Genomic DNA, 72089 nt, shown 5'->3' on the forward strand with positions numbered 1-72089 from the left:
GTGCAACGGGGGGTCGGTTTTGATGGCATATTTTTGCTCAGCTACCCCAAAAACTTCCGAGTAATCTGTTTGCATAAATTTAGTGCTGAAAACCCTCTAAACTCTAGATGACGAGCCTTAGCAGTGAACCTGGACACCAGGTGCCCCGATGGTCTGTTCTGATGGGTATTCGTCCTCAGCGACCCGAAAACCCCCGAGTAACAAAATCTGGCCCTAATACACTTATTTTCACATGTTTATGCACTTTTGGATGCATATCATGCACTTTAAAATGCAACTATGCATTTCCAGCCATGTTTCTATTGTTGACTTTTTTACTGGTGTCATCCTGAACACAATGAAAATAGCTATTTGTATAACAAGGGAGGAAAGTGCTACTTTTCCTCCCGAGAATGAAGTTTCAGTAATCGTTCAAGGGAGGAAAAGGCACTTTACTCCCATGTTATACATATGGTTTTTCCACCTTCCTCAAGTCATTTTTTTATTTTTACTTAATTTATTTATGTATCTAACCAACAAAATTTATTAGAACTAAAACTAACAAGTAGGTACAATATAACTGTCAACTGTCAAATATAAGTCAAATTATTAATGTAAACATTGCTAAATCAGAATAACAATTTACTGTTTTTTACCATTCTGCAAAATACAAAGTGTTTTTAAATAAACGTCAAAATGTATAGATACTTACGTAATGGAAAATAGATATTGTACAGGGCGTCAATAAGTTATATTTCATGAATGAAATACCATGACGTCACTTTTACTTTTCCTCCCTAGGGAGGAAAAGTACAACTTTGCTCCCTACAATCAGGTCCGGAAAAGTATACTTTCGGTAGGGGTAGGTGGAAAAAGTTGTAACTTTCTACGTGCTGTATTTAAATATCGATTTATTTTTTCCTAAATGTCCTGGTCTATTTATTAGTAATCACACCACTGATTCATTTGTCAAGGTCGTTAAGCCAAATGTTTACGCTCGCGTAAATTGTACACGTCGTGTGAGTGCCCTGTTTGTCATTGCAATCGCAAACTCGTATACTTTCCAAGTAGGCCAATAATTCTGTACTTGCGAAGTACACGAGTCGTTTGAGGCCGGCTTTAAACAGGCGATTTTTTAGCGCCAGTGATTTTGTAATAGATGCCACAGTGGCGAGGATCGCCGACAGTGACCAGCTCCTGTATAAATCTATGATAAAACCAATTTGAACCTATAGTGTTTAAGTCTGGGATTGCTGAAAGCCATCAAATATCAAGATACTAAAAAGAGTCTGCTCAAAAATATTGAGAATTTTATTCAAGGCGTCCTGGTATGTGAGCAATAAAACCCTACACGAGGACTCAGCTACACCTTAAAAATATTTCTGAAACCAATGGTTGCTGTGCTGAGATATGAGAAGAAATAGTATGTATATTGTAGGTACAACAAGTGAGAAAAAAGACATATTTCTCACTAGCGCAGTACGCCGCAAATCAAGCGAGGGAGAAATATGTCATTTTCTCATGTGTTGTACACTGTACTTTTTTTATGGATGCGGTTTTGTCAAGAGTTCAAACTTCAAAATTAAATAATTTACGTGCTTTTAGGTATATTATATGTATAAATGGAAATAAAATACATATACAGGGTGTTTCATTAATAATTGTCCATATAGTAGCTGGAGAAACCTTAGCACAAAATACGAAGATTTAACCTAAAACACTTAAATAAAATGTGGTTCTTTACTGAGTTACAGGGTGTTTTATCTAAAAATTTAAAAAATATTTTTGCTCAGCATTTTAAAACTATTCGACGTATCCTTTTTATACTTGGCAGTAAGTATAGGTACTATACAAACTACTAAACTATGTTAAACAAACCTTTATGGCTATTACCAGAGGCGTACGACGGGGGACAGTGAATGGTTAACCCTTTCCAAATTCTACGCCAATGGCGAAATTGCTATTTTAGTTCAATTTTTGGATTCTCCAATACATTCTATGAAAATAATATACACTTCATTCGTAACGATGAAGTTACTAGTTTTCGAGATATTTGAAGTTAAAAATGAAACGACACGGTTATTTTGATCAGTGTATTGTGTCGCTTCATATTTAATTTCAAATATCTCGAAAACTAATCATTTCATCGTTACGAATGAAGAGTATATTATTTACATAAAAAGTATTGAAAAATCAAAAAATTACACTAAAATAGCAATTTCGTCAGTGGCGTAGAATTTGGGAAGGGTCAACCAGTCACTATCCCCTGTCGTACGCCTCTGGTAGTCGCTAGAAACGTTTATTTATTTTAATTTAGTAGGGTGTAAAGTACCTACACTGTCTGCCAAGTATTATAAGGATACGCCAAACAGCTTTAAAGTACTGGGTACAAATAATTTTTAAATTTTAATCATATGAATCGTATCATAAATTAATCAAAATAACTGTGACGTTTCATATTTAACTTCAAATATCTCGAAAACTAATGACTTTATCGTTACCAATGAAGAGTATATTATTTACGTAGAAAGCATTGTAGAATCTCAAAATGGCACTAAAATAGTAATTCCTCCAGTGGCGTAGAATTTGAGAAGGGCCAAGCATTCACCATCCCCTGTCGTACGCCTCTGGTAGTAACTAGAAACGTTTGTTTATCACAATTTAGTAGGGTGTCTAGTAGTCGCACTTTCTGCCAAGTATGAAAAGGATACGTCGAACAGTTTTAAAATTCTGAGCAAAAATAATTTTTAAATTTTTAGATAAAACACCCTGTAACTCAGTAACGAACAACATTTTATTTAAGTGTTTTAGGTTAAATCTTCGTATTTGTGCTAAGGTTTCTCCAGTTACTATATGGACAATTATTAATGAAACACCCTGTACATACATGTAGATATTTAATATTCTTAAAATTTATATACGTTATTTATTTAAAATTCTAATTAACAGTTATTTTTGAACAGTTTTAAAAGGAAATTCCTGGTAATTTTTGCTTCAACACATTTTGTTTGACAACATTAATTATTATTTTAAAATATTGTTTATTAAAAAGTTAATTCCACTTGTGAGAACTCACGCATAGTGAAATCGATTGAAGTGAATTTATAGTGATAATTGGAAGAGATTTATGCAAAAAACTACGTATATATAGTTCCCATTCAACTCAAAACATACATATACTAGTACCTATATGTCACAGTCAGATTGGTTCGTATTTGAATACATTACTTATTTATCATCTAGCAAAACAATTGAACATTTCACATCATGCCATTCATTTTTTATAAGTTGCAAGGTAGATCTAAAGTCAAGGTTGTTGAGAGGTATTATTAGTCTGATGTGGGAGACCGATGCAAGTTATATTTTTTAGAAATATTTGACAAATTATGTAATTAATTAATCGTCACACATATGTATCTCGAAACATTTTGGCGTTGTGATAAATCTGTAATGATTAACTACTATTACTTTATTTATATTATATTAAGATTAAAAACTAACATGTATATTTTAAATATTAGCAATAAATACACTGCTTCGAGAAATTAACGCGCCACTTTAAAACTTACCATATAACATGAAGAAGATAATATTAATAAGTAGATAAAGAACTAACAAAGGGAGGGCTAGTAATAAACCAGAGCAAAACGAAATAGGTACCTCAAGTGTTCAAGAGAGAGCATGAACATCAAGAAAGAAATTAAGCTTGGTGCATATGTCATAGTCAAAGCCCGAATTTCAGGCACTCCTAGGTTTGACTAGGCAATCCTCAGGTCTGACTGACGATCTTAGTCAAAGCCCGAAATAAATTACAGTTTCGGCCTTTGACTAGTCAAACCTAGGAGAGACTAAGTTGGTCAGGCAAAGGTCGAACTTTAATTTTATGAAATCGGTTTGACCAGTCAAACCCCGATCAGCTATTAAAATGTCGTAATTTGTTAGATTAGGTTTAATAAAACGTCATTTTTTAACTTTAATGTTATTATTTTTATATTATCGTAATTAAAATAAAAAAATAGTGTTTATTCTCACATGCTGAGGCATTATGGCATTTAGAGTTGCACAATACGTTAGACCTTTTTTACACTTACATAATTTTGAAGAGCATTCTTATTGCAGTAGCATTTTATAAAGCCTTGTCCACCAAATTTAGAATCTTTTGTACTAATTTCTCTTAGAGACAGCTTCACGTCTGGAACATCTTCGAAATTAAGAAAATTCTCTTTGCATTCTCTTATTTGATTTCTTGAAACAAGGTGGTTTATTGTTCCGTATTTCGTACCAACTCTATATAAACCGTCAATTGTTTTATCTTGTGTGATACTCAAAATATTTGAGCATCTACTTTGGCTCTATCAAAACTGGGGATAGGTATTGTTACAGTTTTTCCGATCGAATTTGGAGGATTTTTTTTTCATTTAATTGTTTCATAGCATTAGCCTGGCCATGAAGACCTTCAATCGCATTTCCTATATTTATTTTAATCTTTTCTGTCTGTGTAACAATACCTCTCCCCAGCTTTGATATAGCCAAAGGAGATGCTCGAAATATTTTGGGTATCATAAAAGCTAAAACAATTGACGGTAGAGTATAATAATAATAATATCGTATGGCATTTTTGCCGGGGAGATCCTTTCGGACAGTTCCGGCGCCATTTACATCTTTAACCCTGTTTTAAGTAACTAGTGCCGATGTACTCTAGCCCAGGGGGACCAACGGCTTAACGTCCTCTCCGACGCACGTTGAGACGGATCGTGTCATTATCGGAAATAAAAATGGTTTGTCTTTGGCAGGGCTCGAACCCACGTCCACTGGCGTATGAGGCCAGCGATTATGCCGTTACTACACGGCCGCTCACAATATAGACGGTAGAGTTGGTACGAAATACGGAACAATAAACATTCTTTTTTCAAGAAATCGAATAAAAAAGAAGAATTTTCTTAATTTCGAAGATGTTTCAGACGTTAAGCTGTCTCTAAGAGAAATTAGTAAAAAAGATTCTAAATTTGGAGGACAAGGCTTTATAAAATGCTACTGCAATAAGAAATGCTCTTCAAAATTATGTAAGTACATGTAAAAAAGGTCTAACGTATTGTGCAACTCTAAATTCCATAATGCCTCAACATGTGAGAATAAACACTATTTTTTTATTTTAATTACGACAATATAAAAATAATAAACATTAAAATTAAAAAATGTTTGACCAGTCAAACCCCGATTTCATAAAATTAATTTCGACCTTTGCCTGACCAACTTAGTCTCTCCTAGGTTTGACTAGTCAAAGGCCGAAATGTAATTTATTTCGGGCTTTGACTGTAACACATATACCTTTTAAAGAGTACGCCGTTTCAAATACCTGGGAGTGAAAGTGAATGGCAGAAATGATAGAACGGATGACATAAATGAGCGCATCCTACTGGGTAATAAAACCTACTGGAACTACCAACTTAAAAGAAAAACACATCAGTAAGACAACCAAATTAAAAATTTACAAGACCGCAATCAGCCAGTTACCACCTATCGCTATGATGCAGAGACGATGTGCGTAACACAAAAAGATGAAATGAAGTTTGAAACCGTAGAAAGATAATTCGACGAAGGTAAGGATAGGTGTTGGCGAATTTAGAATGTTAACCAATGAAGAAATTAAAGAAGCCATCCAGGGTGAAGACATAATCAAGTTCGCGAAGGCGCAAAGGCTCAGGTGACTGGAACACACAGAAAGAGCCAGTGGCGTGCTGGAATTTTTCAAGCGGCCCGATGATTTTATAGAAAAGCGGCCTGCCCTCCTCATTTAACCTTCTATTATCAGGATATTTTATTCGTTCTTCATAAAATCAAAAAAACAAAAATATAAATTATTTTTAAATCAAACATAAAACTTTGAATTCAATGATTTTTTTATTTTGCTATATTTTTTTATTTAAGAATAAGCAATCTTACAAATAGTAAATGACATGTATGACAATATTGTATGTGGTAAGGCAGAAACCATAATTTGATAAAAGTGAAATAAAAGTTTGAGAATTTTTCAGTTATGTATTAAGTTGGATTTTAGTAAATCAATTATACAAGAGAGTACAAATATAAGTACAGTGCAGATACTTTAATTTAGTAATATTTAAAATGTTAATACAACACAATAATCTAAACATTAATTTGCAATTATTTTATAAAATATTTACTTAACTCTCGATCAATAATTTTCGCATTAAAGTAAATTTTTGAGCAAATTCCTAGATTATTTCATCATTTTTAAGCTCATTCAAAGCTTCTTTTTCTATAGCCGTTAGCATAAATGTTTCGAAGTGATCTTGTGTTAAATTACTTCTTAACCGACTTTTTATGCACTTCAACGTTGAAAAGCTTCTTTCGCAAGATACTAATGTCACTGAAAGAGTTAATAAATGCTTATATACTATTGAAATTTGGATAAGCACACTGATATAAGTTGTACTTATGTAAAACAGCGTAACAGTAAGCTATACTATACAATCCTTACACTTTTTAGTACCACACGGAGGTGAAGTTTTCACGATATCAACAACATTGTCATATTTGTCATGTTCATTATCACTTCGATTAATAATATCATCCTTTATATTTTATGTAGACTGAACATATTCATCATTAACTCGATCTTCTATAATTTCAGTATTTTCCAAAATCCTATTTTATCGCATTATCGATTTATCAGCAAAATCCACGAGTTCTTCTCTAAAATTGCAATCGCAGATATGGAAGGATAACAATTTATGAATTTTTCAGTAAATGATTTAAATGCCGTTAAAGGCATACCATTTTTTATTGTATCAACATTTCTAGGATGTAGAGTGATTATATCATCATAAAACGATTTGTATTGATCAAATCGTTTTTTGATACTTATACCGTATTTTTGACCAATAATTCGGTCAAAATATGCAAGAAGTTTTTACATTTTTTATTCTGCAGAGTAGGTACATATATGTTTGAAGAAAATTGAAAAATCATAAATATACTTGTAGGATTAAGTATTTTCTATGGGAAATAAGCCAAAATTTTACTAAAAAATAAATTTATTAACGTTTCGAAGCCCAAATCGGGTTTCGTTGTCAAAATACAAAATACTAAATAATACTTGTATGCATGAAAATAAATATTATCTGTAGCAATCTATTTATGTATATAGTCTTATTTAATTAGGTACCTACTTAACTTGTATTTTACAATTAAAAAATTTTTAATTTTTTTGAAATGTTTATTAATAGATATTATAAGCAAAATCAACATTCGACTAGAAATTAAATAAATATTTTTTTTTAGTTACATCTAAAAATTTTTGTGAACCTATTTGACCGCTCGGTGATTGCACCGATTCATTTATATGGCCAGCACGCCACTGGAAAGAGCTAACCCAGAATCTACGCTAAAGCGAATAATCGGCTGGAGACCAACAACAAAGAGATCAAAGGGAAGACTCAAAACAAGATGGAGCTTAGGAGACATAAAGAAGCTAAGAATCTACAATTGGAAGGAGCAGTGTAAGGACCGGAAAGAATGGAGGAAAATTGTAGACAGGGCCAAGTCACACAACACACTGCTACAATAATAAAAGACAACAGCGGACTGATTCTCAACAAATGAATCAGAGAGCCCAAAAGGGCGGCAGACACTCCGCCAGGAGTGAATAAGCCATGATGATATAACATGAAAATAATTACCTAACTGAAATGAAACGCGTTTTATTTCATATTACTTTAGCTTGTAAAACAAACAGATTTGGTGATGTTGTTGCTAACCATCTTCAATATTCATAAAGTTAACACAATCTCAACAACAAAATCGCTAATTCTAAAAATTGAAAATGTTCAAATTTATTTCTTAATAAGACGTATCTCCACTCCTGTTACAAATGCCAGATTGGCATCAACAATAACCTCTTATCGACATTAACAAATTTACAGCACCTTTGTTTTGTGTTGCTTAGAAAACGGTCAAAACAAGAAACAATACAAGTAACTTGAGAAAAACATTCCAAATACATGGTACATTCAATACAAAAATGAATACAAATCAATTTTAAACACCATTAAATCGTTTTTGAAGTTATACTTCTTTAGGCACGAGGGTGAATTTTTACATTCCCTGGCGCATGCGCACACCGATAGTATGTTGTTAGTTGCTAAATCATCCAATTTATGTATGTATCAGCGCAACTAAGGTTTGAAAATAATATATTAGTGTTTTTAGTAAATATATTTATTATAATTTTTGTGTCTTTGGATTTGTCTTCCTTGGGAGTAAGATAATAAGTATTTTAAACATTTTTATATTTGATGGATTCGACCGTTACTTGATGGAAGTTCATTTTATCTCACAATAAAACACTGAAAAACGTTTGTTTTCTATACTTCCACAAAATTTATTACAACTATGTTATTACTACAGCTGTTTCGGCAGAGTGCCTTTCTCAAGTGATATATTTTACAATGTGTTTGCCTTTTTAAGTCTTTAACTGAAGAGGTTGAGGAGTGGGGAGCTGTTTGTCTCGAGTTGGTCATTCAGAATTATATCTGTATTTTTCAATTTATTAATTGAAAAATACAGACAAATTGATAAATAAATACAAAAATTGACAAAAATAAATAAATGACAAAAATAAATTGACAAATAAATTGAAAAATACAGATATAATTCTGAATGACCAACTCGAGACAAACAGCTCCCCACTCCTCAACCTCTTCAGTTAAAGACTTAAAAAAGGCAAACACATTGTAAAATATATCACTTGAGAAAGGCACTTTACCGAAACAGCTGTAGTAATAACATAGTTGTAATAAATTTTGTGGAAGTATAGAAAACAAACGTTTTTCAGTGTTTTATTGTGAGATTTTTATATTTAATACTTCACTTGATCTATTTGTCACCGTCGTTTATAATTACGTCCCAGAAGCCGTAAAAACAAAACCCTGATGGGTTATTGGTAGAGCATTCGACTACATAACGCGAAGGTCCCGGGTTCAAATCCTGACACGGACGATTGTAATCCTTTTTTTTTTTTTAATTTTTGGTGTTGTTTTAATAAAAAAAATTTGAAAGTGGTAATATCAAAATTAGTTTATTAATTAAATAAAATACAAATAAAGTTTTAAGTACCTTTATTTATTTCGTCGAAATCATAATATAATAGAAGTATAACTTCTTACGTGCGTACAAAGTACACACACATTCTTTTTTTTTTTGTTGTTGTTGTAGATGGTGCGTTAATTTCTTAGAGCAGTGTATTACGTAAATAAACTCTTAAAAACTGAAAGTTAAAGATGTACCGGACCGTTCCTTTTGCCGAATCATTTCTTTAATTCATTGAATTGATCATTTACGTTACAAAATTACTGTATCAATTTTCTAAATTTTGTGATTATTGTTTTTAATAATTACATATTTTTTTGTATGTTTAATTGTTGCCGAATAAGCTGGATCGTCTGGTTCCCATAATTTAGATAATGTTGAGAATTTATTTAACCCCCAAAAAACTTGTGTTTTTATCAATTGGTGTCTAATTTTTAACTTACACCTTTCTGTATATTAAATAAGATATAAAATATTCTCTTCTGTTTAAATTTTTAAGTCTAATATTGAATAAATTAAATCTTACCAGTAGAAGTATGACAAATTCATTCATAGTCATAAAACTTTTAATGAGTTAGTAGTATTATTGTCAACATAAACATTACCATTATATTATTATTATATATAGTTATGTCATGTTATTGATTACGATACCTACGTGAGGAAAGTATTGGCAGTTTTCAGCGAAATTTGCGTGATTAAAATTAGAAAAATAATGAATTGATTTATTGATTAAAATAATTATTACTAAAAAATTGTTTTTCACCTCCCCCTATTAAGCTATAAAAAAAGCAATAACAGCTTTTTGTGAAGGACACTGTCTTTAGCAAAATCCACAAATAATTTATGTGTGTATGCTCTAAATGAGTCCGTGTATGGAGAAGAGCAGCCACAGACAGGCAAGGGTGGAGGCAAAAAATAAAGGAGGCCAAGGCTCAATTTGGGCTGTAGTGCCGTAGAACAAGAAGTATATAAAGAAAACTGTCATTATTTGCCCCTTAAAGTTTGCCATACTTATTTAAAAACACCCTGTATTTATTGATGAAAAGCAGGGCTAGTTGTTAAAGTACCTAATTTTTTTATTATCCAACATAAGCGAATGAATCAAAAAACAGAATGTTAAATAAACGTTAGGCTAGAGTTGGGTTTTAATTTCAGTATTTTACAAATGCTGGGATATTCTACAGGGTGTTGCGAACTTTGAGTAAAAATCACAGTTTGATTGGTACACCTGGTATACAATGACAATTTACTTGTCTAGGAACAATATTATTACAGCGATATTGTTCAAGAATAAGGCTAGGCTATAACATGTTTAAAAAATCGCTTAAATCAGACAAGTTTAGGAAATTCGAAACATCAAAAATTACCCAGTTTTAAGGTGGTGCGTTAATTTCTTGGAGGAGTGTATATTTAAAAAGACAGAAGAGGTTTACTTTATTGTTTACTTTATTTCTGTCGATTCTAGAGGACTTTGTCACAACTATGATATTGTTGATAACTAACTAACTATTGATGGTATTAATAATACACTATTTTGCGAATATAAACACATATTTTTCACAGTTTTTTCAATAGTTGGCAACATAGTCAGTGAGTAACGATACATGCCAAGCTAGAAACGTGTTTCATTTTTGTTGTTTCTTTAGAATTATTGTGTTTTCGATGAATCATAGACTAGGATATTTAGGAAATAAAAAAATCGATTTTTAAATACACCACCTATCGAGTTGCAACTTTTTGCATTGTGTTTGGGATGACGACAGGAAAAAAAGACAGGGCAAAAGTTTGCATTGTGTTACTTTGGGTGAGCTCATATCAATGATCTAGATAGAGAGATACAATACTGCAAAATTTGCAATCTACGTTTAGAAGCCATAAACAGGGTTTTAAAAGAACTGGGGAAGATTGGTTTTCTGTGGTGATCCAACCTCATTACAGTGTTCACAATAATAAATTATAGCATAATAGGCAAACTATAGACATACTATAATTACATTCTTTCTTACTATGTCTTCTTGTGCCTTTATAATAACCCTCAAAACTAGTATAATTTTCATAAACCATATTTTTACAATTAAATTAATTTCTAATAAATAAAAGCCTTCAATTTCAATAAATCATAGTAAAAGAACGATGTTGCTGAATTTGTGGAATTTAACAATTCACGATGTCTGCAAACTAAAATATGCAAAAATATAGAGGGTGTCCCTTTTAAAGTAAAAAGTGAAGTATTTCCGATGAAACCAGAAGAAAAGTAGCAACAAAATATGTCATCAGATGCGGTATGTGTCATTGTACTTGCAGACAAAGTTTCATGAATTGCTTCTTTTTTACATGAAAGGTATTTAATTGGTTCCATACTTTACTCTAACCCTGTAAATTATCGGAAAAACTCAAATTCCTGGCTATTAAGATGTTCTCAGAAAAACTTATATCCCTGGACTAATTGGTTCTCTAATCTTTTGAATATACTTCAGGTCCTCATACGACCATACGAGCGTTTCTCATTTGGTTAATTTATTAATTTTTTCAAAGAAATATTTTTAATGGGTAGGAATATCTGGAGTTCATTTTACTTTTTAATCATTATAAATTTAGAATTCTTACATTTACCTAATCAGTTTTTTCTGTAAATTACCACACTATTGATAAGAACATTCAAATAAAATAATTTTGCAGTTAGTATTCGTATCATCTGCATATTCATATCACAAACCGAATAACTGAATAATAAAGGAATAGGAATGATAAGAAAAGAAAGTGTTTTATGTTAGACAAAATATGTTTTTTTTTCTTTGCTTCTTTTAACTAATATCACTCCATAATATATTCTGCATTTCTATCCATCTATCTATTTATCTAATTAGCTTTCTTCGGCCCATCTTTGGACATAATCTTCCCCAATCCTTTTCCATTCTTCTTTGTCTGCCGCTATAGTTATTCACCTAGAGCCCACATGCTTCTTGATATCATCTGCCATCTCATTTAAGGCCTTCCTCTTCTTCGTTTATATTAAGGTGACCAACTATTCTTTGTTCAAAAAGAGTACACTTTGCAAGTACAGTGGACTCTCTCTATAACGAACACGGATATTACGAGGTTTCGCTTATAACGAGGTACATTAGGTGTCCCATGAAATTCCTATTGAACTATAACCCTCTATAACGAGGAATATTGAGGAAAAATGAAACCGAACAATATGTTTTTTACCTGTTTTTAGGGCAGTAATGGCTATAAATAAAATTATCGAGGCAAGTCCTCTTGCCTGCCAAGGTAAAACAGTATATGTGAAAAAAATCGATTTTTGAATTTGCCGCCAAAACTGGGTAATTTTTTCCGCTCTTTCTAATGCAATTTTTAGTTTATTTCTATCTCATTTAGTTTTCAAAATGTGATACTGGTAAAACAGTATATGAGTACGTGTACTTGCGTCTCTGCTATGGTAAAACAGTATATTCGACAAACTCTACAAAGGCAGAATAATATACATCATCATACACTGCTTATCCCTGGTATTATGTTATATCTATTTTTTGAAACTCTACTGGTAAAACAGGATATATGTGGTATATGCTGTTATACAGTAACATATTTCATAAAAACGGTTCCCAATTACAATGGTAAAATAGTATAAACATTTCATATACTCCTTTACCATAGTATGACCAATGGGAATTTTTATCTCCCCCGACGGTATATACGTATAAAGTCTTTTATATACTCTTTGGGTATACTGGAAAAATGGTAAAACAGTATATGTCATTTTATAAGCACATTTGAAAAAACTATACATATTTGCTGTTATAATAATTATTATAATAACATGCTTTTTTATATTCCAAATTTCACTTGTCTAACTTTATAAATGACAAAACGGCACAACAAAAGAACAAAAAGTCATTTATCTCAAAACTCACTTTTTTCACATATACTGTTTTACCTTTGCAGGCAAGTCCTGTAATATGCATTAATTAGGGTCTGGACAACATAAGCAAATTTCTATTAAAACTTTTAAATTTTCATGTGGGATATGCTCTACTCTAAAATGCCGAAAGATTTCTGCTTATCTTTTTTCAAGTTCTATTTTCTCATTGTTCCATTTCTTCAATTTTTCTTCATTTAAATATAAATTTACTCTTCGAATTTCTTCAAAGAGAAAATGGTCATTAATTCGCGATGAAAAACAAAGTATCTGACCTCTGGTGGAATAAATTTAAACTACTATAAGTGGTATAAACAAACCAGAAAATTGTTGATTTGAAAGGAATTTGGTCACTATTATGAAATTTTTAGTAAATTTCAGCATGATAAGTACATTAAAATATTTTAAATCAAATCGGTATTGTTCTGTTCCTCAATTGAATGTTTGTTTATACCATTTATATCCGCCATTTTCCTGCATTCGACCTGCCCTCTATATTCCGTTTCAATCGCGAATAACAATATCTTTTACTTCCTTCATTACAAATTCGACTGCTGAAGAAAATTCTTCCATTCAATTTTACTGTTTAGAAGGGTCCATTTGAAACAATTTAATGCTCTAAAGTTCACTATCCACTCTATCCGTTCACAATGAGTATAAAATTATACAAATGAGTACTTTCAAAGTACAGGATTTAAAAAGAGTATGGTTTGCGAAAAAAGAGTACAAAACTCAGTAAATGAGTACAGTTGGTCACCTTATTTATATTCCCACTGTTCCCAATTTATAAGAATTTTGTTCCATGGGTCTTCTTTTTGTCTTATATTGTGTCCGGCAAATCTCCATTTTAATTTTGCAACTTCTTGTCTAACATCTCTAACTTTTGTTTTCTCTCTTATCCACTTTTTTCTCTTTTTATCCATTAGTCTTATGTGCAACATTTGTCTTTCCATTGCTCTTTGTGTTTTGATGATTTTGTCCATGTTTGCTTTCGTAAATGTCCACCTTTGGGAACCATAAGTGAGAACAGGGAGTACCTACGCATTGATTGTATTTCTATAATCAATCTTAATACAACCGCATTGTCTATCCTGATATCGGTTTGTTTCATTCTTTTTTTTCCTACTCAATTGCCAGGATATCTTTACATTCAATTTAGCACATTCTTCTGATTATTAGCTTCATTGCTTTTCTGGTGATTCTGTTTCTACATTTCATCATCTTGGTGCTACAGCCCTTAGAGGGCCTCGACCTTCTCAAGCTTTCTACACCATTCTGTTCTGTCCCTTGCTTGCTTGTTTCTATATTTATGTTTGTTTTATTTTCTTCAATTTAAGATTATATTTTTAAACTTAAAACACCCACACTGCAGATAATCTACATCAGGGGTCACCAATTAATTTCCCTGAGGGTCCGTTTCGAAAACCTATGACACTTCCGGGGTCCGGATTTATGCTGCCTGTGTCTGGCTGTTCTGATTCGGTATCTTTGCGGATTCTTGTTAAAAAATATCCCCTTAAACAAATCAGAAGGGTTTCGGGCGAAATTTTTGGGCAGAAATTGTTTAACATTTTTTTAACAAATTCAAACACCACTTTTTTGCCCCCGAAAATATGTTTTTTAGCATTTTTGGGTCATCTTAAACAAAAAAGATTAAAACTTAAAAGTTTTCAAGCATCGCAAATGCATATTCTCGCATTTTCCAGATTTTAAATCGCTTATAACTCGAAAACTATCAACTTTTCAGAAATATGACAAGAGACCTTTTCTGTTTATAATTACCCAAGAAACCTAAAAATACATTTTTCGAGGCAAAAAAGTAATTTTGAATTTGATTAAAAAATTGTTTCACCCGGCACCCTTCTGATTTGTTTAAAGGGGACATTTTTGAACAGGAGTCCGCAAAGAAATCGAGTCACAAACATTTTTCATATGAAAGTGACCTCACACATGGACTAATATGGAAAGGAAAACTAATAATATCTGATTGTTTTTTGGTTACTGTATACTTTTCGCTAAATTTTCCTGATACAATAAATAAAATATAAATTCATTGTGTATTGTTTTGATGTTATTATCAGTATATTTTGAAAACAGCAGTATTGTAAATTGTTACTGAGAATATTTTAAAAGTTAGGAATTTATATTTTGAATGCTAATGAAGTTTTTAGACATCTTTAATTTTGTAGAAAGGAAACTGAGGAATTTAACATAAATAATCATAGTACAAAATGCTAATTCACATGTTACCTTTTCTACATTACTTTCAATGCAAGGTGTTTGTTGCAAACTTATTAAATCTGAAAATTGTTTTTATTAAATGCACATCTGAAAAGTACTCCTAGTTAACATATAGTAGAGAGGAGATGAATATAAAAAAATGCACATGACAATTTTATATTACGTTTACTTAATTTCAAAATTAATGATTAGGAAGTATAACAATAAGGGGGAAAACGCTTTACAAAATTAAATTATCACAGAAAAAAATTATAGTTTTTTATGTACAACCTGTCTGGAGTTTGGAGTGAGTTTAGTGCAACTGAGTCTCATTATGGAGTTGAGATATTCATCTGTTAAGTGAGATCTCTACCGATTTTTAATAAAGCGGATTCTTGATAAAGCGGCTTCGCACACATAAGTTGAGCCAAACATAGAACACAATTTAATGGCCAAACATTTTCAAAATTGCCAAGCACTAGGTATATTCTGAATTTATTGACGGTCCGCACAAAACTAGCCCACAGTCCGGATGCGGACAGCGGTCTGCTAATTCTAACTATTATAAAAACCCTAAAACTACATATGTATACATATACATGAATATCAACAGTTGAGTTAATGCACTGCATGTGTATTTTTTTATTTTGGTTGACCTTGTCACTTGAACTGCAGTACAGTTAATATTTTTATTGGAAATATTTTGTTTGGGAGTAATATCATAATTTAAAGGCTTATCTCTTTCAAAGCCATGTTATTAAGTAACCTTTCCTATTATTTTTACAATTAAATTATCATTGTAAATATGAACCCACATTATAAAAATAAACTGTATTTGATATGTTTATGAGATCGTCTGAACTAAATAAGATACGATTTTTTATGATTTGAACAATTATTGGTTCCATGAGTTATATGTACTTCCTGAAAAATACTACTAGAAGAAAAATTATCAATACCTAGGAGCATAGTAAGATAATACCAAAACAGTCAAACATACAGGGGGTGAATCGGAAAACGGGCCATAGGAAACTCAATGTAAAATTTTAAATTGTTGAATTCCTGCTTCCCTAGTTATGTTACATCAAAAGTCATGAGAAGTTATTTGTAGAGGATTGAAATCTGTATTAAAAACAGAAGTTACAATTGTTCTATGATTTAAACACATTCCAAAATTTTGAAAAATATAATGTATTTACCGCTTTAGGCATGTGTGGGCATGTTAGGCCACACATTACTATTTAACTGACAGTGAGCACACTATTGACTGAAGAAAATATCTTTATTATTAATACTTTCTCCTTAACTGAGGGTATCTGATCAACTTTATTGTATTTTAAACAATAAATGATAAAATAAATAAAGAAATTGACAGTTCAAATTGTTAATACAATAAATTCATTGTCACCGAATGCAATCTTATACACATTATTGCACTGTGTGTGGCGTAACTTTGGCGTATTTCTCTGAAAATTGTATTAAATTTTTACAAAATTTTGAATAATTATTGTTCGTACAACAATATTAACAGTTGTTTTCAATACAGATTTCAATTCTCTACAAATAGTTTCTTATGACTTTTGATGTAAAATAATTAGGGAAGCAGGAATTCAACAGTTTAGAATTTTACATTGAGTTTCCTATGGCCAGTGTTCCAATTCACCACCCGGTATATCAAATTGAAAGCATTATATTTTTTAAAATGTACACATATTTCTGCTGTAGAAAATTGTATATAAACCAAAAATTTGTATAATATTTAATGTGACAAATTAAAAACCAATAAAAAATAATGCTATAGTGTTTCCAGTATAATTTAGTAGGTGATTAAAATATTAATAGGCCCAAAGAGAAATAAGGGAAGACAAATGATAGGTATCACACAAAGGTGCAGTCTACAGGGTAGAAAAGCAAATAGGTGCTCCTATTGATGGACTTGAAGGAATAAGAAGTTGGTTCCTAAGGCGATAAAAATGTGGTGAAAATTTCAGTGATTCGTCAATCAGTTTACAAGTTAGGTACTCAATTTGTATATCCCAAACAATTTTTTTCCAATAACATAAATGAGAAAAAAACAAATTTACAATAATGCTACGGGTAGCGAGTGACTCTATCAAAAGGATTTAACCCGGCACCTGCCACGTGGGGTGCTACCAGCACCCCATAACACATTTTTATCAAATATTTGGTATTTCAAGTTTGGTAACCGAACTGTGCGTCATAGTAGCTTTCTATAATATTATATAGCATATATGTGTTATTGTTTGAAGTGGTTATTTAGTGACATTCTGAACTTATAGCTCTAAAGTCGAATTGAAGTGTCATCATCTGGCACTTTAAGTTTTAAATTTTTTTTGTATTCTTGATAAATAGGTCAAATTTGCATTTTTTATTGAAATAACTGATTTAAATTATTAATATAGACTCTATACTCACGAAATCTTAATTTTTTTTAGATATTTTACTTGACTTCATTTATTATGGCTTGGTACTTGCTAATTTGCTTATAACACCTTTTTCATTTTATTTTTTAACTTTTATAACATATTAGTGGCTAATAAGTTAATAAAACATGTTTATTTATATTCTTGTGTTACTCAACACATTATTTTGTTTTTTAAACAAGTAGATCACAGAAAATTTTTAAGGGGTGCTGTGAGCACCCCACGTGGCAGTTGGCGCCTTGCAAAGCCACGTGGCAGGTGCCGGGTTAAAAAGATGGAGAAAAAATCATCGCAAAACTGGATTGCTAGAATATTGCAATTTTGTGCTTGTATACAATTAGATTAACTTTTTCGCTATTGGCTGGATAAAAATGATTTATTCATATTTGAAAAGTTTGTTCTATTAACCTTAATGTCAGTGGTCTTTCCCATTTTGTATTTACATTGATGCCAAGGTATACTTATTCTTTTTCTCATGATCATCTTTCAGTGCGTCACAGTTTTTCGATTTCTCTCTAACGCATTAAATTGTATGTGACAGAAAAAAAGGCACGTCTGGGAATACTTCGGTAATTATTCTAGTTCGGTGATTATTCTAGTTGTCGATAGATGGCGCCATAATCAAAAAAGAATTATTTATTAAATAAAATAATAATATTATCAATATAATCTGTACAATTTATAAGACTATACAAATGAAAGAAAATACCATTTTATAAATGCAATAGACACAATTGATTTGGTTTTATTCCAAATTGAAAATAAAATTTGACAACTGTCAGATTTAACTAAAATGTCACGTTAGAATAAATGTCATAAATGTGTATTATCACGGACTTACCTTTTTTTCTATAATTTGTGACGCACTGAAAAATGTTCATGAAAAGGAGAATAATTTTACATCGTTAATTAGTACCTATATTGTTTATCTATAACTGTGGAACAGGTTATTGGTTTTTGCTTATAAGCATCTATTTTGTTTCCTTGAAGTTGAGACTCAAGCCACAGTACTCACTGACTACTACAGTAAACCATGGATCACTGTGTCATCACCATATCTTATATTGTTTATAACTCATTGTTTATTTTGAGGCTGTCTGTTACATTTTTCAGACATTTTCTCAAATACAAGAGACAAGATACACCTCTGTCAGAAATCTCTTTCGGTTGTCACACATATAAGTTTGCCATAATCTCAATATCATTGTTGTCTATACCTGTCTATAGAACAGTAATTAGTTGTTCATGATGAGAGTGTCAAATGCTTATTATAATACAACAAAAATTATTATTTAATTTTCTACAGCCTAAAATAACTATGGAAAAGATTTGTCAAAATTTAAACAAATTTTAATTGTCGAAAAAAAAATAATAATTCAAATGATCTATAAATAGAACACTGGCCTAGACTTGGTTAAGCTCTTTTGAAACCTAGATGTGCAGTTTTCAATATTTAACTAGAATTAGAATTGAAGGTTACCAGCAAAGAAGGTGTTATGTCAAAATAATAAGTTTCGAGAAAAATGTTTTTAAAGGTTAAGACTCTCTGGTGTTTGTTTATTATTTGTGGACTGACGAAAACTAGTTTATTTACTAAATTTGCCGGAATTACAGCCATGGTATCAGCCTTCGTGTACAACATAACTTCTTCATGTACAACATAACTTCTTCATGTACAACTATCACCTTCTTAGCCTGACTAGAGAAATTAAAATATGTTGTTAGTCCTGACTGCACACGTTCATAGCGGTGATTGATTTATAGAACGTTAGTCGAGATCGGTGACTAACAGAGGGGGCCAGAAACTCATTTTCTGGAAAAATTGACATAGCACCTTCTTTACCAGTACCCTTCAATTAGAAATATGCTTTAATGTCACTGAAAATTGTGCAGTGTTATTGTTTATGAAGTCAGAAAATAACAATAACAATTAAAAACTGAAATTAAATAAATCGTCAATATTACAAAATAAAAGATAATGAAATAAAACAAAACAATCTAGGTATTTCAAAATTTAGATAAATTGCAAATTACATTATATGTACTATTAATTAATTAATTAATTTTATATTATATTAATTTATTTATTATATGTACTAGGTTGCTACAAATAAACTCAATTATTATTATTTATTATTACATCTTAGGAACTAATAAGTTTAAGTTGCTGTATATGATACCTTAGTAAACATAATTAAAAATACTTTATTTAATTGCATATATTTAAGGTACTGTAATTTCTTAGTTATTCATTCTTAAACTCTTCCAACTGAATAATATGGTCTTTCAGATAGGCTCTTGTCATTTTACAGAACTTGGGAAAAGATGTTGCAGATTTAATTTGTAAAGTGATTTGGTTGTACAGTTTTTCGCAGAATATAATATAGAGTTCTTTACTAACTCAATGGAAGGGATTGGTAAATAAACATCAAAGGTTTAATTTCTGGTGGAGTAGGTCTTGTTGATAAAACATGTAGGTGTTTACGAATGAAGCAAAGAGTTTCTCAAATAAATAAAAAGGGAAGTGTTGAAAATATGTTTTATTTGAAGTAACTTCTACAATGTGTTGTTCTTCTGAGGCCAATGAGATATGGTATTGCTCTTTTTTGTAATTTAAACTTCCCATTCAATTATAATATATAAACAAATCTATTGCATATTGTGCTAACTTAGAATCCCTTAGGGCGATGATGGGCAAAGTACAGCAACTCCGGCCTGTCAGGGGTCTATGAACAAGGATAGTATATGGCCCGCTTTAACACAAAATGCATTTTTTCTATAGTTCTGGCCCTCCTCTAGAATTTCTTCAATTTTGTGGACACAAATCAAAAAAGTTTGCCCACCACTGTCCTAGGACATTAATAAAAAAAATATTTTGTAAATATAGTTATATTCTATAAATAGTTACGTAGTCCCTTTCTAACCCAGGTTACTCTGTTTTCATTTATTATGTCAGATAATAATAAATGTTGTTTGATAATATTTGAAGTATATTGATTATGATTGTTGAAGTAATTAATGCTTATCTCGCCTCTGGTACTGATATCTGGCTTTTATTAAACCTATATCAGTAATTTTGCAAAATATGGAATATTTATTGGAAAATTATATTTCCTATTAAGTAATATTGGATATAGCAAGTCAATAAAACATACAATAACTTGTACACTTTAAACTTTAGCCTGCAGTTAATAATAATATGAAAATGTGTTGATACCTCACTTTTTTCATTCAGAAAGAATCTATTTTTAGGCCACTTATTAAATGAATGAACTGGCTACAAAATATGTAATTATTTTAACAAGACCTTTCGAGATGAACTGTTACAATAGTGTGGAAGAAATTTTATTATATAATGACCATAACACAATTAAATGCATGCTTTTGCTTTAGTAGTGTACCTACTCAAAACTGTTGTTTAAAAAAATAAAAAAATTAACTCACCTCAAGGAATTTTGGTTATCCATTTTGTAGATTTTTTAATGTTTTCTTAAGTTCATTCCTTAATAATTACGTCACCACTGGATACTGAATTAATAATAATAATAATTCAGTAAATAATACACATCCTCGTTTTTGACATAGTCCTTTAAAATAATCGATAATACCGCTGCAGTTTTTCCTATTTTACAAATGCTTAAACTGCACTGAAAATATACCAAGAGAAGTAAAAGAAAAAGTCCAATAATATTACATTTAAGTTAAGATATATCCTTGAAAAATAACAATTAGAAATATCAGCAATCAAATCATAGATTTTTAAAATAGAGTAGTAAATATATTGCTGGATTTAGTTCCTATAAATATGTTTCGTATATTGATCAAGTATTGTTATTGATGTTTATTAAATTTACAAGTTATAGTTCTCACTCAAGCACTTTTGATCAGACCACTTATACTTATATTATCGGAATCAAAACCTATCACAAAAGTTGAAAACAACAGCAGCACAAAAATGACAATACCAGGAGCAGATAGGGATGCGCACGATATATCGATGATTTAAAAACATCGATATTCTGCTTTCGATAATCGATTTTTACATCGATTTTTTTTGTTTCGATAATATCGGCGAACATCGATATTTATGTCGATGTTTTTAGCGATGTTTTTGGAAAATTTTTGTACATTTTCACTGATCTTATTTTAACGTTTGATCTCATTTATAGGTAAATAGGTAACAACATAGAATCGTACATTTGTTTTATTTATATTTTACAAATACAAACACAAACATATTTAATGTTATTTGTCAAAATAAAAGATTCGACATGTAACATGTCATCTGTATTTGTACTTTATTAAAAGATCCTGTAGGTGGCTGCTGTGGTAATGGGCGATGTTTCGATATTAAAACATCGATGTTTTCAATACGATAATTCAGTAAAATCGATGTTAGTCGTTTGATACATTATTCGATGTAAATATCGATGTTTTGACATTTTTGCGCATCCCTAGGAGCAGATTAAAATAAAATCTGTTGGTAGTTGGTATGGAAATTCTAAATGTCAACGTCAATGCTTTCGTCAACGTCAACGTCATGTCAACGTACGTTTGCTGTACAACCACAGAATACTCAAAAAATCATAGAAATACGACGGCGACGTATTATAAAGGCGCTTGTACATTTCACGCGCCACGAAAGCAACTAGTGTTTGCAAACGTTTGCGAACTGATATTCGTCGGAATTTCTATTCAACTGCGCCAACACTTCCATTTGATTTAATAAATATTCAAAGTAAAGTGGCGACATGGGGCTACAGTTTTCGAATAGTATATACCTCGTTTTTAAACCAGAAGAAGTAATTCAAATATACCGTGCTGCATAATGCTCCTGGAGCAAATCATGGCCGGTGAGAGAAACTCTGTCTGCGTAAAGATTAGGTGGGTGTACGACCAACGAGAGCGTCTGTCATCGGCTATGGTTCGCTCCGGGAGCTGTAATTGGTTCAACCACAGGCAAGTGTATTTTTTTTAATGGCATGGACTTTATGTCATTCAGCCAGTCACAGCATGAGTATTAGTGTCATGTGTAGTGTGTATGTTGAGTAAGTGTCTTGTTACTCTGCAAAGTCGACGTCATTGTCTTTGCAAAGAGACGCTAATTGTATCCGAACGTCTGCGGTCCCTCCGGTGAGTACCGATCCCACAAGGACAGAAACTATATTCATTTATTAATTTATAATAAATGAAAAATTTCTAACCCTGGTGAGATTCGAACCCACAACCTTTCGGATTTTTTCGATCCAAAGGCAGGCGCTCTTACCACTAAGCCACGGAGGGGTCCACGGAGGCAAGTGTACTTCACTAAATTATGAATTTTTGACACTATTGACATTGACATTTAAATGTAATAGGTTAATTAAGTTATATCGGCGATTTTGTGTGTTTTCTACGTTATTCCTTCGATAAATTTTTCGATTTTTAGAAGGCCGACATGGTCAACCAAAAAGATGAATAAATCTAGTGATTTTTCTAGTGATATTATTGGGTGTAATATAAATCTCTCTTTTGAGTTTACTACCCCTATGAGTTTGAAAACAGGGTATCATCCGCCTTTAATTCGATTAGCAGCTGGCTGGAATTCTTTGCACTGAGAAATGAAGACACCCACACTGCAGAGCCGGATTTAAGGCAGTGGGGGCCCCTGGACAGAATTGGTGTGGGGGCCCCTGGGAAGAATTGGTGTGGGGCGTGGGGCCCTACCTCCTATAAACAAATTGTTATTATGACTATGGTATGGTTAAAGTCCGGGTACTTTTCGAGATTTTTTAACTGAAAATTCCTTGATTATGTCGGGCATGTCTAGTTGCTTTAAGGCATTGTGTTCAATGCTCATTATAGAAAGATGATTCAAACGCTCTTTGCCCATCATAGACCCAAGTCGATTTTTAATTAACTTAAATTTTTAGAATGATCTCTCTCCACTGCAGTTAGTTACCATCAGAACTAAATATAAACGAAGTGTCACTACAACGTTTGGAACCGCATCATTCACATTTTTCTCTTTTAACCGTCGCGTCGGTACATTTGAAGTTTCTTTACTTATATTTGATGGGCCGATTTCCTCTTTAAATGAATTCAAAAATTCTACAAATTGTACTAAGTCGACACCTAGTTTTTTATCTAAATCATTGCTATAATTGTAGGTAAGCTTCAGTGAGTTAGCTTCAATTTCATTGGGAGTTAAATTTTTCAAATAATGTAAAAATCCAAAATTGGAATGAATGGATTCATATGCCGAAAACCTATGACTGGAAGAGGAAATGAATAGAATAGAATAGAATAGAAATATGCTTTATTGTCATGAAAAATTGTACAATTTTATCGACAAAGCTTATAAAAAGTCAAGACAACAAAACAATAACAATCCAATTTACTAAAATTACATAAATCGTCAATGTATTTACAATAATAACAATAATAATGAAGTTAAACAGAAGTAGTCAATTGCAAAATTTAAGTAAATTGCAAATGCATAGTCTACCTAGTAATTAATAAGTTTAAAAGTTAAGCTGCTGCATATGACACCCAAATATAGACAAAAAAAATGATAATAAAAATACTACTTGTGCAAAGGGTACTGTAATTTCTTAGTTATTGATTAAGAAAATCTTCTACTGAATAATATGGTCTTTCAGATAGGTAGGCTTTTGTCAGTTTACTGAATTTGGGGAAAGATGCTGCAGATTTCAGTTGTAGAGGGAGATGGTTGTAAAGTTTTTTTGCAGAATATAATATAGATTTCTTTACTAACTCAGAGGACGGGGTCGGCATATAGACGTCAAACGTATAATTTCTCGTGAAGTAGTCATGATTAGGTCTTGGTGGAAAGACATGTAGATGTTTACGAATTAAGCAAACAGTTTCTAAAATATACAAAGATGGAAGGGTTAAAATTCTGTGATCTTTGAAGTAACTTCTGCAATGTGTTGTTCTTCTGAGGCCAAACAGATATCTAATTGCTCTTTTTTGTAATTTGAAAATAACATCGAATTGGGCAGCTGTACCAGAACCCCAAAAAGGAAGACCATAACGAAGATGTGACTCGAACAAAGAAAAATATGTTATTTTGGAAGATGCTAAATTGAGTTCATTCGAAACAGATCTTATAGCATAGCAAGCTGAGGATAGTTTCTTCCTTAACAAATCGATATGGTGGGACCATTTAAGGTTGCTGTCTAAAAAAATACCAAGAAATTTCACAGAATCAACGGTACTGATCTGGCTGTTATTAAGAGGTAAGGGTTGAAGGACTCCTTTATAAGACAATGCTACTGTTTTATCTACGTTAAACGAGAGTAAATTAGAGTCAGACCAGGTTTTTATTGTAAGTAGATCAGAAGTTATAGTAGCATGAAGAGTTGCAATATTTGAGTTGCTCCAAGTGATACTGGTATCATCAGCAAAAAGAAAGATTTTTCCATCGATTTTTAAACTAGTGATGTCATTAATAAAGATAAGGAAAAGTAGAGGACCCAATACTGAACCTTGAGGTACCCCACATACAATGATTTTGAGACTAGAGTCTGTATCATTTGCTCTAACCAGTTGTTTCCTATCATCCAAGTAAGATTGGAACCAATCTAAAGAAATACCTCGAATTCCGTAGAAATGTAGTTTTCTTATCAAAATGTTATGATTTACACAATCAAAAGCTTTGGCGTAGTCACAAAAAACGGTGGCAGTGTGAAGATTATTGTTCAGTGCTTGATAAACCTCATGTAGTACAGAAAATATGGCATCAGTGGTGCATTTATTATTTAAAAAGCCGAACTGATTTTGTGATAAAATGTTGTTTTCAACTAGAAAGGACATAAGTCGGGCTTTTATGAGTCTCTCAATAATTTTGGAGAGTACCGGTAGTAGTGCAATAGGTCTATAATTGCAGGTATTAGATATTTCACCACCCTTATGAAGAGCCACTCTGGAAATTTACCTTTCTCAAAGGAATCATTAATTAGTGAGATGAGGACTTCTAACACATTTTCTGGGAGATTAGAAAAAATTTTTATCGATAGACCATCAGTACTACAGGAGGATTTGCTTTTGATACTATTGATTGTTTGGATCAGTTCAGATTTATCGACTGGTTTTATAAAGAATGAATTCGAGACCTTTCTTGAATTAGGGAAATAAGCAATGGGATCTTGTTGTGGCAAAATAGTTGATGTAATAGTTTTACTCACATTAACAAAGTATTCATTTAGATTTTCATGGTCTGGAAGGGAAATTGTTTTAGCAGTGTGGGTTTTATTTCGAAGATCGTTTATTATGGACCAAGTTTCTTTTGCAACATTTTTTGAGCTTCCCAAACGGTTATGGTAGTAGTCTTTTTTAGCTGATTTTATAAGTTTAAGATAGGTTGCCCTGTACTTGGTGATATATTCAGTGATAGAAACGTTGGTAGTAAATTTCCTGATATAGAGAAGAGAACGCATATTCTTGGAAGATATTCGGATACCTTTAGTAGTCCAGGGTTTGCGATGTTTTGGCTTAATTGCAATTAAAGGAAATGCTTTATTGAAGATACGGACAAGCTTATCCAAAAAAGCACTGAAATTATTATCCACATCCATAGCAGGAAAGCGCCACTCAGAGGTTAAGCATAAATTTTGGAAATTACGAAAGTTCCGGGTGGAAAAAATCCTGCCTAAACGTCGGGTTTTCGAGGAGGGTTTGCTCAAGATATTAAACTTCGTATAAATTGCTTCATGATCAGATAGTCCAGCATTAATAATTGTAGAGTGGACATCAAGGGGTGAAAAATCTGAGACAGTATAATCAATTATGGTAGATGAAGTTTTTGTAATCCTTGTAGGAGGATCAACGTGCATTGTTAGACCATACGATTCAAATATGTTGACCAAGGATATTTGTGTAGCACTAGCAGCAGCATAATCAATGTTAAAGTCCCCGCATAAAATTTTTCTACTTTTATGGGGCAGGTCATCTAACAAATATAGCAGGTTCTGAAAAAATAGTTCCACGGAAGAGTTAGGTGATCTATAAATGCAAATAATATAAAGATTAAGATTCTTATTGTAAATTAACGAAAACTCAAAGAAGGCTTCACTTAGCAGAAAGCCATATTTTGTTACCGAAGAAAAATCATTGCTCGTAGATAGAATTAGGGTGCCTCCGTAAGCTGAGCTTGTACGATCATACCTAGCAATTGTGGTGTATTTTTCTACAAAAAAAGGCTCGTTGACTTCAAGCCAGTGCTCTGTAACCGCAACTACCGGGGGAAATCCTAATTCCTCTAGGAACAAAAATAATTCATCAGTTTTGTACCTTATAGAACGAATATTAATCAGAACCATGCTAAAGTTGTTATCACTAAAACAATTTGAGGATTCTAGTCCCTCAGAACACGTCGTGATGTTTAAAAATTTCGTTTTGGAGAGGCAGCGGAATAGTAATTTCGGTGACATTCCCTTGATTTCTGCAGGTGAATAATTCTTTCAGAAGTGAGAAAGGATCTGTAAGCATCAAGATCAGCTTCCACCTCATCTGGACCAATCCCATAGGCATTGTTAAATTCCAGCAGAATTCGTCGTAGATCTTCAGTCTTAGTGGGAAGTCCCTCGGAAGCCAAAAAGAGTTTAACGCTTGTATTGGTAAATCCATCGTAAAACACTGAAGCTGGTTGGTCGTGTAGATAAGCAAGATGAAGTTTAATGGCTTTTAAGATATCCGGTTCCCTTAATCTGGCTAGAAGATATCGACTATTCGAGTTATTGGTTAATCTAACTCTTGGTGGGGTCAAAGGATCCAGATTTATCGAAGGTTCTAAAGTATCCTTCTTAATGAAATTTACAGGCGAATGGAACGGATTCTTAGATTTACAAACTTCGATGGCCTGCTTGTCTGTACGTATGTTTGTGTTTTCTACTTCATCTTTGTTCTTGAGAGAATTGGTAATTGTATTTTCCAAGGTGACAGGACTTCTGAGATTCTTCGGATTCTTATGTGACTCAGATGAAAGCGTTGGTTCTGAAGTGGATGATTCTATCGACCATTTGATGTTAACACCAGGTGGCCAAATTTCCTTATTAAATAATAGGTTAATAGCTGTTCTAGATTTTATACCTATTTTGAACGAAGAGCCAGTTGAAGTGATGTAGAATAGCTATAACATTTTGAGTCCTAAATTTCTCTCATGTTGTCATTTCAGTCTCTGAAATATTCCTTAAAAGAATATAATTTTTTTAATTGATTTAAGTGCCGCCACTCCTGAATTAAGGTCAATATTTGGATCTTGGAGAATACGACTTGTGCTGTTTGTTCCCTCTAAGATTTCATTCCAAAATATTGCAAATATCCCTGTTTTCGGTAAACACACTCGATAATACAAACCATTTGTATCGCTACGAGTTTCAATTTGTTGCTCATCGTCTTTTGAAATTTTGGATATTACTCCTTTAATCTGATTATAACCTTTAACTAGTTCTTTTCCGGCATCACTTCTAGACGACCATCTAGTAGTATTTACTCTTTTTTAGGAACAATAATATTTCTGCCATGGTCGGCGTTGCTCTCACTTAAAGACGTTTTAAAACATTCGATTAACAAGTTGTATCTACATGTAGAGAAAGTGAAAAATACATGGGCTTCATACAGTCCTTCCAAGAAATCAAAGAATTCTATGGCAGCAGAACAACACTTAGCTGCAGCTTTAGCAACTACATTTAGAGAATGGGCGACACATGGAATCTACAACGCCAAGATATTGTGTTATCTAAATTTTAGCTGAACACCATTGTATTTTCCACTCAGAACTGACGCATTGTCATAGGACTGTCCTCTGCAGCTTTTCAAATTGATTTCATCTTCTTGCAAGAATGTCTTAAATATATCTTCTGCTTTATGACCGTAATTTGCCAAAAATACATTTTTAATAGGAGAGAAACCTTCCATATAACGAAATATTACAGTTAATTGATCGACAAAAATTATTCTATCTGAATAATGTGCTGATTTTCTTAAGTTTCGGGCTTTGGGGGCCCCGGGCAGCTGCCCAGCCTGCCCCCCTTAAATCCGGTCCTGCCACACGCCACACTGTACGTCTCCTTCTTCGTTCTTCTTTTTCAGTTTAGATAAAAACACAACTGAAGCTACAACACGCTTAATTCCGATAGTTCGGGTACCATAGTTAAGAGAGCTCTACACTCTCGCGAAGTTACTCGACGAATAAGTACTAATAGGGAAAGTTGTCTGAAGTGCATCGCTACACACTAGTTCAACTTCGAGGACGTATTCGCGCGGGGAGAAACTAACTTCGAGTTCTTCGACTCGGTGGCAAAAACCAACACAGAATGGAAGTAGCCCGAGGCGAAGCGAAGTCGCATGAAGTACCTCTATACACTCTCGTGCTGGCTAAACTTCGATCAACTTCGCGAGTAGTATAGTGAGAGCTTTAAATTGAACTCACTACAAATGCTTGCAAACAGTGAATGTTTGGCTGAGCGCAGGCAGTGTAAATACACTAAAGTTTGGTTGTTTGCAAACGCTATTCGCGCGCGCATGTGTTTGCGAACGATTAAAAATGTTTGCATTCGCAGCGCGTGCAATGTACAAGCACCTTTAGGAGCAGAAAATGAGCATCTCGTGCATGATGTTCAATGGATTTGATATTAATTAGATATTAGATTCACAGGAGTTGATAAACTGTATTAACACTTTTTTTAGAAGAAATATTAAAATCATTCAGATACTCACAATTTTGGAAAATGCTTTAAAGAAACCTATTCCATATACTTATGGTGACGTCATGATTTCATTTATTTTCACTTTAGAAAATGCCTATGTTATTTAAAATAAAACCACGTGCTGTTGGAATGATTTGACATTTTTAACTTCAAAGTGACAGTTTTCGCAGTGACGTGCTTGTCAGGGGGTGACGTGTTAATTTAATAAACAATTACTGCATTGGGCAAAATGTTGGATTTATTTACAATTTTTAGTAAAGGAGGCATAGTATTATGGTGCTTCCAAAGTACAAATCAAATATTCACTCCTTCTGTTAATGCTTTAATAAAGAATGTCATTTTACAGGTAAATATTTACATTGTAATTACAAAATATGTTACAAATCATGGGCTCAGTATATCATGGTGTGTATTTTTTTGATTTTGTTTTATGTTTAAACTAATAGACATAAGAGTTGGTCTTTAGGTTTGGTACATAAAGATTTAAAACTTAAAATATATTCTTATTCTAGAAAGGTATGATATTTTACCTATTCTTAATAATGTAGGTATCTTCTCTATGATAAATTGTTATATTAAACTTGAACTTTTATACCCATTATAGGTGCCTATTATACTTTTTACACTCCTGAGAAAAACAAGAATACATCAATGTAAAACCAATGCTTATGTTCTAATAAATATGTTCTTTCTTTTTTTCTCCACTTACTTTTAGGCTTCAAAGTGTCAAATTTTTGATAGTAATATTAGTTTTCATTTACCCATTCAATTCTATTTTATCTTCAGCTATTATTTCATTTCTTCAAGTGTTTTATGCTTAATTTTTCGAGGGAAGCGTTCCCAAACTAGGAAAAACAGATTACACCTTAGCAATGCCTATAAGTCTGACTTCATTCATGTTTAAGATCATGAAAAACTCTTGAATGAATATATCAAGAAAACAGTCTTAATAAGAACCCAGTGCATCAGCGGAGAGATCAAAACAGTAGCCGAAATAGTGACTAGACATTGTTGTTCAAGAAAACACCTTTACAAACTAGGTAAGGTAAATGAACTATGGTGCAGAAAGTACGAAATGGAAGAAAATACTGCCATACACATCCCATGCTATTGCAATGTGATATATTATGATGTAAGGCAGGACTTCACTGGTCAACTGAGGTTTAAACCAGAAATGCTCCCAATACTACAAATAAGAAAACTGTTGGCCTTCGTTGAGGCCCCACAGGAATTGTCAAAAAGGTTGACCAAGTGTCAGATAACACCTTAGCTGTGTTACAAGACAAATAGACCTCATATTACACTAACAGTTGGCTGATCAACTGTGTCATAACGCACAGTGGCAAAGGTTCACTTCGGGACATATATGCCTCACAACACACTCAACCTAAGTTTATAAATATCTCTAAATACAGCCAAGGTGTTAACGAGTCTCACCTGAAGTAAGAAAAAGAACAGCTTAAGTTTTCCAGCTTCTACAATTTACTGTATCCATTTTTTCTTGGTCTGCCTTTATTCTTTTTGTAATATTTTAACTTTAAATTATTTTTGTTTATATTTTCCTCGTTATTCTACTGGGCAGCTTCATTATGATAAAGCTTTTCACACCAATTCAGTGGTCTCTTTGTTATTTTAGTTATTGTAGGTTCCTGATTGGTCATTGTGCAAATTGTCTTATTTCTTATTCTGTCTCCATTTGTCTTATGAACCATCCTTTGTAAATATCTCATCTCCCTTGCATTTATTTTCATTGACTCAATATTGTCTAAAATACACTTATGTAAAATTTTGTCCCTTTGTTATTTTAGTCATTTTTAGTATTTTTTTAACTTGTATTTCTTGAAGTTCTTTGTTCATATTTTCTCTCTTTGGTGGACAGGGAGACACGTTGGTGTGTCTTGTCTTCAATATAGGAAAGACTATAGATAGACCTAATTACGCAAAAGGAAAACTCTTCTAACAATGATGTGTAAAATTATTACTCCATGAAATTTTAATCATCATCATCATCATAAGTGGCTCAACAATCCGCTGTGGATCTTGGCCTGCTCACAAAGAAGTCGCCAGTCCTGTCGATTCCTGGCAACTTCCCTCCATCTTCTGACCACTAGAATTTTAGGTCTTCTTCCACATCATCAATCCATCTTCTTCGTGGTCATCCTCTTTTTCTTGTACCCTCTGGTTTTGAAAATGTTAATCTCTTCGTGTATTCGTGGCCTGACATCCTAGCAATGTGTCCAGTCCATCTAAGTCTATGCACTTTAACGAATTTCACAATATCTGGATCGGTGTAATGAAATTTTAATATAAACATTTATTTTTAGGAAAGAAGTGGTGTAAAAACATTCGACCACGATGGGTTAATTCTCCAGTATAAGTTAGACAATGAGTTCGACTTAGTATTTGTTGTTGCATACCAAAAGATACTGCAGCTGTCTTATGTAGACAAATTTCTGAATGATATTCATCTTGAATTCAGAGACAAGTATAAAAATGAGCTTACTGAGAAGTTGTATTTTCAAGATTTTAGCTTTGTGGATACTTATAATTCCACATTAAAGTCGGCTGAGAATTGGTCTAAGGTTCAATTAAAGCAGCCGAAACAGATGAGGACTTTTGAGGAGTCTTTTAAATCTAAAAAGACTGTTTCATCTATGATAGAAAGGAAGGGTGAAGAAAAACCACAGAAACCAATTAAAAAGAAGGAAGTGAACTTCAGTACTGAGGGTAATTATTAAATTTTTTCTTACTAGTTATAGCTCACTAATATATAATTCTTATAATAAATTATTATTCAACTTTTGTGCATACTGCAAACGCACACACACTCAAGAACAAAATATTATTTTTTTGTATATAACTATGTTTGTTTACAATCTACATCATTAAAAGAGTATTAAGTAAATTTGTTCCATGTTTTTGGGCATGAAGAAAGAGACTTCCAATGATGTCTCATCTTATTATATTTATTTTAAGTTTTAAAATAGGTCCTGAGGCCAGGTTCTATCTAGTATCCTTGTGGCAGGGCCATTATGGAATAATTCCCTTACTCATTTTCATGGTGAATGGTACGCTCATTTTGTGACTCCATGGCTCGATGGATTTCTTCTCTGATGAAAGGTATATTTAAGTCTTCGTGAAGTGTTTGATTAGTAACGTACCGTGGTGCGTCCACTATTGATCTTAAAACTTTAGACTGAAATCTTTGGATGATATTCAGTGATGTTGACTTTGCACAGCCCCAGAGGTGTAGTCCGTAGTACCAAATAGGTTTGAGTATTGCTTTGTACAGAAGAATTTTGTTTTGGATGTTGAGTTTTGATCTGCGTTCAAGGAGCCAATACATTTGCCGGAATTTCAAGTCTAGTTGTCTTCTTTTGGTCTGGATATGTTTCTTCCAAGTAAGACGTTGGTCAAGATGGAGGCCAAGGTATTTAGCGTCTGTTACTGTTGGTATTCGTTCATTTTCCATTCTTACAGGTGAGCTGTGTTGTGGCGGTTGGTAAACATTATTTGAGATGATTTTGTTTTGTTTACTTTTGTTCGCCATTTTGTGTACCATTCACTGAGTATGTCCAGATGGTATTGCAGGTCTTATGGGGCTTGTATGTGATCTTCATTTATAGCTAGTATTGCTACGTCATCAGTAAAGGAAGCGATCGTAGTATTATGAGACTCTGGTATATCGGCTGTGTAGAGTGAGAATAGCAGCGGCCCGAGAACACTACCTTGCGGAACTCCGGAGTTAATAGGACAGAGGCTGGATTGTTGGTCTTTGAATTTTACTGAGAAATATCTATTTGATAAGTAGGGTTTGATTGGGAGGAAATAGTTACTAGATATTAGGGAGTTTTGGTAACTACGTAACGTAACATATCTCCCTATATGTAAAGCATTAACGTACCGTAAGAATGATGAACGTTAATAGGTAGTTTTTGTAACTGCCTAACGTAACGTAAAGTCATTTTTAAATTCCGTTGACATTAAAAAAATAAAACAATGTTTACATAATATAGATACAATTAATATATAAATATAAAAAAAGGTAAAGGTGAATGATGAAATTGTATGGTTTTAATTGCTTCTATTTAAATATAAAAATATTATTTTTCCTTAGTTTTAAAATTTTTATTTTTGTTTATACCTAAGTACTTTGTAGTTGTAAATTATTGTACTTACATCAGAATTCCAGTATAATGTAAATAGTTTGTTCATATTTACTTAAAATTTTTACTGAAATTAGTTCATTTGTTTATCTAGTTATTGTTGTGATCACTGTATTTCTTAAATACAAGATTTGTTTGTTGTGCTTTATTAATAGACAACTTAAAAAACAATCAAATTTTAAATTATGAACTTCCAATTTCCAATAACAAACATAGAATAATTTTACTCAAATAGACTAAATGAATATAACCTTAAATGTTTATACACGGGCAATCCTATGATACTCTGATGAAATGTGGATTTGGTAGGTAATCGCCGTAATCGGGTAAGATCCTCTTGAGCATTCGGTAACTTTCGTCTCGATAGGGATGCGTCTGAACGTACGTATCAGAGCGTTACTTTAGGTAATACGTATCGAGATACGGGAGTTCAACCATTAATGCGCAAGCGTATATGTCAAAAAGATACGTTACGTTTACATATTTGTGTGCACAAAAACTCCCTAGTGCTAATTTTACTTTGTAAAGCAGACTTCTGTGCCAAACTTTGTCAAACGCTTGTGAGATATCTAGGAATACAGCGTTACAGTATTTCTTTTCTTCGAGAGTTTTTGATATTTCATTTACTATTCGATGGACTTGTTGTATAGTAGAGTGATTTTCCCGAAAATCAAACTGATGTTCTGGTAATAATGTTAGGAATTCATGATCTGCGTATATTCTTTGTAGCAGCAATGTTTCAAAAAATTTGCTAACCATTGGGAGAAGGCTGATGAGTCGATAAGATGTTACTTCATTGGGCGCTTTGCCTGGCTTAAGGATCATTGTGATTTCTGCAAATTTCCATATTTTTGGAAAGTATGATAAACTTAGCATGCGATTAAATATTACTGTTAGCATAATAATGGCCTCAATAAACAAAATATTCTTCCAAAAATTATTATTTTCATTGCATTTCTACATCATAATTTCAGAGAATTACTCGAGAACTTCTAAGAATAGATATCTTTTTCGAGAACTGAGAACCTCATTTTAAAGTTATTGTAAAATAAATTCATGAATCCCTGATTTGTTTAATGTTTATATTCGTTAATGACTCTCACACTCACTGAAATGTATTTATAGAAATGCAGTAGCCAGAATTGGCCCCTTTGATGATCTTGAGAATAAGCATGTTTTCTTTGTTGAATGGGATTATTTCACCTTTAAAAATATTTGTAGGTAATAGCTGCTTACATCCCAGTACCCAGACCGAGTACCTTTATAAAATAGTGTCAGCTGGTATTAGATTATGTACTTCGCTTTAAGTTCTCGAGACATCTCAAGCTCAAGAATACTCAAGAATTCAGGAATCGAATACTGGTTGCTTCTTGGTATTCAATAACCCTGTAACTTTGTTTTCTGAAGTTATACTTCTTTAGGCACGATTGGGGAGTGAATGTAAATGTTCGTGAATTCATCGAAATTATACGTGTGCTCTGATTGGGCATTCCAATGACATGTCAAAAATTATCCAATATGGGCATTAAAATTGTGTAGAAAATCTGAGGTTTTTTGATTTTCTACGATTGAGCTGAGACGCTCCAGTTCATCAAAAAAGGACGGATTAACATTATTTATTGGGAAGTTACCAATTTTAATGATTTTAAAATTTGACGAAACTCGAAAGGCCCATGAAAAAATTATAGTATATTTTTTTTGTCAAAAAACGACGTTTTTTGGAGTTTATATGATTCCTCACGAGAAAAGCAATTGCGGGGACGCTCCAGTTCATAAAAAATGATATATTAACGGTATTTATAATTTTGGGTATTATTTTAAGTATTAAAACTAAATTAATATTTAAATAAAAATACAATTAAAATGTTTAAAATATATTTGTTTTGTTGAAATCATAAAAATAGAAGTATAACTTCTTACGTGCGTACAAAGTACACACACTCTTTTTTTTTTCAAAATATTCCTCACTGTTTTTTTGTATTCAAGTTAACTTCATCAGCAATTTGTTTACTTGAACACAGTGTCGCTTCTGCCAATGCACAAACCTGGGCATCTCTAATTTCTTGTCCTTGATTAATTTTCTTTTTCCAAGATTGATCAGGTGGGCAGCACTCATTAGTACACCCAAATTTTTCAAATTTATGAATAATGACCAATACCAGGCATTGGCCTATTTTCAAAAGCTATAGTAAATAAACTAATAGTTTCTTGAACAGGATGGCCCCCAATTTATTATTTGTACCCATTTTATTATTTGTACTTTTATGATTGTGATTTTTGTCTATTAAGTGAAAACATAATGTTAGTACCTCTGATAGATAATGTTTAGCCAATTTTGTAATACCAACCATAAACTTTTTCCGAATCTGTATATTTCAATATTTTAGAAAAAACTATTGCACCTCCATCACCTCAATCTCAGAAGAATGGACTTATTGATGAAGAAACCTTAGCTATGAATAGAGCAAAATTTGCAAAGAAGATGCAGAAAAAGAAACCAGAGGCAAAGTAAGTTGTTAATTATAATTGTTGCTGCTTTATAATTCACTTACAAGTTTGTAAACATTTAATTGCTGGTTAGATAACTAACACACAACAAGATTCTAGATGTCTTTGTTAGTTACGTACTTTTCATACGTCTTTCTCAACTCTTCCAGAAGAGTTAATAGCGCCATCGGCTTTTACCACTTTATTTATTTTCTTTTTTTATGACTTATGTAATTAAATAATTTTAGGAAGAGTCCTAAAAGTCCTCCTGCAGAAAAAGCGGGCAAAAAACCCAGGGTATGGGATTTAAGCGGGTCTAACAAGGATGTGGATCTATTGGAACGAACAACAGATAGACCTGAAGATGCCAGAAGTAATTATACACCAGATGCTGATGTAAGTAATTTAGTATTATTGTAAATTCATATTATCAGTTTGTTATTTTATATATACATTTGATTTTTTAATTTGGAATGTCTGACACTTACTTTGAACCCTTTATTTAATTTGGCACTTTGCCACGTCCGTTATTGGAGCGTTCGGTAGTGACTCAATATATAATGAATTGAGGATCTTCGATACTTTCAGCCATGATTGCTGTTTCATCCGCATATCTGATGTTAATAGTTTCTCCCCCAATTCGAACTCCACATTGCCCTTTCTAGGATTCGTTAAATATTATCTCTAAGTATGAGTCAAACAAAGTTGAGGATAATACACAACCTTGTCTGATACGTCTTTGAGTGAGAATTTTGTTTGTTTCTTTGCCGTCTACCAATAGAAGCTTCTTGATTCCATGTGAAAGTCTCAGATCTTTATCATCTATTCCAATATTTTCTAGATAATCAAACAGCCTAATATATTGGACCCTATCAAACGCCTTTTTAATTTAGACTAACTAACATTTTGATGTATTAGGGTTCTTTGGGAGTGGAATAAATGTAGACTTCAACCATATGTGTGAGATCTAGAAATTTGAGCCAGTCTGATGGTATTTGGTCGGAGCCTGGATATTTCCCATTTTTTCTTTGTTTGATGGCTGTCTCTACTTCCGCTTTTAAAATACTGGGACCAGTATTTTTACATTTTGCCTATATATATCCCGGAAGAGCTCCTTTATGTAATGAAGTCTATTCTTCCTTTTTTTTTCGTTTAAGTCGAGAATTATTTTAACTTTGGTGTATGTTTTTATGTATATTAAACTCGTTATATTTTCTTTGCAGTTAATCCATTTCACGACATCTTTGTTCCATCCAGGTCTCTTTTGCTCGCTTACTTCGTATCTTATTTGCCAATATAGTTATCTATATCGAGTCTCGTCTTTATTTTTCTACTTGCTTCTTTGTTGAATAAGGTCTACTGTCCCACCTTGACTTTACAGTACACGAACATATGGCAATGCAATCCTTATGGGAGTTTTTAGCGCGGCGATGCCGATTTTCGTCAAAAGAATTTTCAATCGAACATTACCAGGGTTCTAAAAGTGTAGGGCCATAAAAATGTTAAAATAAAACTAACCCGTTACACTCAATAGCATTGTAGTAAAACAATATTTTTCATTGTTTTTTGTGAGTGATAGTAATTTTCGAAAAGTAATCAGCAATTTTATAATCGATATGCGTAATAACTTTTTTTGTTAAGAATGTTTTTTTTTTTTTTTTATGGCATAGACTTGGGTGTCATTTAGCCAGTCACAACTTTTTTTGTTTTCTGTTCATACATAAGGAAGGCAATGAGGTCCTTAGAGTTCCATAGCATTTAAGAATGTTAGAATATCCAACATTAAAAGTGAATGTTGTTCTATGGTTGTTAATTTATGTATTGACAGTATAGACAGTTCTGAAGTAATGTCAAGAAAAATATAAAATAGATTGTCAGTCAAGTTTAAGTAAAGTTTTATATTGTCCTACAGTTGAGAATAAATAAATTATAATTGTTGATGGTCGGTTCACCTAAATTAAATTATAACAAAGAATATCAAATTAATAAACTTATAATAATTATTACTGATAACATTGTATTGAGTAACTGATTGATTATTTGGAAAATATGGATGCTAATTGCAGTTTATTGTTATTCTTAATGACTGATTTCCAATTTGAAATTAATGTCATGTTAATGTACACCCTCATTAAAATTTAGTATAAATTTTAAACTCAAAATTAATTTTAGTTAGTTCATTTTTAAGTTAGTTTATTTGATTCGTTGAAGTTCATTAATTGTTAGTTAGTTCAGTTATTTTTCGAAAAAAAAAAAAATGTTTTAGAACCCCTGACAGCCACAAAATGTTAATACTATTAATTCCTAAGTTATCCTATAGAAAAATGTATATTTGCTTAAAACCTGTTTCTGGTAAAATTTGGCATCACTGTTGGTCATAAGAACCTGTACTGTAAAGTCAAGGTGGGACACACATTAGTATTATTTGTCGGTCATCCAATCGTTGCTTAGTAAAAGCATGTTTATTATATACGGCCGATCTTATGATATTATTTACACTGTTGTCAGATTTCCGGTTTTTGTTTAAATAAAATAAATTTGATATTTCAAATGGATCACCCTGTATATATTTTTGAAATCTTTAATATTTTTCTTTATACAAGTATTTTATTTTTTTAGATGGTTGGTCAAATGAAAGGTGTAATTAAAGATCTAGAAGTGGAATCTTCTGATGAAGAATACGAAGACGAGGAAGAAGTTGAAACCGTTCAACAGAGCAAACCAGCCCCCAAAGGAGGAATGTTCTCTATCTTTAGAGGTCTAGTCGGTTCAAAGAACCTGACCAAATCTGATATGGAACCGGTTTTGGAGAAGATGAAAGACCATCTTATTGCTAAAAATGTTGCTGCAGATATTTCGGAAAAGCTTTGTGATTCCGTCGCAACTAAATTGGAGGGAAAAGTATTGGGGACCTTCGATAGTGTTGCTACGACTGTGAAGAATACTCTAAATGAATCTTTGGTACAAATTTTAAGTCCAAAAAGAAGGGTTGACATTCTTAGAGATTGCATGGAAGCGCAAAAGGCTAACAGACCTTATGTCATGACTTTTTGTGGTGTAAGTATCTTTTGATTATTTGGAAACTAAATTGTTCAATTACACGTTGAATATCGTCATAGATTCAAAGAGGTGCCCTCTTAGCCTATTCCACTGCGACCTTTTCAGATCGATGATGGTCCTGTAGTCCTAGATTACATTTTCTAGACTGACCCTTTTTAAAAGGTCTAATAGCTTCGAGACTGAACCTTCCATGTAGTTTGCCTGTGGATTTTCTTCTCCTATTGCAAATAACCTCACATTTACCAGACTCACACTGACAGAATGTGCTCTGTTGTTTCTTCTTCCAGGTGACAGAATCTTCACAGGTCATCATCTGACAATCCAAATCAGCTTCAGGTGCCTATTCAGCATACAGCGCCCTGTTAGCAGACCTACTACATATGACTGATTGTTTTTCTGTCTTTTCTTATTCTAGCCCAAGAGGCAGCGCTGAAAAATCTCTTTGAATTTACTAAAGCTAAATTTTTCACAGTTAATTACTGTGATTGTGTAGAGAAACATACTGCGTCCGGTCAAGCGAAACGTAGAACAGGGGTTACTGAGAGGATATCAAAGTTGCTTTCCTACGAAGGTAATTAAATCCATTTATCAAGGCTGAAAATCAGTACACACATTCTAAATTAAATATAAATAAAAGTTATTATAGTCGGTCAGCTGTATGACGGGACAGAGCCGGTCGGTCGGCCCCAGTGAATGTACAGGGTTATTCACTATATTTTGACCCCCTTGTAAACTGCTTTATTTACAGAATTAGAAAAAAATGTAAAATACAAAAGTTATTCGATTTTTAAATTATGATTTTTTGACATATATATCGTACTAGTGACGTCATCCATTTGGGCGTGATGACGTAATCGACTATTTTTTAAATGGGAATAGGTGCTAGCTCATTCGAAAGGTTATTCAATTCCCTATTCAGTAATATAAACGTTAACATGATTAATTACACCGGGTGTCCAAAAATGTTTTAATTAAATTGTTTAATTAATAATTCAAAAATTTTTTTGGACACCCTGTATAAATAATGATCGTAATGTTTATAGTACTGTATATAGAATTTAATCTATATATGTACGTCGGTCTTGACGGTCCAGTTAGCTGGGGCTCAGGCGATCGACAAGTTTAGTGGATTTGCGATTTGCGGTCGCTGGTTCGAGCCTCAGCTAGGTCATGAAATTTATAAAAGGCCAACGCCGTAGTATAAAACTCAATAGAGTCTATGGCTTGGTCTGGAATAAACTGGCGTCTGATCGGCCTATGGAGGAGCGGTACGGGAAGGGATAAGGGCTTCCGGCTCGGTGATACTCTCCATAGATCCCTACCGAAGGGCGTTGACGCCTAAGAACGGTGTATACATACATATAGAATTTAATAACCTTTCAAATGAGCTAGCACACGACCCCTATTCTCATTTAAAAAAATAGTCGATTACGTCATCACGCCCAGATGGATGACGTCACTAGTACGATATATATGTCAAAAAATCATAATTAAAAAATCGAATGACTTTTGTATTTTACATTTTTTTCTAATTCTGTAGATAAAGCAGTTTACAAGGGGGTCAAAATGTAGTGAATAACCCTGTACATTCACTGGGGCCGACCGACCGGCTCTGTCCCGTCATACAGCTGACCGACTATAATAACTTTTATTTATTCGCGGTGTGCAAGTACTTGGAAGGGAAACGAGAAACGACCGTGCGCGAGTCGCGGAGAAATATTGCAACTATCTTAAATAATTCATATTATCAATTGAAATTGTCAAATTGACGTATATTTCATACCTTCTGTCATTGAAGCAGAAAAATTATATATTGCTCCACAATATTGATATGATATGCAATTATTATATAAAGGTAAATTTAATTAATTGTATTTTGCTTGCAGTACTGCATTTTAATAACTAATTTTATTTACTACATACAATTGTTTACGTTTGCATAACATAACCTGCATCTTATTTTTTCTTCTTATTATTTTTTCGGACTATGGCCTTGACAATTATCCAGCAACCAGGACTAATATAATTGGCCAATATAATTAAAAGGGCGAATAAAAGTACAGAGCGTAGAAATAGAGGTCGCTTTGCCGAACTTGCACGGTCCCAATATTTAATTTAGAATGTGTGTACTGATTTTCAGCCTTAGTAAATGGATTTAATTACCTTCGTAGGAAAGTAACTTTGATATCCTCTCAGTAACCCCTGTTCTACGTTTCGCTTGACCGACCGCAGTATGTTTCTCTACACAATCACAGTAATCAACTGTGAAAAATTTAGCTTTAGTAAATTCAAAGAGATTTTTCAGCGCTTCCTCTCCGTCTATTAGGTCTGCTGTTAATTTTGGTAAATGTTACGTAATTAACCTTTTCGTCAGTCTTTGTCCTGGTGAATTCATTCACCATTCCAAAGATTTGTGAGCTACCCACTTTCTTATAGCCGTTCTTGTAACTGCCTTTTCAACGCCTCAGAAGGTTTCCGGTCCAACGAATGGCATTGATGAGCCTTGTGTGACCATTTCATCTGCTTTTTCATTGCCCTTACGACCATAGTACCCCGGTACCCAGGCTACCGTAACCTTGCTACGGTCTCCTTGTTTATTTACCAACACAATCCCTTACTAAAGTAGAAGCCACAGTTAGAATGCAGTGTTGGTCTTATGACGCGCAGCGATGCCGCTCATGTCGGCACAGCGGTAGGTGCGTGGTAGTTTGGCGATAGACTGAGAAATCATCGGTCGTGATGCGCCGCTCGGGGCAAACCGGCAACGTGGTTGGCAGTTCTCCCGTAAGAAATACATTGCTCTATTAGTCCAAGAGGCAGCGCTGTAAAATCTCTTTGAATTTACTAAAGCTAGATTTTTCCCAGTTGATTACTGTGATTGTGTAGAGAAACATACTGCGGTCGGTCAAGTGAAACGTAGAATAGAGGTTACTGAGAGGGTATCAAAGTTGCTTTCCTACGAAGGTAATTAAATCCATTTACTAAGGCTGAAAATCAGTACACACATTCTAAATTAAATATAAATAAAAGTTATTATAGTCAGTCAGCTGTATGACGGGACAGAGCCGGTCGGTCGGCTCCAGTGAATGTACAGGGTTATTCACTATATTTTGACCCCCTTGTAAACTGCTTTATTTACAGAATTAGAAAAAAATGTAAAATACAAAAGTTATTCGATTTTTAAATTATGATTTTTTGACATATATATCGTACTAGTGACGTCATCTATTTGGGCGTGATGACGTAATCGACTATATTTTTAAATAGGAATAGGGGTCAACTTCATTTCTAGCTAGCTCATTAGCTCAATAGGTCTAGTTCATTTGAATGGTTATTCATTTCCCTATTTAGTAATATAAACATTAACATGACCAATTATACAGGGTGTCCAAAAAAATTTTAATCAAATTAATTTTTTAATTAATAATTAAATTTTTTTTTTGGACACTGTTACAATTTTATAGTACTGTATAGAGAATTGAATAACCTTTCAAATGAGCTAGCACACGACTCCTATTTTCATTTACAAAAAAAAGTCGATTACGTCATCACGCCCAGATGGATGACGTCACTAGTACAATATATATGTCAAAAAATCATAATTAAAAAATCGAATAACTTTTGTATTTTACATTTTTTTCTAATTCTGTAAATACAGCAGTTTACAAGGGGGTCAAAATATAGTGAATAACCCTGTACATTCATTGGGGCCGACCGACCTGCTCTGTCCCGTCATACAGCTGACCGACTATAATAACTTTTATTTATATTCAATTTAGAACGTATGTACTGATTTTCAACCTTAGTAAATGGATTTAATTACCTTCGCAAGTAAGCAACTTTGATATCCTCTCAGTAACCCCTTTTCTACGTTTCGCTTGACCGACCGCAGTATGTTTCTCTACACAATCACAGTAATCAACTGTGAAAAATTTAGCTTTAGTAAATTCAAAGAGATTTGTCAGCGCTGCCCTCCGTCTATATGCTGCCTGCACTGCATTCTAACTGTGGCTTTTAGTATAGCTTAGAATTTATTGTCATCATTGATAATTTAGTATTATACTGTACATTAAATAAATGCTGTTACAATTTTAGGTAAATGGTGTGGGAAAATCAACAAACCTCGCGAAAATCTGTTTTTGGTTGATCGAAAACAACATGCGGGTACTTATAGCAGCTTGTGATACGTTCAGGGCTGGAGCGGTTGAACAACTTCGAACTCATATGAGACATCTCAATGCCCTTCATCCAGCCGATAGGCACGGAGGACGCGAAATGGTCCAGTTGTATGAAAAAGGATACGGTAAAGATGCTGCGGGTATAGCCATGGAAGCAATTAAGTTTGCTAGGGATTCTAGAATCGACGTTGTGTTAATTGATACCGCTGGAAGAATGCAAGTAAGTTATATTTTAATGTTTATACTATTATAGATAAGTAGACACTATTACAGATAAGTAGTAAAGGAGGGACTACTTTGGATTCTCTGTTTATGTAATAAAAGGAGTGAAACATATCATTTCTAGTCCTTCTAGCGCAGGCGCAAATATTTTACGGCTATCCCTACTTTTTCTGTCTTTACACGGCAAATTACGTGTAGTAAAATTCTCACCGGTATGGAAGCTGCAGGAGATGTAATCATTAGTTGACACTGACAATATCATCAGCAACATTGAGATGGATATTTCGTTTAGATTGTGAATGTTCTTGAATAATCGCTTGAATTTTTAATTAATTTAATTAATAGGATTACAATAATTTATATACTATACAATAAAAACTAGTAATCGAGAAAAGAGAAAAAGTGATAAAGTGATTTTAATAATATACTGTTACTATGGAACGCTTAGATAAATTTTGAACATCTTTAACAACGAAATACTTGGATCACAAAATATACCCCGGGGTATTCTGTGCTTGGATCTTCCATAAATAATAAACAATAAATAACTTTTTAAAGGGTTTTTACTCAATACATTTTGGTGGCTCAGGCATGCAATTTTTGGCTTTTAAACACTGACGATGGATTCTTTAATCCGAAAACGTTTTGTATTGTGACCCTTATTTAGGGTATTTTAATATATACCTTTTACAAAAAACTTTTTTTTTGTGATTTTTGAAACATTTTGGAATTTTTGTGATTTATATTATACAGCCAGCTACAGGAAGTTTATTTTCCTCGTGGATTTTTTAAATACCTTTTTATTAATTTCACGTCTTAAATCAATTATTTATCAAATACAATATCGATATTATCTAATAAACAACTCAAAATATTCCTGGAGCCTTGTCAGATATTTAGTAGCTTTGTCAATGTCAACATTAGTTCAACTAAGTGGTGTATGATAAGAATAGCGAATGTTCAATTTGAAAAATATCACCACAGACATGGTGTTCATTTTTTTCGAATCTTGAAAAAACTAATAAATATTTTTGAAAAATTTAAACTCAGAATGAAAAAGTACGTTATTACCGAGGGCCGAAAGTCCATTAGAATAAACAAAAAGTGTCTTTTGAATCAGATATTTGAAATTAAAAATCCCACTAAATTTTCTCTTCTGTTTCACCCATGTAACTTATTAAAATAAACAATATAAAAGTTTTCAGGGACTTTCACCCCTCGGTAATAATGTAATCTTTCTGCGTTTAAATTTTTCAAAAATACTTATTAGTTTTCTCAGGATTCGAAAAAAATGAATGCATTTAAAAATCATTGGCTCGAAATTTTGCGAATACGCTTCTTAATAACACTTATAAATCACTGTTTTAAAGAAAGCATCTTAGTCTCAAAAAAGCAGTGTTGGTACCAGTATCTAAGAAGGGTGACAATGATGATCCATCCAATTATAGGCCAACATCACTCCTTCCTATTCGCGGTGTGCAAGAACTTGGAAGGGATACGTGAAACGATCGTGCGCGAATAGCGGAGAAATATTGCAACTTTCTTAAATAATTCATATTGTCAATTGAAATTGTCAAATTGACGTACATTTCATATCTATTGTCATTGAAGAAGAAAAATTATATGTTGCTCCACAATATTGATATGATATGCAATTATTATATAAAGGTAAATGTATTTAATTGTATTTTGCTTGCAGTACTGCATTTTAATAACTAATTTTATTCTTCTTCTTCTTCCTTTATTGGGTTATATTCCCCGGGATAATTCGCCCAGCTTACACCAGGGAAATACTCTTGTTCTGGGCAATCGAATATTTCCAAATATATACCTATGCTAAAGCCTCAATTTTTTTAAATATATATTAGTAGGAACATCTTATAGGGCCAGAGAGTCCCTACAAATAAGGCAATATTATAACATAAGGGTTAAAACTTTTATCGTTTGGAGGTCTAATATCTTTTTATATCTTTATCTTCTTAATTTTTTAGTTCAAAGTTGGGAATTGATTAATTTATAAGTTAAGTTTGGCTAAGTTAAGGAATTTAAGGATCAGGTTAATCCTACATGGATTAAGGTTGGACATAAGTAGGCAAATTTCAATGGGGGTAGGGATATTTGTTTTAGCTAATTCTTTATATACGCTGTGAGCTCGTACGTAGAGGGGATATTTACAAATTCGCGAGCGCCAGTAGTGACAAGTCTGTAAACGTTTACCGGAAATTTGACATAAATGTCAAAGTGATTAATTTAAAAATAAAATTAAAATCATTAATTATAAAAAATATTAGTTGGTCAAAGCTGTGGTATATATTTTTACATTAAATATACTTAAGTTTTAAATACATACTGAATTTGAGTTTTTTTAATGTTCCGTAATATGTAATTATAAATTAATCTATTAATCTTATCGCCATCTACACGATAATTGTGAAAGTATCCGAAGTAAGAAATTCATATTTTATCAAAAGAACGTCAAAATGATTAGCAAAATTAAAAAAAAATCGATTACAATTTAATTACTTTTTTCCGTTGTAAATATTAAGCGATAACAATTAAATAATAAATTTAAAAATTACCGGTGAAAGTTGAATTAGTAATCCGCTAGGAGCGACACCAGCGAAGCTCAGAGAGTATAAGTCAAAATTGGGTGACATATTTATAGGTGACATATTTATATAAACTAATTTTATTTACTACATACAATTGTTTACGTTTTAATAACATAACCTGAATCTTATTTTTTCTTCTTATTATTTTTTTTGGGCTATGGCCTTGACAATTATGCAGTAACCAGGACTAATATAATTGGCCAATATAATTAAAAGTGCGAATAAAGTTGCAGAGCGTAGAAATAGGTGTCACTTTGCCAAACTTGCACGGTCCCAATAATATTAAAGGTATTTGAGAAATGTATGGCAGTAATGCTTGTTAAGCATTTTTAACCCAAGAATTTGTTTACAAATAGTCAGTTTGGTTTTAAAAGGGGTCTAAATACAACAAAGGCCATCTTGGACATAGTGATGAAGATTCAAGAGGCTTTTTAGCAGAGCTGTTATCTGTGCTGTCACATTCTGTGACCTGAGTAAAGCATCCAGTTGACTGCTCCGTCCTCTCCTCCATCTTTCTTTCAATATCTCTTTTTGACTATAAGGGACGATATAATACTAATTTTTGTTTTAGGATAACGAGCCTTTGATGAGAGCCTTAACCAAGCTGATTAAAGTTAATGAACCTGATCTGGTACTCTTCGTAGGAGAAGCTCTTGTTGGTAATGAAGCCGTCGATCAGTTGGTAAAATTCAATCAAGCTCTTGCAGATTATTCATCTAGTACTAATCCACACATCATAGATGGCATTGTATTAACCAAATTCGACACAATTGATGATAAGGTAAATATTAAGATACATTTTTTATAATTAATTTAGAGCCATCGAAAGAAACCGTAGTTTAAAAAAAGAATTTGACTGTTATACTGTGAAGATGATAGATATATAGATAGACAGGCGGGATGAAAATTTCGTAGGCTAACATAGAAAAATTTTTTTTTTTTTGATAAAATTTGATTTTATTATTCAATATAGTTACCTTCGAGGGTGACACAACGATTATGGCGGTCATACAAGTTTTCAGTACCATTTTTATAATAAGTTTGTCTTTAGCCTCAAAATAAGCCTCAGTTTTGGGCGATTAACTCTTCATTGGTGCTAAATTTCTTTCCAGCGAGCATTCTATTGAGATCAGCTAACAGGTAGTAGTCAGCAGGAGCCATATCTGGTAAATACGGTGGCTGCGGAGGCAATTCGAAGCTCAATTCATGAAATTTTGCCATCATTTTCATTAATTTATTACACGGTGCGTTGTCTTGATGAAACAGCACTTGATTTTTCTTCAAATGGGGCCATTTTAAGCGATTTCGTCCTTCAAACGCCCCAATATTGCAATGTAATAGTCGCTGTTAATGGGGTTCTTCTTTTCAGGGTAGTCGATAAATATTATACCATGCTCATCCCAAAATACTGACGCCATAACCTTGCCAGCCGACTACTGCTTCTTTCCACCCTTTGGAGTCGGTTCATCACGTGCAGTGGACCCGGCAGACTGTCGATTAGACTCTGGTGTGAAATGATGGAGCCATGTTTCATCCGTTGTAATATATCGACGCTAAAATTCCGTTTTATTACGATTGATTAGCTTCAAATACTTCTCAGAGATACCAATTCATTGTTGTTTTTGATCGATTGTGAGCTCTCGCGGCACCCACTTTGCACAGAGCTTTCGCATACCAAAATATTCATGGACAATATACCCAACACATTCCTTTCATATCTTTACAGTCTCAGCTTTCTCAAACAACTTCACTTTAGCGTCATCAAAAATTATTTTGTGGACTTTTTTGACGTTTTCATCGCCAATAGCCTTTTTGGGGAGCCCACTGCATGCATCGTCCTCGGTGCTTATCTCGCCTCGTTTAAACTTAGCAAACCATTTCTCAACGGTTGATTTTCCTGGTGCAGAGTCCGAATATTGTTTATCAAGCCAAGCTTTGGCTTCAACAGTATTTTTTTCGTCAAAAGCTATCAATTATTAAGGTACGAAATTCCTTTTTATCCATTTTTTTAAAACTAACATGAGTTGCTTCACTCAAAATGCTATATCTCATAAACTAATAGTTCGACAACTGTCAAATTTATAAACTCATCTTTTAAAGGTTAGGGCTGATTAAAAATCATATGGATATAATACTAGTAGCGCCATCTATGTGTCAGCCTACGAACTTTTCAGCCCGCCGATTAGGTATTCAGTAGATATGTGACAGCAGTCTGATGTTGTTCATAAAGTAAATTGCAAAGATGCAATTCCACATATATTGGGTAAACGCTCACGGGTTGTTGCACACAAGCATAGTGTACAAACCAACAAATAAAACACTACAACCTTAGCTAAGCATTCTATTCGCGGTGTGCAAGTACTTGGAAGGGATACGCGAAACGATCGTGCGCGAATAGCGGAGAAATATTGCAACTTTCTTAAATAATACATATTGTCAATTGAAATTGTCAAATTGACGTACATTTCATACCTATTGTCATTTAAGAAGAAAAATTATATATTGCTCCACAATATTAATATGATATGCAATTATTGTATAAAGGTAAATTTAATTAATTGTATTTTGCTTGCAGTACTGCATTTTAATAACTAATTTTATTTACTACATACAATTGTTTTCGTTTTATTAACATAACCTAAATCTTATTTTTTCTTATTATTTTTTTGGACTATGGCCTTGACAATTATCTAGTAACCAGGACCATATGATTGGCCAATATAATTAAAAGTGCGAATAAAAGTGCAGAGCGTAGAAACCAGGTATTGCTTTTCCGAACTTGCACGGTCCCAATAGAAAATAACCAAGCTTTTGGCTTTGAAACTGTACAGATTTTTAGAAAAAGAACAGAGCGATAACTAATTTTTAATTTTTTAGGTTGGAGCTGCAATATCAATGACGTATATAACTGGTCAACCTATAGTTTTTGTTGGAACTGGTCAAACCTATACAGACTTGAAAGCCTTAAATGCGAAAACGGTGGTGCATTCGCTCATGAAGTAATTTATTCTTAAAAAGATGCCTTAATTATTATCATTCTAAATCGTTAAACGAAGTTCTAAGGTCGAAAGATGAGACATTAGATAATTGTGATTTTATTTTCATTTCAGAGTTTTAACGTATTTTATTTGCCTCTTTATGAAGTCGGCTCATGTGTTTCAAATTGTAAGAAGACATATTTGATATTTTTCAATCCCATTAGCAATTTATATGGACTTTGCATAATGTGCAATGCTTATAAATGATGAAACAATAGATAAGCTATAAAATTGAAAATTAATTTTTGTGAAAAATCTATTTTAGGATCACTCAAATTTGAACATTTTTCATATCGTTTTTTATTATACATTTCTTTGTAAACAATACAGACTAGACTAAGGAATATAAGTTAATGAATTTCAATAATATGAATAGTTATAAGTTGTTATATGTATGTATAACTTACAGCTTACAGGGGTCTAGGACGTTTCATCGCCGCCGTTTCGATGCCGCCAGTTCGATGCCGATGCCGGCCGATTCATCGCCAGTCAATTAATCGCTATCTGATATATTTCCGAATTTTCGACAGTTACAATTATTATTTATTTTTAGTATTAATTAGGAATTCTAGGAAATGCGAGATATGACGGCGCTGAAATGGACTGGCGATGAATCGGCGGCATCGAAACGGCGGCGATGAACCGGCGGCCATGAAACGTCCCATTCCGGCTTACAGTTACTAATATTTGGCACGTTTCAAAATCTTTTAATAAAAATATGTTGGAATAGGATTGAAACCGTCGACTTTTTGGATATCCTTTTTACATTCTATTTTCACACATTTCTTGCAAGTTTTACGTTAAGAAAATTTTAAGTATGTATTACAATATCTTCTTTAGCAGATTCTTAGTTTTCCATATTCGCCTGTCTTGAGCTGCCTGGGAGAAGAGGCAGTCTCTTCCTGCCTCTTCTTTAATATCGTTGATCCACCTTTTTTGCTGTCTTGCTAAGCCTTGTTTATGTGCTGCTCTTTGTAGCCATTGTATTATTCTCTTTGCTCACTTTTCTCTTTCTCTTGTCCACATGTCCTGTCCATTTCCATTTAGATTTTGCGACATCTTCGATATTATCTTTTACATTGGTTCTATCTTCTTAGATCTCTAATTACAATTATATTAAACATTTTTTTTTATAAATTGTCTCATCTTTCATACATTATTAAATATTATATCGTATCATTATAAGGTTCCATCGATTTTGTAGGTTATATAGAACATTGGTTATTAAATCACGTTTATTTTAAAAATAGTTTTTTATACTTTTCTGTTACATTGATTTTATGCATTTTATGGTGATATTTTTGTATTTTGGTTTAAATTATTGTAAAATCTAAATTGTTTTCATAAACAGTAAAAGACACTACCCTGTATTTTATTTATAAATTCCTATAATCCCTAATTAGCCCGATCAGGGAACACACAATTTTACGAAAACCTCCAAAAAAAGGAAGGATGAAAATTTGGAAATACACTGCGCGTCATAGAAAACGGGCACCCTAAAAAATGGGCCATTTTTGATGTCGCGTATCTCTTTAACCTGTTGTCCGATTTAAGTGACTTTTTGAATATGTTATAGCCCTATTCTTTGTCAATATCCCTGTAATAATATTTTTGCAAAACAGGTAAATTTTCATTGTATACCGGGTGTACGAATCAAACTGTGTTTTTTTCTCAAAGTTCGCAACACCCTGTGGAATATTCTAGCATTTGTAAAATACTGAAATTAAAACCCAACTATAGCCTTAGGTTTTCTTAACATTCTGTTTTTTTATTCATTCGCTTATGTTGGATAATACAAAAGTTATGTACTTTAACAACTAGGCATGCTCTTTATCAGTACAGGGTGTTTCTAAAGAAGTACGACAAACTGTAAGGGGTAATTCTGCATGAAAACATAATTACCGGTTGCTTTATAAACACATGTCCGCAAATGCTTCGTTTCCGACATACAGGATGTTGAATTTTTTCTTACAAACTGACGATTTATTTATTGCCCTAAAACCGGTTGAGATATGCAAATGAAATTTGGTGGGTTTTAAGGAAGTAATTTTTGAACATTTTTTAACATACAGTTAAGAATTTTTTATTCACCATTGGCGTGCATACGAATAATATGATCGGTCATATTACCCGTATGCGCTCCAATAGTGAATATAAAATTTTTAGTTAAATGTCAAAAAATGCGCAATAACCATCTCTTAAAACCTAGCAAATTTCATTTGCATATCTTAACCGGTTTTAAAACAATAAATAAATCATCAGTTTGTAAGAAAAAATTTAACATCCCGTATCTCGGAAACGAAGCTTTTGCGGATATATGATTATAAAGCAAACTGTCATTATTTTTAATGCAGAATAACCCCTTAAAGTTGGTCGAACTTATTTAGTCCCTAAAACCCATTAGACTTATAACACCCTGTACTGATGAAGAACATGGCTAGTTGTTAAAGTACATAACTTTTGTATTATCCAACATAAGCGAATAAATCAAAAAACAGAATGTTAAGGAAACCTGAGGCTATAGTTGGGTTTTAATTTCAGTATTTTACAAATGCTAGAATATTCCACAGGGTGTTGCGAACTTTGAGAAAAAAATACAGTTTGATTCGTACACCCGGTATACAATGAAAATTTACCTGTTTAGCAAAAATATTATTACAGAGATATTGACAAAGAACAGGGCTATAACATATTCAAAAAATCATTTAAATCGGATAACAAGTTTAGGATATACGCGACATCAAAAATGACCCATATTTTAGGGTGCCCGTTTTCTATGACGCGCAGTTTAGGTAGTTGAAATTATCTATTATTATATAAGAAAAAGTTTACAATTCTACATCCCCTCCATTTTACAAAAATTCGAAAATACGGGGTGAAAAATATTTTCTCAGGGGTGAAAAAATATACGTTCAAAATAGGCCCGGAATTGGATAATATGACTAATTCTAAGTAACTTTTGTTCTATAGAGTTTTTTCACTAAGTTAATACTTTTCGAGCTATTTGCGAGTGAATATGTTCATTTTTAACAAAAAAAAAAAAATGTTTTTTGACGTTTTTTCGAAGATAACTCAAAAAATAAGTATTTTAGCGAAAAAAATATTCTTACCAAAAATATAGCTTAAAAAAAACTGAAAAAAATTTTGTATGCATCAGGTCTGTAGACCCAGTAGAAGCAGAGTTGTAGCTAATGAAAATTAGGTTCTTACCTTCAACCTTTTTAAAGTGTTTAAAAAAATGTTTATTTTTGTTTTTTTTTATTTCTAATATTAAAAGTAAGTGAGTTACGCTCAAAATATTGCTGGTCTTTTTTATTTTTTGTTAAAAAAATCTCGAAAATCACCCCCTAATTAGCTTCCAAAAAAAAATTAATCGTTACCGCTTCGCAAGTTACTTTCCTTATGTATTGTTTATATTATATTATAAGTTTCATTGATTCAAAGTGCTCATTTTTGAAAAAAATTGGGTTTAAAATAAAACATTTTTTTTTAATTTTGAAAAAAATGGAATTTTTTATGGAATAACTTAAAAACTATTAGTAATACCAAAAATCTCAAAGAGTAATAAAATATTTGTTTTGCTTTTCTGAATATTTTTGTTTTCTTGTTAGACAAAAATTGGTTTTAACTATAGCTTTTTCAAAAATAAGCACTTTGAACCGATGAAACTTACCGATCATATAAATAATACATAAGCAAAGTAACTTGTCAAGTGGTAATGATAAAATTTATTTGTGATACTAATTAGGGGGTGATTTTCGCGATTTTTCTTACCAAAAAATAAAAGGGACCAACAATATTTTAAGCATAACTTACTTACTTTTAATGTTAGAAGTTTTTTTAAAAAACAAAAATAAACCTTTTTTGAACACTTTACAAGTTAAAACGAATTTTCCCCGAAAAGTGCTCCGTTTTTGGGTTATTTCACATTGAAATATTCGATTTGGAATTTGACGAAGAAGAACCTACTTTACATTAGCTACAACTCTGCTTCTACTGGGTCTACAGACCTCATGCATACACCATTTTTTTCAATTTTTTATTAGCTAATTTTTACAAAGAATATGTTTGTCGATAAAATACTTACTTTTTGAGTTATCTCCGAAAAACCGTCCGAAAACATGTTTTTTTTTTGTTAAAAATGAACATATTCACTCGCAAATAACTCAAAAAGTATTGACTTAACGAAAAAACTCTATAGAACAAAAGTTGCTTAGAATTAGTCATTTTATTCAATTCCGGACTTATTTTGAATATTTTTCACCTTCGAGAGGGGGTATTTTTGTAAAATGGAGGGGATGTAGAATTGTAAACTTTTTCTTATATAATAATAGACGATTTCAACTGCCTATTCCCAAATTTTCATCCTTCCTTTATTTTTTTGGGGTCAGATTGTTCTTTGATCGGGCTAAATCTAATCCTTAGAAAATGACTGGGTTTTTCGTATTTTCAACGCATATTTTTTAACAAAGTAAGTTATCAATCGAAGTAGCACAGAAAACAACAATAAATATCGTTCCCATACCACCAGATTGACAACAGGTGGAATACTTTCTTTGGTTACAACCTCCCGAGATTTTCAAAATTTACAAATCATACAGGATGCCGAGGAAATTAAAATGAGAGAATTTTAAATAATTCACAACCCATCTGCTCATCGTGGTAAAAGTTCCAACAAGAAAGATTCCTTAGTACTCAACAAAAGAGTAAATGAATTAAAATGTATAATCATTTTCAATTTCTTTGCAACACGAAAATGTAGCAGCTGCATAATGCTCTGGTTAAATCGAAGAGTGCAGGAAGGGTCTATACCGTCTATAGACGTGCAGGAAGAGTCTATTCGGAAAGGCCCAAAGTATGATGCCTAGGGAAATCGGAGAAGAGGATATGGGACTACTGATGAGGAGGAAAACCTCCCAAACCGGTATAGACTCTTCCTGCACTCTCCGATTTAACCGGAGCATTATGCAGCTGCTGCATTTTCGTGTTGCAAAGAAATTGAAAATGTTTATACAGCTTATTTTCCTAAAAAAATAAGTAAACCAAAGAATCTTGGCTCGAGAACTTACGTAAATAAATAGAATACCTCTTAAAAACATAACAGTTTCAACTTCAACAAAATCTATCTTCGACAAAATTTATCTGACAAAATTTTAAATTTGTCTTTGAGTTGACATCAAAAATCTACTAAAGATTTACTTTCAAAGGCTTTCCGATGTCAAATCTATCAGGCATTCATACTGCTGAGATGTTAAGGAAGATGGTTTTTTTAACATTGCAAGGTATGGATTTGCAAACCAGAAGTTTTCTTTAATTTTTGTCGTGGAATTTCTCAGAAAAATAATTCTTGGAAATTTTCAAGTAAATTTAGCAGATGGGTGTGGAACTCGTTTAAGACAGCTTCAGGTATGTCCGATTCCAGTTCTTCTCTAAATTCTGTGATTAGTGGAAAGCTATCCAGGTTTTTATTTTTCACCGATTCTGAGAGATTTTTGCCAATTCCGATCGCTAAAAATAATGAATGGGTTCTTCTCACACAAGAATATCCACAAATTCAAATGGACGCTACCTGTAAAAAAACTACGGTCAATAATTGACTACATAATCCAAAGAGAAAGCTCTAGACTCTAGATTCAAGACTACAGACGTGAGGGTATACCGGGACCAGAATGTGGATTCGATCACCACCTGTTGGTAGCCACCATAAGAATAACTCACCGGTCAACAAATACCAACCTTTTATTATCGCCATATAGCGGAGCACCTGTAGATGCTTCGCGGAGTAGTCAGTGCTCCGCGGAGCACAGTTTGGGAAACGCTGCGCTAGAATATTCCACAGGGTGTTCCAAACTTTGAGTAAAAATCACAGTTTGATTGGTACACCTGGTATACAATGACACTTACCTCTTTAACAATAATATTATTACATCGATATTCTTCAAGAATAAAGCAATAATACACTAAAACAATCACTCAAGTTGGACAACAGGTTTAGGAAATACGAGACATCAAACATGTCCCATTTTTAAGGTGTTGCGTTAATTTTGATGCTTAGTGTAAATGGTCATTTTGTGAAGATATAATAACCAGGATCAAAATATCACGTAAGGCTTTTATGACCTGGAAACCAGTTTTTTGTAACATATTCGCAAGAAAGTCCTAAAATGTTATGTACGTGTAATTCATATGATTATATGGATGTGAGACATGGTTGAGATATAATATCTTATACCGATCATGTTTCTAATCAGTATGTTTTGTTGAGAATTCAAAAATAAAAAGAACTGTTAACCACAATAAAAACGACAAAAAGCGAATACCTCGGTCACATCATGAGGAAGAGCGAGATATATGGACTGCTGCAAGTAATTTTACAGCGAAAAGTAGAAGGAAAACGTGGACCAGGAAGGCGAAGCAATTCCTGGCTGAGAAATATACGTACGTGGTTCAACACAATAATCACAAGAGCAGCTTTTCAGAGCAACAGTGTTCAAAGTGGAGATTGCCATGATGGTAGGCCAACCTTCGAAATGAACAGGCACTACAAGAAGAAGAAGAGACATGGACATTAAAAACCACAATGCTCAACAAACTAGAAGCATTCGAATTATGGTGCTATCGACGGAACCTAAAAATCGTGAGTTTTGAACAGTTCCAATGAAAATGTTCTTAAGGCCGGCCATTGGTAATGTTATAAGTATAGGCGATCCCATCACCTTTATAAAGTACACCACTCATAATCTAGAGCATATATGTATACCGAAAAATGCTTAACCTACTAACAATATATGTCGCTAATTACAACCATATTTTTGATTTCCTACCTGTTGTGTATTGTTTATAAAAAAATGTGAAAGTTTTGCTTTTTTCTCAATAAATATAAGAGCGTTTATATCTAAATTACTCAAGTATTTAAATGAATTTCATGATAAAATTCCGTTTAGCACTACAGTAGAAGTAATGGAAGGATATAACGTTAAAAAAATGTGAATTAATAAAGTATTTTTTGCGTGGTGTACTTTTAAAATACATTTCTGAAATTAATAGAAATTGCCATGTGAAACGTAAATATTCGACATATAATACGAATACAGTATAGGAATCTGTAAGAATCTAAGCTCTGTTAATGTAGCCATTATGTATAAGATGGCGCTACGAAAAATATTATGTACATGTGCAAAATTCAGGAGCGGTATGGCCCGTTTGAAACTTTCCTTTGGAAATTTCGGTACTTTACAGAGAGTAATAACGTTTTGAGGGATGCGGGTGGTTCATTATTGCGTACTTGGAATAATATATAATATATTACTTTTATTACTCTCGCTTGCAAACGGTTGAAGTGTAGAGTCGATTTATTAAATGAGGACACTGCTCGCAATAAGAAATGCATGGCGAGCGGTGCCCTTATCTAATATTTCGACTTTAAAAGGTAATGGATGTCTTCCAAAAAGCCGATATACTAGTTCAGAACGACTATTAGTTAGCGCAATATTAAAATAGAGGTACCAAAATTTATTTAATTTGTTAATAGCTTAATAACTGTGTCTAGTCGGACAAACTTTGATGTACGGTACGGGAACACTGGAATAGGAGAAGTTTTAATTGTAGAACAGTTTAAAAATTTGGAACGTCAGATTACGAAAACGCTCCATGTATTTTTTCGAACAGAACTTCCAATTGATTTGTTACTGTTTCATTAAACTCTCATGCAAAAATCATATTGCTATTTATCAAAAATATAATTCCTGCCATTTGACATATTCTCCGTGTTAGACTTATTAAAATGCCCAGTTGGTGATAATACCAGTCTGATTTTTGCATAAGAGTTTAATGAAATCGTAACAAATCAGTTGGAAGTTCTGTCAGACAAAATACATGGAACGTTTTCATAGTCTGATGTTTCAAATTTTTAACCTGTTCCACAATTAAAGCTTCGCCTGTTTCAGTGTTCCCGTACATCAAAGTTTGTCCGACTAGACACAGTTAAGTTAGAAATTTTCAGCTTGCTATTAATCAACTTCTTTTTTGTACGCGAGATCCAGGCCTATAATTCAAATTTAATTTATAAATAAGTGATTTTTACTCAGGTCAGCCATTATGATGAAATATTTTATTTTAGGGAATAGCGGGAACTGGTAATAGGAAATAAAGATCATAATATTTATTAAAAGTTAATTTCATCTGACATTGAAATAGATATGACAAACGTGATTCTCTGAGTTGGGCTAAATTTTTAAATTCACAGTCAAAGAAAGCCGCGGAACCATTAGTTTTTAATTATGTAATTTTTTACACCCCTCTTGACACTTGAGTTGAGGGAATTGACTCATCACTTTTAAGTTAATGTTATGATATGTTATGATTAGGATTGCCATCACAAATTTCCGGGGATTTTTCTTTCTTTGCAAAGTACCTAATTTTTAAACAATACAGGGAAGTATTAAATGAATTTTAATACAAACGTATTAAAAATACCAATGAAAATAATTTTTTGAAGTTATACTTCTTTAGGCGCGATTTCATTAAGGGTGAAATTTTATTAATCTGCGCGCATGCGCACACAGACAGTATGTAGTTCGTTACTAAATGTTTTAATTTATGTATGTATGTATCAGTCCAGAAAAGGTGTGGAAAGAATATATTAGTGTTTTTAAATATATTTTCCTAAAAAAAGGGGTTAAAAATGCTACTTTAAAGCACCAGTGCTTTAAAAATTTTAAGGCACTGCAGTTAAAAGTGAATTGTCAAATTGTGAAACGTCAAAATATTGTATGATATAGGTAGGTGTTAAAAAGTATATTTTTAAGGCACTTATGTGAATTGCAGAATGACCGAAGCGAATCTTTCACACGAAACCTTCACATACGTGCTTTAAAATTGTACTTTTAACATTTTATATCATAAATAGGTAACTATTATTATAACTTTTGTGTATTTGGACTTGTCTACCTCGGAAATAAGATAATAAGTAATAATAAAGTATTGTATAATTCACTTCGTCTGTTTGTCACTATGTCTGAGTAATCTTGTAGCCCGGATAAAGAAAAGGGTATAGCTCAGTGGTAGAGCGTTGGACTGGAGATCAAAAGGACCCCGGTTCGAATCCTGGCGTTTTCTAATCTTTTTTTAATTTTTGGTATTGTTTTAATAAAAATTTTTGGAAAATAGTAAGTAAAAATTTAATCCTTAAATAAAATACAAATAAACTGTCCGAAAGTATATTTATTTCATTGAAATCATATTTAGAAGTATAACTTCTTACGTGCGTACAAAGTACACACACATTCTTTTTCTGTTAACAATGTAGCAAAAATATTCATTATAATGGAAATTTCCAAACATCACTAGAATTGGGTCTATTTTGAAAAGTTATCACTATTTCACTAAATTGTTAAAAAAACACTAGATCTAGTGAAATTTCACTAGACCTGGTAACACTGGAGTCGGGCTTCTTCAGCCCTATTTAAATATAAAGTTTCTTTTGAAAATAGCCGACAAATTAAAATATTAATTGCCGCCGCCCTACCGCAAACGGCTGCTGCTTAAAAAACACCGCCAAAAATCTTTAAAGGATTATCATTGATTTTACTGCTCGATCCTTGTTCCCAGTTGTTTACAGTAGGAATCGATTGTAGTGCCGCCGGTACCACCTCCTGCCAATTAGGCGTTCGCATGGCACGTGCCCATTGCTTTCATGTAAGCCGCTTTTGGGGCAATTTAAAGAAATAGTAAAATAAATGATAATTTACAACTTTTATTACACAAGATATTACCCAATTTATAAATAAATCAATTTTTAATATATTACAACATTTTAATAAAACTAGACATTTAGACAAAGAGTGATATAATTGTTCTTGCCTGGTATAATTTTATAATATTTGGACAAGGAAAGTAGGTAACAAACTATGATGAACCAATATGCGAAATAGTTCATGGGGTGAGACCGCTCCCGTCCGATTCCTATTCAAAAATGTCCCCTTTAAACAAATCTGAAGGGTGCCGGGCGAAATTTGTTTAAACAATTTTTTTAAACAAATACAAAAGATTACATTTTTTTTGTTCTGGAACATATATTATTTAGGTTTTCAAGGTCATTCTAAACAAGAAAGGTATCTTGCAATTTTTCTTAAAAATTGATAGTTTTCGAGTTATAGGCGATTTAAAATCTGAAAAATGCGAAAATACGCATTTTCGAGGCTAAAAATTCGCATTTAAATTAGTATTCTTGAGGTTACCAGATACTTAAATTGAAGACTAAACATTAATCTTCAAGATTCTCAAGAGTGATCGCGTCTAACCTTAATTTATACAGTTTTTTTTTAGTTGTTAAATATGCATGTTTATCCGATTTTTTGCCGGTGCGGCGAGCTCTATTTCAAAAATCTTCTATGTAGTTTCCTCCAAATAATATTTTTTCTAGATTTTTTGTGATATTCTAACTAAAATAAGTTTCTTGACATTTTTCTCCAAAGTTAATGGTTTTAAAGTTATAAGCGATTTAAAATCCGAAAAACGCCAAAACGCATTTTTGGATTTTAAATCGCTTATAACTTTAAAACTGTTAACTTTTGAGAAAAATGTCAAGAAACTTATTTTATTTAAAATGTCCCAAAAAATCTAGAAAAAAGATATTTTGGAGGAAAACTGGAGATTTTTGAAATAGAGCGCGCCGCACCGACAAAAAGATCGGATGGACATGCATATTTAACAATTAAAACACGACGGTTTAAATTAGGGTTAGACACAATCACTCTTGAGAATCTTGAAGCTGAATGTTTAAACTTCAAATTTAAGAATTTTGCAACCTCAAAAGTTCTAATTTAAATATGAGTTTTTAGGCCTCGAAAATGAGCATTTTCGCACTTTTCAGATTTTAAATCGCCTATAACTCGAAAACTATCAATTTTTAAAAAAAAATTACAAGATTTTTTTTTTTTTAGAATGACCCACTAAACTTAAAAATATATGCTCCGGGGCAAAAAAACGTGATCTTTTCTATTTGTTTATAAAAATTGTTTAAACAATTTCTGCCCAAAAATTCCGCCCGGCACCCGGCAGATTTGTTTAGAGGGGACATTTTTGAATAGGAATCCACAAAGAAACCGAATCAGAAATTTTCCCAGACGGGAGCGGTCTCACCACATGGACTAAAATAGATTTCTCCAATACTTTTGGTTTAGATTTTACCACGAGATACGAGCACAGTATTTATCCAAGTAAAATTTTCAGCGAGACCCCGTCCTTAAACCGCCTACTAAAAAATTAAAAGTTCGCACCTGATATATAAAACGATTTCGAGTCGTCTTAGCGAGGCCGCACCTGCATACTCTCTGTACTTAACTAAACTATCGACTCACTAAAAAGTTTGCCGTTTGCGGCCTCGCTTAGATATCTATTGCGTTATTTCTCCGATAGAGGCAGCATCTCTCGGGAAAGAATCTTTTCTCTCTGTTGCGCCGGCATTTGGGGACCTCTCTTTCATACAACGGCCGGCCTTAAGGCCGGCCATTGGTAATGTTACAAGTATAGGCGATCCCATCACCTTTATAAAGTACACCACTCATAATCTAGAGCATATATGTATACCGAAAAATGCTTAACCTACTAACAATATATCTCGCTAATTACAGCCATATTTTTGCTACCCTACCTGTTGTGTATTGTTTATAAAAAAATGTGAAAGTTTTGCTTTTTTCTCAATAAATATAAGAGCGTTTATATCTAAATTACTCAAGTATTTAAATGAATTTCATGATAAAAGTCCGTTTAGCACTAGCCTATATGTAACGGAAGGATGTAACGTTAAAAAAATGTGAATTAATAAAGTACTTTTTGCGTGGTGTACTTTTAAAATAAATTTCTGGAATTAATAGAAATTGGCATGTGAAACGTAAATCTTATACATATAATACACAAAAAGTATAGGAATCTGTAAGAATCTAAGCTCTGTTAATGTAGCAATTATGTATAAGATGGCGCTACGAAAAAAATTAAATAAACATCAAAAATTCAGGAGCGTAATGGCCCGTTTGAAACTTTCCTTAGGAAATTTCGGTACTTGACAAATATGAGTTTATTAGGGGTCCGGACAAATAATCCCCGGACAAATAATCCCGGACAAAAAATCCCCACAAATTATCCTCGGACAAAAATCCAAGGAAAAAAAATCCCCACAAATAATCCTCACAAATAATCCCCACAAATAATCCCCACAAAAAATCCCGGACAGATAATCCCCACAATTTTTTTTGACAAAATATCCCCGCAAAAAATCCCCAAGAAATATTTTTGCCGAATAAAGTTGTCAAATGAATGCTTATAATCCAAGGATGGTACTAAAGATGAGAAATTTAGACTGTCTGTCCGTCGGTACGTCCGACCGCGCATATAACTACTCCGTCATTATGCCAGGTAGAATGACACATGAGGGGTCGAATGAACGGTTATAATCCAACAATGGTACTACAGATGAGCAATTTGGTCCGTCGGTCTGCTTGACCACGAATATAACTCCTCCATCACTGTACCAGGTAGAATGACAAATGAGGTGTCGAATGAAAGCTTATAATCCAAGGATGGTACTAAAGATGAGAAATTAGACCAAGGCTGTCTGTCCATCGGTCCGTCCGACCGCGAATGTAACTACTCCGTCATTATGCCAGGTAGATTGACAAATGGGGTGTCGAATGAACGGTTATATTCCAACGATGGTACTAAAGATGAGCAATTTGGTCCGTCGGTCTACCTGACCGCGAATATAAGTCTTCCGTCACTGTACCAGGTAGAATGACAAATAAGGTGTCGAATGAAAGCTTATAACCAAGGATGGTACTAAGGTTGAGAAATTTGACCAAGGCTGTCTGTCCATCGGTCCGTCCGACCGCGAATGTAACTACTCCGTCAATATGCCAGGTAGATTGACAAATGGGGTGTCGAATGAACGGTTATAACCCAACGATGGTACTAAAGATGAGCAATTTGGTCCGTCTGTCTGCTTGACCGCGAATATAACTCCCCCGTCACTGTACCAGGTAGAATGACAAATGAGGTGTCGAATGAAAGCTTATAATCCAAAGATTGTACTAAAGATGAGAAATTAGACCAAGGCTGTCTGTCCATCGGTCCGTCCGACCGCGAATGTAACTACTCCGTCATTATGCCAGATAGATTGACAAAAGGGATGTCGAATGAACGGTTATATTCCAACGAATTTGGTCCGTCTGTCTGCCTGACCGCAAATATAACTCCTCCGTCACTGTACCAGGTAGAATGACCAATAAGGTGTCCAGTGAAAGCTTATAACCAAGGATGGTACTAAAGATGAGAAATTTGACCAAGGTTGTCTGTTCATCTGTACGTCCGACCGCGAATGTAACGACTCGCGTCATTATGCCAGGATTAGTGACAAATGGGGTGTCGAATTAACGATTATAATTCAACAATGGTACTAAAGATGAGCAATTTGGTCCGTCTGTCTGCTTGACCGCGGATATAACTCCCCCGTCACTGTACCAGGTAGAATGACAAATGAGGTGTCGAATGAAAGCTTATAATCCAAGGATGGCACTAAAGATGAGAAATTAGACCAAGGCTGTCTGTCCATCGGTCCGTCCGACCGCGAATGTAACTACTCCGTCAATATGCCAGGTAGAATGACTAATGACGTGTCGAATGAATGGTTATAATTAAACGATGGTACTAAAGATGAGAAATTTGATCCGTCGGTGTGCCTGACCGCGAATATAACTCCTCCGTCACTGTACCAGGTAGAATGACAAATGAGGTGTCAAATGAAAGCTTATAATCCAAGGATGGTACTAAAGATGAGAAATTAGACCAAGGCTGTCTGTCCATCGGTCCGTCCGACCGCGAATGTAACTACTCCGTCATTATGCCAGGCAGAATGACAGATGAGGTGACGAGTGTACAGTGAACGGTTATAATCCAACCATGGTACTCAAGATTCACGCACGCATTTCGTTTCCGAAAGTTGCACTTTCACGGACGACTTGCACTAAAATACCTTGTAATATTGCATTATAATATAACGTGTGATCCAAAATTATTGTCACCATAGGTGGCTTTGAACGACAGAGATAGCTATACAGTGCATGTCTATTCTTAATTCAGATATACTTTCCAGTTTACGTCAAATTTGCAGTGTACGTCAACTTAACAAGAAAAGTTAGGTTATGTAGTTTGTTTGATTCGTTTGATTTTATTTATTATTGTTACTTATAATTTTGTTAATTCTTTTTATTTCTGATTAAAGTTATGTGTTCGGCTTTGACTGATTTTTTATGTTTTATAATGTTAATCAAAATTAATTGATAAACCAATGATATAAATTCAGATTAAAACAAGACATACGTAATTTTTTGCACGGCTAGCTTTGATCCCAATAATTGTGGATCGCTCGTTATTATAATACATGCAATAAACTAATATTGAAAGTTTGTTTTTGACAACCTTGTCAAATAATTGATTTGTGTATTTTCACTTCTAAATAAAAATTGATATAACTCTATTTTTTTAAGGCTTTTTCCAAACGTACGGCCCTATAATAAATATTATTCCTAACTCGTGCGGAAAGTGTGTTCCTCGCACTCGAATGCCTGCCCGAACTCCGCTATCGCGTCGTTCGGGTCAACGACAGTCTCGTGCGTGAAATTATCACTTTCCGCACTAGTTAGGAAAATAACTATTTTATGATGTCGATATTTTCCAAGTTATGGGTAGAAATAGTGACAGTTAGAGGTTAGAGTTAGAGCATAACTATTGAATTGTCTCGTTAATTATGAGTTTTACGACAAAAATGTAGGTACCTATAATACAAAAATAGAACTTAGTAGATAGAATTAACTTTTACATAATTTTGAATTTTGATCTCTTTCATTTTTTTTCGAATATTTAAAATTGTTTCAAATATGATTTCCTACAATTATTTCTTTTTGACAATTTTTTTCGTGCGGTTGATATTTTCCGAGTTAGCGGGAATATATTAAAAAGGGGTGGGGAGCATAATTATTGAATTGAATCTTGTTTCCGAGCTTCCCCAAATTTTATAATTCTAACCTTTAGGGGAGGTCAATAGTGGTGTAAATTTAAAATTGCGACTGAATTCCGCTTAAGGGTTAGCCGTCATATTGATTTTAAAGGAGAACCGTTGATGCTAAATACCTCCACCATTTTCAACTTTTTTGCTCTACTGCTCATTATTTATAATAGTTCCCAGGTAGCAAGACTGTTTAACGCGCTCTATCTGAATCTGCGTTCCATTAGTGTGCAGATGGGTTATAGGTATAGATAGGGCTATTATAGCAATCGCCATTAAACCGGTTTTTGGTACGAAAATAGTGATTAGCAATTAAATTTAAGCATGAATTGTAATTTCGATTACCAAATATCGAATTCCAATTGTGAGTTCTTTCAAAAATCGTGCATGCAGCACTCTGCTTTGAATAACCCTGTTCAAACATCCTATTTGTGATGATAATTGCTTGTCCTGAAAACGATAATCTTGATTGTAATACAAAAAAACCTATTCATTTTTGTAATTTCAAAAGTATTTGCTCATCATCATCATCAATGGCGTTATAACTCTTCGAGACTCTGCCACATTTTTTATTATTTAAAATCAATACAGCTGCCCACGATGTGATATTTGATACCGTTCACGTTATCAACACCAGTAATAAAAATTTAATGTGTTTCTCGGTCGATGATCGAAATGCCACATCAGCGACTTGTTAATTATTGTGTTTTGACTGGAATAAGAATGTGAATTTTAACCGAATTTTTAACGTGCTAACAAATTGCACATACAATTTTTTTTTGTTTATGCTTATTTTTTATTATAATAAATATGTTGATTTTCACCCATTCGTGAGCAAAAATTTGGTTGTTTTGACTTCTGAGTAATACCAAGAAGTCAAAAATCGTTATAACTGAAAAAACTCGACAGAGTTATGCTCGATAAACTCATAATACTCATAAAGCTAATAAAATATTTTTGATCTTTTCGTTTCACATGATTCACTGAGCGTTGGCTTATTTTTTAATATTTTTCCGTATTTTTTTTTAATTCATTGAATTATAGCGTTGATTGAGATATTAGAGGCCGTCCAATATATCAATCAACGATTATAGTGAATATGCTTATTTAATTTAAAAATAAAATAATTGTATCCTCTTCTTCTTGCTGTGCCTGTCCGTGACGAATGTTGGCGATCACCATGGCATGGCAATCTTTATTTTATCTGCAGCAATGCAGGAAAGCTTCACATATGTTGAGTTGAACCAGGTTCTGAGGTTCTTTAACCAGGATGTTCTTCTTCTTCCTGGACCTCGCTTTCCAAATATTTTTCCTTGCAGAATGGCTTGTAGGAGGGCATATCTGGATTCATTTCGCATAATGTGTTAAAAGTATTCCAACTTTTGAGATTTGATGGTGGTTAATACTTCTCGGTTTTTCCCCATTCTTCTGTAAGGACCTCCTCATTTGTGACCCGATCAGTCCATGGGATTTTAAGAATTCTATTATAAGTTCAAAAAAAATTCAAAAAAATATGCTTGAAATATTTATTTCAAACTCTAAGCTCACCCCACCTTAAGGATAGCTATGACACGAATTTGATAGGCAAGCCATGCAAGTCGTTTTTGTCTATGTATGAAATTTAATAAAAAAAATGTCTCATCCGGAAAGCAGATGGGTGCAGGTCGACCTATATTCGGATCTTAGACTATAACGTATATATAGTTTCGTAGAGTTTTGCTATCAGCCGTTGATGATTTGCTGATGAACGCTACTCGTGTTATTTCTTTCCGTTCATGTTCACAAGAGCATGTGTTAACAAGTAATTGGACTTCGTAAGTCCTAGGTTTTCATCCAAAGTAATCGAAAGTAGAACTGGAAGTCGATATTTTAACTCTTCGTGTAACTTTGCGTCGATTCATATACGATTTTACTAATTTTGGATTATATTCATTTACATTAATATCATACTTTGAGTCACTTTAAAACAGATACTTGCGGTTGCAACTCTAAAACTGAAGTCCGATGTTAAATTACTCATCTTTAATACCATCCTTGTGTTATAATCTTTTATTCGAAACCTCATTATTTGTCATTATATCTGTATTAATACGGAGGAGTTGTATGTAGGAGGACAGACGGAAAGACACTCATGAAACCGGAAGTATATATATGTTCGCGCCTTGCGAAGGCTCGTCGAATAATATATCACTTTTACTATTCCGGTGACTTTAAAACAGTATTTCCGGTCCCATTTGTAAAACCGGAAGTCCTTGATCAAATTTCTCACCTTTAGTACCATCCTTGGATTATAAGCTTTCATTCGACACCTCATTTGTCATTCAACCTGGTATAGTGACGGAAGAGTTATATTCGCGGTCGGACGGACCGACGGACAGACAGCCTTGGTCAAATTGCTCATCTTTAGTACCATCCTTGGATTATAAGCTTTCATTCGACACCTCATTTGTCATTCTACCTGGTACAGTAACGGAGGAGTTATATTCGCGATCAGGCAGACCGACGGACCAAATTGCTCATCTTTAGTACCATCGTTAGATTATAATCGTTCATTCGAAACCTCATTTGTCATTTTCCCTGGCATAATGACGGAGAGAAGTTACATTTGCGGTCGGACGGACAGATGGACAGACAGCCTTGGTCAAATTTCTCATCTTTAGTACCATCCTTGGTTATAAGCTTTCATTCGACACCTTATTGGTCATTCTACCTGGTACAGTGACGGAGGAGTTATATTCGCGGTCAGGCAGACCGACGGACCAAATTGCTCAACTTTAGTACCATCGTTGGATTATAATCGTTCATTTAAAACATCATTTGTCATTTTCCCTGGCATAATGACGGAGAAGTTACATTCGCGGTCGGACGGACAAATGGACCGACAGCCTTGGTCAAATTTTTCATCTTTAGTACCATCCTCGGTTATAAGCTTTCATTCGAAACCTTATTTGTCATTCTACCTGGTACAGTGACGAAGGAGTTATATTCGCGGTCAGGCAGACCGACGGACCAAATTGCTTATCTTTAGTACCATCGTTGGATTATAACCATTCATTCGACACCTCATTTGTCATTCTACCTGGCATAATGACGGAGTAGTTACATTCGCGGTCGGACGGACAGATGGACAGACAGCCTTGGTCAAATTTATCAGCTTTAGTACCATCCTTGGATTATAGGCTTTCATTCGACACCTCATTCGCTATTCTACCTGGTACAGTGACGGAGGAGTTATATTCGCGGTCAGGCAGACCGACGGACCAAATTGCTCATCTTTAGTACCATCCTTGGTTATAAGCTTTCATTAAATGTTCTAAACATTAATTACATTTTCATTCTAAATTAGACAATTAGACAAATTTGAGTGATATAATTGTTCTTCCCTGGTATAATTTTATAATATTGGGACATGAGAAGTAGGTAACAAACTATGATGAACCAATATGCGAAATAGATTTTTCCAGTACTTTTGGTTTAGATTTTACCACGAGATACGAGCACAGTATTTATCCGAGTAAAATTTTCAGCGAGACCCCGTCCTTAAACCTCCTAGAAAATGAAAAGTTCGCACCTCATATATAAAACGATTTCGAGTCATCTTAGCGAGACCGCACCTGCATACCTCTCTGTACTGAAACTAAACTATCAGCTGACTATAAAGTCTGGAGTCCGCGGCTTCGCTTAGATATCTATTGCGTTATTTCTCCGATAGAGGCAGCATCTCTCGGGAAAGAATCTTTTCTCTCTGTTGCACTGCGACTTGGGGACCTCTCTTTCATACAACGGCCGGCCTTAAGACGATAAATTCACAACGTCTGCTCGTAAATACCTTGCCTACATAGTTGTACCGGGTGTCCCAATAAGAATGGCTCTCGGCCATATCTCAGGAACCGTTTATAGTAGAGCTTTGAAATAAAAATTTTTATAACAAAAGTTGCCTCAGGAAAAGCCTGGAAATTATTTTCATAACTGTGGGTCCACCGCTAGAGGGCGTAATTGAATATCAAAAATAAAAATATCTAAATTTTACAAAATTTTCCTAATGAAGGGGCACTGGAAATCCAATTATTGTATTCTTCATTAAATTCTGCGCATATTTGATTTAACAAGTTTAACTCTACCTTTGCAAATAAGAGGTGGGGGGTGAGTGGGAACCTTGTTATGAAAAAATGGCGGTAAGTCCGGTTTTGCTAAATCAAATTTTGAAAACTGGGTCTTGTTGAAGACAGATCTTTTTCTTCAATGTAAGCGTGATAATTTTGAACCATCCTAATAAGTAATAAGCCAGCTGGGAGGCGTTATTTAATTTTTTTCAGAAATCTAGTTTTCTTTGGAAAATATTAAATACAAGCATGCATTTTTAATCATACTTTATAAAATTAGATTAAATTAGCAATAGAATAGCGAAAACCGCATGTCGATACCTTTTTTCTATCTCAAGATATCTCGAGAAACGTGTAAATTTTATACATAACTGTTACTATCACCGCTAAACTAAGTTAATGAAAAGTAGTGTGCTGTGGAAAAAAACAAAATAACATTTTCCAGATGTCAACGTATAAAAATATAATTAATTAAAACAACAATATAAAGAGAAACAATACTATTGAAATTAAATATAACACAGAACAAAAAGAACTACTTAGTGACGACCTAAGTATTCAAATTGTTGCCCATCATACACTACTCTAGAATACATTATCCGGAGAATACTAAACGCCATTCAAAGCATATCGAGAGCAGAAATTGAGACTGCTGTTCAATCTACTCTTGAAAGAGTAAATGTTTGCAACGAAAATGATGGGCAAAAATTTGAACGTTTATGTCATCACTAAATAGTTGTTTTTATTTCTTTGTAATAGGGCTTTTCAACGCTTCTCATTTGTGTCGAGCCTCTGTCATATGCCGTATAATCCGTGTATAATATTAATAAACGAGATATGAACGAGGCTCGAAACAAATGAGAAGCGTTGAAAAGACCTAATATACGTTAACAGCTGCAAAATGTTTCTTTTTTGTTTCCATAGCACACTACTTTTAATGAATTTCGTTTACCGGTGACAGTAACAGTTACGTTTTTAAATTTACACGTTTTGTAAGATATCTCGAGATAGAAAAAAGGTATTAACATGTGGTTTTCGCCATTCTGTTGCTAATTTTGTCTAATTTTGTAATATGGTATTAAAAATGCATGTTTGTATTTAATATTTTCCAAAGAACACTAGATTTCTGAAAAAAATTAAATAACGCCTTCTAGCTGGCATATTACTCAGTAAGTTGGTTCGAAATCATAACTTTTACATTGACGAAAAAGATCTGTCTTCAACAAGACCAAGTTTGCAAAATTTGATTAAGCAGAACCGGACTCACAGCCAGTTTTTCATAACAAGGTTCCCACTCACCCCCACTTCTTACTAAAGGTAGACCTAAACTTGTCAAATCAAATATGCGTAGAATTTTATGAAGAATACGACGATCGGATTTCCAGTGCCCCTTCATTAGGAAAATTTTGTAAAATTTAGATTTTTTAATTTTTGATATTCAATTACGCCCTCTAGCGGTGGTCCCACAATTATGAAAATAATTTCCAGACTTTTCCTGAGGCAACTTTTGTTAAAAAAATTTTATTTCAAAGCTCTACTATAAACGGTTCCTGAGATATAGCCGAGAGCCATTCTTATTGGGACACCCGGTACATAGTATATACAGGGTGTCCTGAAAATATTGGTTATAAATTATACCACACATTCTGGGGTAAAAAATAGTTCGATTGAACCTAACTTACCTTAGTACAAATGTGCTCATAAAAAAAGTTACAGCTCTTTGAAGTTACAAAATGAAAATCGACTTTTTTCAATACAAAAGATTTTTTTATTAGAAAAAGTTTAGACTCAATTTGATCATCAGGAATGATCCACGTGGCGCCCTCTATGACAAAACGTAAAATTGTAGATAAAATACTATTTCTTGTCTAAGGTTATGCCTCTTTGCCAATTTTGATAGCAATTTATAAATATACAGGGAAACTATTAGCAAAAAACGAAAAACAAAAATTAACTTTAACACCCTGTATCTTTTTTCTCAGCAACATTTTATTAAGGCATATTTGGCCCAATAGCCATATTTTGGTCCAAATAACCTGTCCTTAGTCTATGTCCCTATAGTTATGACTCACCCTGTATATCAAAAACTATTAGATATTTTTAATTGAAAATAGACATGTATCATTTTTATGGCATGAACATCTTAAAACAAAATTATAGTGAAGTTTTTCCACCACATACAAATTTTATGGGGTAGCTCATGAACCCCCCAAACTTTTGTGTACGTTCCAGTTAATTCATTATTGTGGTACCATTAGTTAAACACAACGTTTTTAAAACTTTTTTGCCTCTTAGTATTTTTTCGGTAAGCCAGTTTTTATTGAGATGCGGCTTTATTTTCAATATATTTACATAAAAATTTATGGGGGCTTTGTTCCTTTAAACCCCCCAAATGTTTGTGTACGTTCCAATTAAACTATTATTGTGGTACCCCTAGTTAAACACAGTGTTTTAAAACTTTTTTGCCTCTTAGTCTTTTTTTGAGAAGTCACCTTTTATCGAGATGTGGCTTCTTTTTTAAAATATACCTAAAAATGTAAATTATAAATAAAGTTTCAGATTATTAACAGGTCTCTATAATCGTACTTAACCATATAAAAATATTTGGTGGATTCGCCAAATATTCAATATATGTCGATAAACACTGGCTTATCGAAAAAGTACTAAGAGGCAAAAAAGTTTTAAAAACATTGTGTTTAACTAATGGTGCCACAATAATAATTTAATTGGAACGTACACAAAAGTTTGGGGGGATTTAAAGGAACAAAACCCCCATAAAATATTTATGGGGTGCACAAATTTCACTTTAATTTTTTTGAGATGATGCTGCCATAAGAATGCCACATGTCCATTTTTAATAAAAAATCTCTAAGAGTTTTCGATATATGAAAAAAAATCGGTTTTCATTTTGTAACTTCAAAGGGCTGTAACTTTTTTTATGTGCACTATTGTATATAGATAAGTGAGGTTCAATCAACCTATTTTTAACCCTAGAATCTGTGGTATAATTTATGACCAATCTTTTCTTTTATAATTCCTAAAAAAATTAATACTTAATTAAATATTAGAATTAAAAAAACATTTAATTTTTTTTTTCAATTTTAATCAATCGCGTTTGTGGTGACTTTAATAGGAATATCATTTCGGTTTCCGCCGAAATTTTCCAAAATATAAAGAGTATAAAAACTAATAATTGTTTATCTCTGTTTAAAAAACCATAAACCATTCATAGATCCTCTTTAATGTTAATATAATATATTGACTTTTTCAAACAATATAATAAATTCAATTATAAATAATAAATTATGCAAATTGTATCAAAGGGATGTAATTACCCAAATATTTTATATGCTTTTATATGGACTGCAAATGGGGAACGGAATGATCTGATCCATTTTCCATTTAGGCCCTAATGAATATCTGCTTTGTAAATACGTATTTAACATTTACAATTAATTTTAATAAAAGGCCATAATTCTATTATAAGTGGCAATGGCAGTCAAACAAAATACGCTTTTAGTCGGATAGTCGTTTAAAAATTTGGTATACGCACTGTTTCATAAATATTTATGTTGAAAATATGGTTAATTGTTTGGTAGATAATTGAATAGATAATTGAAGTAGAAGTGTCAGAAGAAATGAAGATAAGGAGAGAGGCCAGGCAAGTTTGCATACTGTCGCCGTTATTGTTTAATGCTTATTCTGAAGAAAGCATACAAGAAGCTTTGGTAAACAAGATACAGTCGGCATAAATGGAAGTTTAATTAATAACATT

At 33.1% G+C, this 72089-nt stretch overlaps 2 protein-coding genes across 2 annotated transcripts in view; one reads left to right on the forward strand and one right to left on the reverse strand.

Moving 5' to 3' along the window:
- Nucleotides 1-21645, reverse strand: part of LOC126886822 (acyl-CoA:lysophosphatidylglycerol acyltransferase 1-like) — a 57598-nt gene extending 35953 nt beyond the window's left edge. Inside the window, exon 1 of the mRNA XM_050653886.1 lies at nt 21124-21645. Coding sequence (XP_050509843.1) covers nt 21124-21146 — 23 coding nt within the window. The 5' untranslated portion in view covers nt 21147-21645. The remainder of the gene's footprint in view (nt 1-21123) is intronic.
- Nucleotides 21646-29544: 7899 nt separating this feature from the next.
- LOC126887481 (signal recognition particle receptor subunit alpha homolog) lies at nt 29545-50513 on the forward strand. Its single transcript, XM_050655047.1, has 8 exons — nt 29545-29736; nt 31715-32117; nt 35944-36064; nt 36292-36439; nt 38663-39100; nt 43199-43501; nt 46687-46896; nt 48993-50513. The coding sequence occupies exons 1-8, from the start codon at nt 29620-29622 to the stop codon at nt 49116-49118; spliced, it is 1866 nt and encodes a 621-aa protein (XP_050511004.1). The 5' UTR covers nt 29545-29619; the 3' UTR covers nt 49119-50513.
- Nucleotides 50514-72089: the final 21576 nt, after the last annotated feature.

This window comes from Diabrotica virgifera, chromosome 6, assembly GCF_917563875.1.
Source record: "Diabrotica virgifera virgifera chromosome 6, PGI_DIABVI_V3a".
Taxonomy (NCBI): Eukaryota; Metazoa; Arthropoda; class Insecta; order Coleoptera; family Chrysomelidae; genus Diabrotica; species Diabrotica virgifera.

Excerpts from the sequence above, each read along its gene's own strand:
- LOC126887481 (XM_050655047.1), top strand. The coding sequence starts at position 29,620 with ATGTTGGATTTATTTACAATTTTTAGTAAAGGAGGCATAGTATTATGG. Across the intron at positions 39,101-43,198 it reads ATGTCATGACTTTTTGTGGT|GTAAATGGTGTGGGAAAATC; the intron begins GTAAGTATCTTT and ends TTACAATTTTAG. Across the intron at positions 46,897-48,992 it reads TCGACACAATTGATGATAAG|GTTGGAGCTGCAATATCAAT; the intron begins GTAAATATTAAG and ends TTAATTTTTTAG.